Source organism: Thamnophis elegans, chromosome 12, assembly GCF_009769535.1.
Source record: "Thamnophis elegans isolate rThaEle1 chromosome 12, rThaEle1.pri, whole genome shotgun sequence".
NCBI classification, from domain to species: domain Eukaryota; kingdom Metazoa; phylum Chordata; class Lepidosauria; order Squamata; family Colubridae; genus Thamnophis; species Thamnophis elegans.
The window spans coordinates 40,250,538-40,322,219 of NC_045552.1; the positions used below are offsets into that span (position 1 = coordinate 40,250,538).

At 42.0% G+C, this 71,682-nt stretch overlaps 3 protein-coding genes across 4 annotated transcripts in view; 2 read left to right on the plus strand and 1 right to left on the minus strand.

Annotated features, from left to right (window-relative positions):
- Nucleotides 1–1,052: 1,052 nt before the first annotated feature.
- Nucleotides 1,053–51,472, plus strand: ACSL4 (acyl-CoA synthetase long chain family member 4). Of its 2 annotated transcripts, XM_032228571.1 has the most exons (16): nt 1,053–1,179; nt 24,594–24,670; nt 26,938–27,177; nt 28,809–28,986; nt 29,854–29,963; nt 30,574–30,712; nt 32,777–32,927; nt 37,022–37,145; nt 37,694–37,765; nt 38,989–39,128; nt 40,667–40,839; nt 41,831–41,905; nt 43,965–44,156; nt 44,888–45,002; nt 47,129–47,286; nt 51,033–51,472. In XM_032228571.1, the coding sequence occupies exons 3-16, from the start codon at nt 26,950–26,952 to the stop codon at nt 51,188–51,190; spliced, it is 2,013 nt and encodes a 670-aa protein (XP_032084462.1). In that variant the 5' UTR covers nt 1,053–1,179; nt 24,594–24,670; nt 26,938–26,949; the 3' UTR covers nt 51,191–51,472. The 2 variants fall into 2 exon arrangements, with proteins under 2 accessions (XP_032084462.1, XP_032084461.1); XM_032228570.1 differs by lacking the exons at nt 1,053–1,179; nt 24,594–24,670 and having other exon boundaries at nt 24,710–27,177.
- An 8,304-nt stretch (nt 51,473–59,776) lies between these two features.
- On the plus strand, nt 59,777–60,172 carry KCNE5 (potassium voltage-gated channel subfamily E regulatory subunit 5). Its single transcript, XM_032228533.1, has one exon. It carries the CDS (start codon nt 59,777–59,779, stop codon nt 60,170–60,172), a length of 396 nt encoding a protein of 131 aa, XP_032084424.1.
- A 6,912-nt stretch (nt 60,173–67,084) lies between these two features.
- Nucleotides 67,085–71,682, minus strand: part of NXT2 (nuclear transport factor 2 like export factor 2) — a 6,025-nt gene continuing 1,427 nt past the window's right edge. Inside the window, exons 2-4 of the mRNA XM_032228652.1 lie at nt 70,079–70,165; nt 69,331–69,475; nt 67,085–67,908 (exon numbers count right to left, since the gene is read on the minus strand). Of these exons, the coding sequence (XP_032084543.1) occupies nt 67,730–67,908; nt 69,331–69,475; nt 70,079–70,165 (411 nt within the window). The 3' untranslated portion in view covers nt 67,085–67,729. The remainder of the gene's footprint in view (nt 67,909–69,330; nt 69,476–70,078; nt 70,166–71,682) is intronic.

The window sequence follows — 71,682 nt, forward strand, 5'->3', positions numbered from 1 at the left end:
CTCCACAGCGAGCTTGGAGCTCCCTGCTGGGCTTTGGGGCGGCTGGCAAAGGTTAGGATAGAATAGAATGGAATTCTTTATTGGCCAAGTGTGATTGGACACACAAGGAATTTGTCTTTGGTGCAGATGCTCTCAGTGGACAAGACAAGATACATTCGTCAAGTATCGTAAGTTACAACACTTAATGATAGTCACAGGGTACAAATAAGCAATCAGGAAACAATATCAATATAATTTGTAAGGATTCAAGCAACAAAGTTACAGTCCTGCAGTCATAAGTGGGAGGAGATGGGTGATGGGAACGATGAGAAGACTAATAGTAATAATAACGCAGCCTTAGTGAATAGTTTGACAGGCGTGAGGGAATTAATTGTTTAGCAGAGTAATGGAGTTCGAGAAAAAACTGTTCTTGTGTCCATTTGTCTTGGTGTGCAAAGCTCTATAGCGTCATTTTGAAGGCAGGAGTTGAAGCAATTTATGTCCAGGATGCGAGGGGTCTGTAGATATTTTCACAGTCCTCTTTTTGATTCGTGCAGCGTACAGGTCCTCAACGGAAGGCAGGTTGGCAGCAATGGTTTTTTCTGCAGTTCTGATTCTCCTCTGAAGTCTCCGTCTGTCTTGTTGGGTTGCAGAGCCAAACCAGACAGTTATAGAGGTGCAGGGGTGCAGTGGGTGAGTGGGGGGCGATTGCACGACGATGCACCTGGCCCACTTAGGGGTCGCCTAAGGAGGATCCTAAATAAACTAAATAAAATAAAATAAATGCTGCAACGGGGCCTTTCTTGCATGGAGGGAGATTGCAAGCCCATCATCCCCTCCCGCCCCTCTTTGAGATGCAACAGCCGGTCCTCCCCAGCCAAGTTCTCCTCCCCACCCCCAATCGCCGCGGCTGCAAACCTCGATTCTTTGACGTTTGCATAAAGCCGGCTTCTGGCTCTCGCCGGCCCAGGGACCTGCCCGCCCCGCCCCTTTCTCCTCCCCAGAGGTCGGCGGGAACGTCCATCAACGCGAGCCCCCGCGGCGATTGGCCCCGCCCACCCACCTCGCGCACTGCCTCCCTCGCGCGCCCTCGCTCAGCCATTTTAAACGGCGCGAGGCGGCGCCGGTAGCGGGTGAGCGGGAAGTTTCGCATCACTGCCGCTCGAGAACCGCGCGAGGGACACGGCTTTTCCCTTCACGGTGAGTCCGGGTTTAAAGACGGAGGGCGGGCGACGGGAGAGCGGCGCGGCCGCCGTTTCCGTCTCTTCCCACCCTCGCCGCTTCTCCCGAGGTCGTCGGGATGGGGCAGCCGGCGCTCGTCCTCGCGTCTTGCGTCGGGAAAGAGCCCGGTGGGGCTCCGGCTGGAGGCCTTTTCCGGGCAGGGCTGCCTCCTTTTCCTCCCCTCCGCCTCCAGCTTCCCCGGAACCGGCTCCTTTTCCGGAAAGCCGAGCTGATTCACCTGCGATGCCGGGTCCTGGAGCGGGTGCACGTGGGGACTCGGCTTTTCTCCCCAGGGGCCCGAGAGGGTCGGTGTTTATGAATGGGCAGATGAGCCGTCTCGTTCTCGGCAGAAAGAGGAAGATTCCTCCCTCCGTCTCTCTTATTTAGCATATGGCAGGTGTCCCCTCTCTTTTCCCTACCTGTAGAGGCTCCGATCGCTATTAGAAATACAGGCAGGGACCACACAGGTGCAAATGCCTACAGAGGTAAAGCAGAGGGTGTGAATTGCCAGGCAAGGAAAGTGTTTGTATGCACAGTGACGTGTGCGGTTGTGTGTAGTCTATTACACACACACACACACACACACACACACGCACGAGACATGGTGGCCCAGTGGCTAAAACGCTGAGCTTGTCGATCAGAAAGGTCTGCAGTTCAGCGGTTGGAATCCCTAGCGCCTTGTAATAGAGTGAGCTCCCCTTACTTTTCCCAGCTTCTGTCAACCTAGCAGTTCGAAAGCACATAAAAAATGCTAGTAGAAAAATAGGGACCACTTTGGTGGGAAGGTGTATGTATATATATGTGTGTGTGTGTGTGTGTGTGTGTTTGTGTGTGTATATATATATACATACATACATACATACACACACACACACACACACAGACATATACATACATCTATACATACACATAGAATAGAATAGAATTCTTTATTGGCAAGTGTGATTGCACACAAGGAATTTGTCTTTGGTGCAGATGCTCTCAGTACATATATAATTTATTCATGGACAAACTATCTCTGCTGTGTAGGAGTCGAAACTCCTTGATGCATTGTAATTTTTTGTTTAAAAAATTATAACTCTTTTATACGTTTAACTTTTTTTTTACTGTCCTGTATGCTGCCTTTCATGACCTCATGAGATGGACAGCCATATGAATTTGACAAATAATGTGTATTTATAAATAAACCTAGTAATACCTGCTCTTCTCCCAATATTTGTTTATTTTGGGTCTTTTATCATTTTAAAGCCATTACTAATACCATCAATTATCTTGTAAATACTGTTTTTATCTTGATTGTATGTGCCCAGAGTGACTTATTTATTAAATAAGGAGAGAGAGGGGGGGGGGAGCGAGAGAGGGAGGGAGAGTGGACAGATTGGGGGAGTGGGGAGAGGGGAATGGAGAGAGGGAGAGAGAAAAAGAGAGGGGGGGGGAGAGAGAAAGAGAGAGAGGGAAGGAGAGGGAATAGAGAAAAAGATGCCTTGTTAATGTACAAAATAATATTTTATGGATGGCTTTTAACCCCTTTAGTGCTAAAAGATCTGGCCATGCTGAGGCAAATATCCATAGTTAATGAGCTGAAAGGCGTAGACTGATGTCCATCCATCTCCTAAGAGTCCATTTCATCCAGATGCAGAAAGGTAGAGAGTTTGACTGTTACCTGAAGAAAGAAACTTTTGAAAATCGGATACAGATGTTGGATCTGTTGTCTGTAGTCTATTGCTTTGCTGGTGGAGAACCCCTCCCTCACAAAGGATTTCGAGAGAGCTCAAATGTGTGACAGCCTTGGAGATATATTAGTTTTCTCTCATCACAGTATCTGAGAGAAATCTGAACCTTTTCTTGAAGGTTAGAATCTACTTGTGATAAGACATGACTTTGTAGAACTTGTTCCTGTCTGTCTTTGGAGAGCAATTTCAAAAGGGTTGAGGTATCTGCAGAGTTTCTTAACCTTGACCACTTGATGATGAGTAGACTTTAGCTTCAGGAATTTCCCACATCATCCAGCTTCAAAGGTTGAGAAATGCTGATTTATTGCAACAGAAATGTTTAAAAAAATACTGTGATAATTTAAACTGCTAATTCATCTTGGCATTAATATCCAGGATGTGCTAATGTGTTAATATCCCAACAGATCAAAATATATCTTATCATTTTGAGGGGACGCACAGTGTCAGATGTACAATACAATACAAGACATGAGGAGAATGAATAGGTTTGTTCTTCTGTCTTGCAATTGAAGAATTGGTGGGGAAACAAGTTTTCTGTTCCAATAGGGCATATGCTTAAAGTAACAGTATAGGTAGTTCTTGACTTACAATAGTTCATTTAGTGACCATTCAAAGTTACAACAGCAATGATAAAAGTGAGTTGTGACCTTTTTTCACACCTACAACCATTGCAATCACATGATCAAAATTCATATGCTTAACAACTGGTTAATACTTATGACCGTTGCAGTGCCCCAAAGTCATATGATCATGTGACCTTCTGACAATGAAAATCAATGGGGAAGCCAGATTCACTTAGCAACTGAGTTACTAACTTGTAATTGTAGTGATTCACTTAGCGACTTTGGCAAGAAAGATCGTAAAATGGGGGAGATTCACTTAGCAAATATCTCACTTAAATTTTGTTCTCACTTGTGATCGTGATTTGAGGACTACCTGTATAGTGCACTTAAATGTCAGAGAGAAAGCTATTGTGTTAGAGTTATGTTTTATTGTTTGTTTTTGTTTTGTTTACTTTATGTCTCATCACCTGAGGCTTTCTTTTAACTCAGGAGACTAACAGCTGAGCAGGTGCCTACTTAGAAAGCAGGCCTGGCTGGTTCAGTGGCATCTGGTCCCATTGAATGGTCATGAAGTAACCAGGTGTTGGGCTCCAGGGGCCTTCATTTTTGTGTGCACCTGGGAGTAAGCCCCACTAAGCCAAGAAATGTTAGTTCCGAATCAATACATAAAGTCATTTGTTGATGTTCTTACATTTTAATAAACTATTCAGGCTTTGTTATGGCTTTGAGAAGGGAAAACAAATATATGCTACCTTCATAGCAGTATGGTTGATTGAGTATTCAGGGACTAAAATAAACTCCTCCCTTGTTCTCGAAAGGGCTCTTAGATTATTTGATAATAAAGTTTAAAAAAAAAACAATGATAGGAATGTTCAGTTAGAAAACAATGATGGGAAATGAGAGATGAAACAAATGGGCAAACGAAGAATCTAATACCATCTCTAAAGATGTGAAAACTGGAGGAAGACCAGTTCTTTGAGAGGGAAAATAGAACAAGAAAAGCAAGAGAAATAAAGGAAGGAGCAAATCTGACAAAGCCCAGGTAATCCTTAATTCATGATTGGTCACTTAGCAACCGTGCAAAGTTACAACAGACCCCTCATCCCTCCAAAAGATACTTATGACCCCATTTCAAATTTACAGGTGCTGCAGTGCCCCAGCCATTCGTCCTTATGACTGACTACGAAGAAGCTGCAATAGACTCCTGCTTATCTCCCCCATATTCTCCACCTCAGGTCCCTGCGGGCATGGGCCCTGCTTTCACTCCCTCACCAGGTTTACTTAACAACCCCGCTGTGGGGTTCATTAAGCAAGGCAAACATGTGGTTGCTTCACTTAATAACTGTCACAACTTGTGACCACAATGAGCAGGCTCCATTAATACTCAAGGACTACCTGTACTGCAGGAATAGAAGATAATTGATAGTCTGAGAGAAGTAACGAGGACCAGTGTAGGCATCATATAAGGAGCAATGCTGGAGTAGGGATTGCATTTTAGTTGTAGGGGATGCCTATGATGCTCCTCCAGGATTGGTGCTGGTATTTCTAGATCTGGCACCAGCTGCTTTTCCAGGTGATTTACTGATCCTGATCATATGTATATGTGTATGTATGTATGTGTGTATGTATGTGTGTATATATATGGCCTTTATTGTCATTGTATAAAATAAATACAACAAAATTGGTTTGTTTGCAAAATCACATTATTGCAAGCAATGTATTCTTGTCAGTTATGAAGAACACAAGCAGATGAAGTTTAGTTTAGTTTGTTTAGTTTAATGAAATTTGTATGTCACCCACTCCCATTGGGACTCTGGGTGGCTCACAGGCAAGATAAAAGCATTTTTAAAAAATTTAAAATAAGAAATGCAATATTAAAATTAACACAACATCCATTCTGTCCAAGAGGGGCTGGATATTAATCAACAGTCCCAGGCCTGCCGGAACAGCCAGATCTTGGTGGCTTTACGGAAGGCCGGGAGAGTGGTGAGGGTCCAGATCTCTACGATGAAACAGCTGTTTTCTTTGTGGAAGAGAAACGACATCATTATGGAAAATAGAAATTGATTGGGAAATCTTGCCTATTGCTTGTGCTTTAGATATGGCACGAAGCATGCAAATCAGGACTATTTTTTATCTTAGACCTCATTCATCAATTTCCGTGCCTTGCTGCAATAGTTATTTTTCCTTATTTTGCTGGACTTTATTCAGTTGCTTATATTTTCTTCTATACATTGAGGCAGGGTCTTAATTAGATTCCAGATTAGACCCTCCCCCTCTCCCAAAATGAGCTGAACTGGACTTCTGTTTTTTCATTCCTAGGATCTCAAGGGGGATGAACCCATTCTTTGTCATCTTTAGAGAGAGTCACATCTGTCTCAGTTCAGATGAGCCGGCCCCCTTGTGTCCTTAGTTGTTCATGGCGCAATCGCTTCCTTTTCACTCCCCCTTCCTAGACGCAGCTCGGGAGGCTGGGCTCCCGGATGTGGCCTGATGCTGATGTAACAGGCTGGGGAAGAAAAAAAAAAGACCTGGAAAATGTGATTCACTTCTTAGGAGAATCCAAGGTTGTATATTCCATCTTGTCAATTAGGATAAGAAAGAACACTGCAGATTGAACAAGTGGGAGGCACTTCCTTTCTCCAAGGATAAAAGAACATATTTTCACCTTTCATTGGAAACCAATAGATTCAAGTGATATTTTTGGATCTGGCAATATAAAATTTCAGTTTAGCATACATGCTGTATTTTGGAAAAGTGGGTAGCAGCACAATAGTTTAGTTTGTGCCAGCATGTTATTAAATATACTACCTTATCTCTTGCATCGCTAATGAACAGTGTGTGTTTTTTGTGTTTTATTACTCATCTTTGTCGTCTTTAAGAAGCATCATCCAAATGTTATTAAAATAAAGGTGTATTGCAATGTAAAGACAGGCAATTGAACATGTCTTTGCAATAAACATGGTCTCCTTAAGCCAAGATAATATGGAGATGATCATATAATTTTCATAATAACCATATGGATTTTTTTTCTTGCCTCCTGGGATCCCCCCCCCCCGGCTTTTGAGTGATCTATAGGATTGGAGTGTGTGTGTGTGTCCTGTCCAGGTAACAACTAAATCTCATCATTCTTAGCTTTTGGGGGGGATTCATCAAGTTTGGTTACATGTTGCTATCGAGTATGACATGAGCAGCCTGGTGGCCTAATGGGGAAGTGCTTGCCTCTCACTCAGAAGGTTGACAGCTCAATTCTAGGTAGCTGCTGATGTTTCTTTCCTAAGGGGCAAAGAAGCTGCGACTTCCATGTGTGGTCAGGAAGGGCATCCGGCCAGTACATCATCCAGTTGCCCGACTCTACCTTAAACTAAGAGATTACAGGGTTGTAAAAAAAGGAGTTGCTATCTAGTATGACATGTCTCGGAACATAGGAATTAATTGCTTTAAAAAATGCTGTATTGTATTGTATTCATAGGAGTTGGAGCACCCAATATGTAAAGAAAGCCTTAGCTCTCATGTACAAGGTCCTTTCCAACTCTGTTAATCTGATTTTATGTGAGGAGAGGTGTGTTTACACTTCGGTGCATCATAAGGATATAAAGAAAAGGTTGAGAAAATCTCAGTCCTAATATATAGACATTGATACACTAGCTATACACTGAAAATAACTTACTTGCAATACTTCTTGTGTCATTTACAGCTTTTATCTTTGCTAGCAATTTGGGTTTGATAATGTGTAAAATATGGACATAATACAGTAGCTAATTATGGAGGGAAACATTCTTTTTATAAAATATACAGATTATAAGCCTTAATTCTTCAAAAAAAACAACAACCCACTGTTCTCTAAACCTTTTTCCAAAACATACGTATTTTATCTCAGGATGTTGTTTCCTGTTTTGCTAGATTTTTATGTAAAATAAATTTGAGTATCAGATCCTGTAGGCAAGCTGAACTAACAATACCATTATCCTTCTCTTGTTGTTAAATAGCTGAGGTGATTTGCTTCTGGCTTGTTCTCAGTAGCCTTAACTGGTTTTGTAACAAGCTCGACTGTGTGAGTTGACAGATTACTCCTGTTTTTTCCTAGGACATGCTGAACCTGTTAATGGAAATATTCAAATGTTCTATGTTCAGGTCCTTTTGTTTCCTCTGTTGATTAATATTTTTTCTGCTCTGTGTTTGACGGACAGAGGACTTGGCACAACTGTTTTTCAGAAACATTTTTATTGAATAGCATTGAGCAGCAGGTAAATATTTGGTTAAGTTAGGGTTGCGTTCGTGTTTAAGAAAGGATGGGAGCCTTTTCAACTCTGGGTCATTACTTTTTAGAAAGTATTGCATGTATTGAAATATGTGGAGGGACAGGCCAGGAGTTTGTATAGACGTTTTAATTTTTGATTATTTGAGCTATAGTTTTACCCTGCAAAAGGAGCATTAACATTCTAACTTTGGTAAATAATAATAAAAGAATTAAAGCGATAACAAAACCATTAACCAACACAACTAAAACAGGAAAAAACAAAGCCATAAACCGTTTGGTTTATTTATGATAGTTATCAGCTACTCTTACGCATCAAAAGCACTTACAAGAGTGTTGTAAACTGCAATTGAGCTCTTGAGAGAGAAAAAACCTTAATCCAACATGTTCTTAAAGAGATGGATTCGTCTTCTGTCACCAAGCTCTTGATCCATGTTTCCTCTGACTCTACTATCATGGTTGTGTTACAGCACATCATATCAAAAGTTCATTGGGGCTGCAACATGCTACCAGGCTATGTGTGGCTTGTTTGGAACTGGGTTGTGGAAGCAGTCAGAGCATGTGTGTGCCACTCATGTAGAACCACCCCCCACCCCGGTCCTCAAAGCTGGAAATGTTTGAGAACTCTGCATCAGGCCATGAGTTGCAAAAGGCAAGCTTGCCCAAGAATGCTGAGGCTGAGCTGAGGTACAGATAGACCTTGAGTTACAATCACAATTGAGCCCAAAATTTATGTTGCTAAGTGAAAGATTTGTTAAGTGAGTTTTGTACCATTGAATGACTTTTCTTGCCACAGTTGTTAAGTGAATCATTGTGTTAAGTGCAATAAAGATGATTAGGGGACTGGTGGCTAAAGCATATGAAGAACAGTTGCAGGAACTGGGCATGGCTAGTCTAGTGAAGAGAAAGACCAGGGGAGACATGATAGCCGTGTTCCAATATTTGAAGGGCTGCCACAGAGAGGAAGGGGTCAAGCTATTTTCCAAGGCACCCGAAGGCCAAACAAGGAACAATGGATGGAAACTGATTAAGGAGAAATTCAACCTAGAAATTAGGAGAAATTTTCTGACCACGAGGAACAATCAAGCAATGGAACAGCTTGCCTTCAGAAGTTGTGGGTGCTTCATCATTGGAAGCTTTCAAGAAGAGACTGGACAGTCAGAAATGGTGCAGGGTCTCCTTCCTGGGGGCGGGGTTGGGCTAAATGACCTGGTTGTTGTGCATCTGGCTTTCCCATTGATTTTACTTGTCAGAAGTTTGCAAAAAGAGATCACATGACCCCAGGACATTGCAACTGTCACCAATATGAACCAGTTGACAAGTTTCAGAATTTTAATCACGTGGCCATGGTTGTGTGAAAAACACTTTTTTCAGTGCTATTGTAACTTTGAATGGTTACAAAAATGAAGTGTTGTAAGCAGGGTGGATATAATCAATGATTTTTTTTAATGAAAAGAATTGGATTTTTAAAAGTGAAATCAGATTTTTTTTTACTTTCATCAAACATAGTTTAATAAAATGCTTTTGGAATAAAAATCTATCTAAAGATAGTTTTCTATTTAAGATACATTAATAATTTAGTTTATTCAGAATGAAATGGAGCTTAGTTACATAGCATAAGGCTGTACATTCTGCAATATTTACATTTCAGGTAAACTCATTCAATGGAACCAAGCTCTGCAAGCTAACATGCACTGCATTGATGCATACACACAATTTCACAGTAACAATGAGATAAATCACTAATAATAATAATAATAATTGAATTGAATTGAAGGATAAGATCATGGAGCATTTTCTGCTTAATGAGGAAAGGCAACGTTTACCATCACTAAAAACTGTGCCTAAGAAAATTTTGGCCCCTATCATGAAAATGGTTAATGCAGTGTTTTCAACAATTGAACCGGGATCCATCTTGGAAACAAACCAGTTAATGTACAGCGCAGCTGTAATAGTCACTAATGAACTAGGCATTAAAATTAAAGTACCTAGTCACACAACAGAAAAAGCATCAAAGCCAAAGTGGAAAATCCGTTTAGAACAAAAAATCAAAAAATTAAGGGCAGATGCTAGTAACTTAAAGAACATGCATGAGCAACGGCTTAAAAACAACAAAATCATAGATCGGCTAATCAGAAGATATAGATTGGATACAAGAAACATCAATGAAGCTGTAGAGATTGTAAAACAGCAGATAACAGCAACAGCTATAAAAATTGAAAGATATGAGGCACGAATCATCCAATATAAACAAAATCAGCAATTTCGATCAGACCAACGGCGTTTTTATCAAAGTCTTAATGTGAATGGTGACACCAAAAGTGAAAAACCAGAAAAACAGGCCACAGTTGAATTCTGGAAAGAACTGTGGGGAAATGCAAAGGACTACAACAAGGAAGCAAAGTGGATACATGACTTTGAGAAAAGCATTGGCAACAAACAAATGCAAGTATTAGAAATAACAACTGAGATGGTCAAAAATCGAGTTAAAAAGGTAAAGAATTGGACATCACCTGGAAAGGACCAATTACATGGTTTCTGGCTCAAATATCTGACCAGTTTACATGCAATATTGGCCAGGCAACTGAATGAAATTTTACAAAAGGGCCAAATTGATGAATGGTTGACAACTGGAAAAACATACTTGATTCAGAAAGATGCAACTAAAGGAACAACACCTGAAAACTACAGACCAATAACATGCTTGCCAACAACCTTCAAATTACTCACAGGCATTATTGCAGATAACATGATGGATTATTTGGAAACAAACAACATCTTGCCAGTAGAGCAAAAGGGCAACAAAAGAAGGAGCAGGGGCACAAAAGATCAGCTTCTAATTGATAAAATGATATTAGAAAATTGTAAGAATAGAAAAACGAACTTGAATATGGTCTGGATTGATTACAAAAAGGCATTTGACTCACTGCCACATAGTTGGATCATAAAATGTTAGAAACAACTGGCATTAGCAAAAATATTACATCCTTTACTGAAAAGGCAATGAAACAATGGAGAACTGAGTTAGCAGTAGGGAATGAGATCTACGGAATGGTTAATATCAAGCGAGGAATTTTCCAGGGTGATTCACTTTCACCTCTTCTCTTCATCATCGCAATGATCCCACTATCAGTAATCTTAAAAAAAATGAAATTAGGCTACCAAACAGCCAAAGAAGCTGAAAATTTTTTGCATTTACTATATATGGGTGATTTGAAACTCTATGGAAAGTCAGAAATAGAAATCCAATTATTGACAAACACAGTCCGAGTATTCAGCACCGATATTTCAATGCAGTTTGGCATGGAAAAATGCGCCACTGTATCCATAAAAAGGGGCAAAATCACTGCATGTGAGGGAATTGAAATGCCCAATGGCCAACTAATTAAATGCAAAGAAAATGAAGCCTACAAATACTTAGGCGTTCTGCAGTTGGATAACATCAAGCATGGAGAAGTAAAAACTATTGTCAGGCGAGAGTACACCAACAGAGTTAGGAAAATTTTGAAATCTAAATTGAATGGTGGAAATACAATCAAGGCCATAAATACCTGGGCAATACCAGTTATAAGATACACAGCTGGTATAGTTAACTGGACACAAGCTGATTTGGACCTTTTGGACCGAAAAACCAGGAAACTAATGACAATGCACTACAGTTTACATCCACGTGGTGATACTGATAGACTATATCTGCCCCGAAAATCAGGGGGCAGAGGATTATTACAAGTGAAGCAAACAGTTGAAGAAGAAAAACATGCACTGGCTGATTATTTAAAAGAAAGTCAAGAACATCTATTAATCGAAGTAAAGAACAAAAATCTACTGAAGGCCCAACAGACGAAACAAGAATACAGAAAAGATGTGATAAAATCAAGAATGGAGAGTTGGCAGAACAAAGCACTGCATGGCCAATTTCTGGAAAAAATAAAAGATAAAGTGGACAGTGAACAAACTTGGTTATGGTTAACAACAGGTACATTAAAGAAAGAAACAAACAGAGTCACTAATCCTGGCTGCACAAGAACAAGCTATCCGCACAAATGCCATTAAGGCCAAAATCGAAAAATCCTCTGATGATGCCAAATGCAGACTTTGCAAAGAAGCTGATGAAACTGTTGATCACATACTCAGCTGCTGTAAAAAAATCACGCAGACTGATTATAAATTGCGGCACAATTCAGTAGCACAAATGATCCATTGGAATTTGTGCAAAAATTATAATATTAAAACAGCAACAAACTGGTGGGAACATCAGCCTGAAAAAGTCACCGAAAATCAGATGGTCAAGATCTTGTGGGATTTCCGTATACAAACCGACAAAATGCTGGCGCATAATACACCAGACATCACACTGGTTGAGAAAAATAAGGTCACAATCATAGACATCGCAATACCAGGTGATAGCAGGGTCACCGAGAAGGAACATGAAAAAATCGCAAGATACCAGGACTTAAAAATCGAAATTCAACGACTATGGCACAAACCAGCAGTGATAATTCCAGTGGTAATTGGCACACTGGGTGCTATTCCAAAAGCACTGGAATTACATTTAAAACAGTTAAAAATTTACAAAATCACCATCAGTCAAATGCAAAAAGCTGCACTGCTTGGATCTGCACGCATATTACGAAAATACGTTACGACGTCCTAGGCCCCTGGGTGGGGCCCGACTAGTAACCAATGCCAAATCCAGCGAAACAACTGGCCGCTGTGATACAATTGTATAATAATAATAATAATAATAATAATAATAATTCGGGAATATTCCTTTATCCCATTGTTTTGCGAATCTTGTACACTACAAACTGTACGGTTGTTTGAAGAGAAATGCATCTGTACCACCAGGCTCTAAGTGTGAGGAGGAAGGCCAAGCAGTAAAAATGACAGTGTAACATTCTAAGCAGCTTATAAGTATAAGATTAAAGAGCACCTTCATTTCAGATCCATCATAACAGCGCCTATTAGGGGTATCCACTCACCTGCTGCCTGCCACCTCCCTCACCTTGTTGTGTCACTGCCGCATCACCAGCTGTCCAACTAAAGTGAATGGGGTTGTCAATGAGTCAACAGCGGATCAGAAGAGGAATTGCTGCGGAACAGAGATGACAGTTGCTCTTTAAAAATAATGATTTAAATCGAGTTGATTTAAATCAACCCTTTTTACTAGTGATTTCATTCATGATTTAAATCATGATTTCAATGAACTTGATATAAATCAAATCCATCCTGGTTGTAAGTCGAGGACTACCTGTACTCAAAGCTACTAAGGCCAGTTGTGTTTATGCCAGTTTTTTCAGGGAAAATACAGAACCTGACTGGGAAAAGACTCTCTGTGCAGTTCCCACATCCAAACGTCACTTACAAATAAGATTTTAGCAGATTTGTAAATAGAGTTATTAAATCAATTTGAGCTAATTGCGTTACTGACTTACGGAGCACAGATGTAATCTGTGTTTAAGTTATAATGAATTGGAGGCAACATTCCAAATTGTGGCTATGCCAACTGAAGAACTATTGCAGGAATCTGTGTGGTTAAAAAAAAACTCTTAAGAGAACAGTTATAAGGGAGGCCTTCCCCTTTTAAATGCATGTTAGTGTTTTTGCATGTGTTGCTCTGTTGATGTAATTCTACCTTTGCCTCCTTCAGTGGTGACACACTGATGCATTGTTCCATTGTCACACTTGTTTTGGCAGCCTGGCTCCACCAATCGCCCTACAGAGAGAGCATCCTTCCCTCCAGGTTTGCCCCATGATGCAAGAAGCTTATGAAGTTTCTGGAATAAACTACTTGGTTGTCAGATGTTAAGGAGATATCTTAGGTTTATAATTATAGCGATAAATGAATTCATCTTTTTTTAAGATGAATCTTTCCCTCCATGATGATGTGTATTTTCAAATATGGGAAGGTGTTCATTGTGTATTACTGTATTTCCTTGAAAATAAGACAGGGTCTTATTTTCTTTTGACCCCTGAAATAAGAACTTGACCTTATTTTCGGGAAGGTCTTATTATTTTTGAGGTGCAGGAGGCGGTGAGCGTGGTCACCACATGGCTGCTGCTGCATTGCAATATTGTAGCACATGCTCTCAAAAGCTCGATTGGGCTTATTATCCGGGAGGTCTTATTTTTGGGGAAACAAGTTAGTATACAAAAAAAAACCCTTTTTTTCTTATCAATTGCTTTTTATCTAATGACTGTCATTGTTTTATTACATTTTGTAAATAGTTATAGAATTATAATTGATAAACTCTTTTAGAAATATTTAAAAAGCATCAGCGGGCCCTTGGGTTTTGCATCAGTTCCATCATAGTACAGCGTTAAATTATGATAATAAAAAACCCTCATATACCCATCATTTTAAATGGCAGTGGCAATGTTCTGTTATGAGCATTTGTCCTAATTTTTAACATATCTGTACAGTTATTTTGGTAATAAGAGGAAAGACTCCTTCCTACAGCGTTCAAAAGTTGGTGTGACAGTTTCACTTTCAAAGTATTCTTTTTTTAAATCTCCAAATGGATTCTTTATTGTTACTTCCTAAATGGGACAAACATTTTGTATCTTCAAAGTAGCCAAAGAGAACAGAAAGAAACTTGGAGGCGATTGATACAATTATAAAAACACAGGAGGCTAATTCTGAAAGAGAGAAAGGATAGCAACTTGATTTCTTTGATATTTTTTTACTGCTATAATAAAGCAAAATGTTATAATGTGAATTGGAATGAACATAGATCAGTTTCTGGGAACATCAGAAAAATAATATGCTGTTTTATTAAAAATGTGTCATGTGAGAAGGTTGCCAGAATTTCTCAGAAGAACTAGGAATTAAACCCAAGGGCATGAAATTGTTGTGCAATCTTATTGAGAAGATTGGAGTGGCAGAAACACCTTAAGGTCTACTATAAGGTGGTTTTAGTCATTCTCAGCAATATGAAATCAATCAGAACTGGAGGAAAAAATATCTAACAGATTATTAGCATAGCAATTAAAGGTTAGTCAGATGTTGTGTTTATGAACAGGTGGCCCTGGGGTAAAGCAATACTCTAAAAACAAACAGTTTAAAAAGATCCCTTGCCACTGGTTTAAACCATATGAGAATTCTGGTCAAATATTGTTTGGGACATGTTTATGTTATCTTGACTCTGCCTCCCAGCAAAGCATTCTGTCCTGAAAAAGAAATGCATCCTTCCTTTAGTTAAAGGATGCTTTTAACAATTAGAGGTATATATTGCCTACTCAGTCTAAATTTCCTTTCAACTGTTATATCATTCTTATAGTAACATCTGTTACAGATTTTGCAGCCAGAATTGCAGCCAGAATCACTGACTGGTAGTTTTTAATTTGAATTTAAAGTTATTAATTAAAAGCATTTCCTTCTTATTAATATTGATTTCCTCAACAGGTTAACAGTCCAATTTGCCTTTGTATATTTATTTGGAAGAAAAGCTCCCTGGGTGAAAAAACTATATATGATTGCAGTTTTAATTTGTGTGTGTCATACGTACCATATATTATTAAATACAAGTGAGAAACTTTTCTTGTTTCACCCTAATAAGTGTTATTGAACTGCATTTTGAAACAAGTTGACACAAAGAGCTGGAAACGTAGCTCTTAAAACAAATACATTTTTGTGGGTCACAGTGTGCTTGTGAACAGTGGGAGTTGATCTTTGCTTCATCCCTGCAAACTATACCATTTGTGAACCATCCCATCTAATGAGCAACTGGTCTGTCTTGTTCCAAGGTTCAGCAGAAGTGACTTGTTGAAAGGAAGAAGGGGTGAATGGGTCAAGGGTGGCTGTACTAGAGAAGGTACAAGGGGCAGATGGGCGGGCCAATGATAAATGTCTAACTGTGACCTAGAATCACAGAATCACAAGGCTGGAAGGGACCTTGAAGGCCTTCCAAAGTCCAACTCTTTGCCCCAGGCAGAAGACCGTCAAACCTGGCAACTTTAAGACTTGTGGACTTCAACTCCCAGAATTCTGGGAGGTGGTGTCCATAAGTCTTAAAATTGCCACGTTTGGGGATTCCTGGCTTATATCATCCTGGACAAATGGTTGTCCATTCAACAATTTTAAGACTTGTGGGCTTCAACTCCCAGAATTCTGGGAGTTGAAGTCCACAAGTCTTAAAGTTGCCAAGTTTTATAAAGTTGCCTTATATCATCCTGGACAAATGGTTGTTCACTCTTTTTCTGAAAATCTCTACCCACAATTCGAAGGCAAGCTGTTCCATTGATTAACTCTTCTCTCTGTCAGGAAATTTCTCCTTAGTTCCAGGTTGCCTCTCCCTTTGATGAGTTTCCATCTGTTGCTTCACGTGTTGCTGTGCTCGGGTGCTATGAAGAATAATTTGACCTCTTCTTATTTGCTTCTTAGCCCTCAAATATTAGAAGATAGCTAACATGTCACTCCTAAGCCTTTTTGTTGTTAAGCTAAACAGACCTAGTTCCCTTGAACGTTCATCATCCGATTTAGCCTCCAGACCTTTTCTCATATCTTGTTCTTCCCAGTCATTTTCTAGAGTCTCAGCATCTTTTTTTTCATCTTGGTGACCAGGACTGGATACACAAGTGTGGCCTCACCAGTGCAATATAGATCGGTACTGTAACCAGTACCCAATATAGCTTAGTGCTGAGAAGGAGAACATGTGGGATCTGGGGCTGAGAGCTGCTTTGTCGGGCAGGGGGAGAAGGAGCATCGTACTTGCCCTCTCTGGATTTTGTTTTCTCCAAATCCAACAACAACAGAAATGTTCTGGGTGTCTCCTCAACTATGTCTGGCCGAAAAATGGTTTGTGAAATTTCCTCTTGGTTTAAAGCAGAGTCTTTTTCTCTGTTTATGTGTATCTGTTCTCTTTAATTTTTTGATGTCAGTTTTGCCAATGTGCCAATGTATGGCTGGTTTTCACAACATTGGTATGTTCAAGTTTGCATTAGCAATAGCACTTAAACTTATATACGGTTTTACAGTGCTTTCCAGCCCTCTCTAAGCAGTTTGTAAACTGCTTAGAGAGGGCTAGAAAGCACTGTAAAACCGTATATTGCCCCCAACAATTTGGGTCCTCATTTTACCCACCTCGGAAGGATGGAAGGCTGAGTCAACCTTGAGCCTGTTGGGAATTGAACTGCCAAATTACAGACAGCAGTCAGCAGAAGTAGCTTGCAGTAGTGCACTCTAACCACTGCGCCACCGAGGCATTGTGGGTGATTTGTCTTTCTCAGAGAACGATCTGCACCACACAAAATCTTGGCCAGGAATTCCCAAATCCCCAAAACGTGAATGATTTTAATCTTCATGTCACAAAGTTTATCAAACTTTTGTGCAACCGAAAGAGGAACAATGAACAAGGCTGGTTTTCCTAGTACAACTTCTTTGCCTGTGAAAGTTTGATATGGTTTTTAAAAAATGGTGACTCCCAGGAAGCCCTACTTCCCATTTTTTCTCTCCCCCACCTCAAATAATTTTAATAAAAACAATTCCCATGTTTTTTCCTCCTTGGCTAGACGCTGGTGTCCTGTCCTCAAACATCTTTAGGCTCCTAGATTGGGAAAGGAAAGTTGGAAATTGATAAATGGCACTTCTTCATTTAGATCTTGTTCCATCCCCATGATATTTAAGAACTGCACCAATCTCTTAATTGAGTTGCTTAGTGTTGCTCTCTTTCAACTTATCCCTGTTCAAGGTCCTTTGTGGTATGAACATCTGTGCATTCGAAGAAAGGCAGGATAAGTTGTGTTTTTTTTCCCCCCTTATGTTCAGTTTTTTGGCTTCCGAAAACCCCACTCCGCACATCCCATTTTTGTCAAAAACAGGCTTGTTTTTCACAAAAATGGGGCGCACAGAGGGTTTAGGAGGCCTACAGAGTGCTCTTAGGGGCTGGGGAGGGCAAAAACATGATGCATTGGGGGCAGGGGTGTTGGGAGGTGAAAAAAGGGCCTGGTTTTGGCCACTCAACCCCCTCCCCCAAGGGCTATTTTTGCTCTCCCCAGCCCCTAGGAGCACACTGCAGGCCTCCCAAACCATCTGCACACCCCATTTTTGCAAAAAAATGGGGTATGCATGGGGTTTGGGAGGCCTGCAGAGTGCTCCTGGGGACTGGATAGGGCAAAAACTTTTTTCCCTTTTTTATCTCTTCGAAATCTTGGTGTGTCTTATAGTCCGGAAAATACAGTAATGCGTCGTTCAATACCAAAATTCAAGCCTGTCTTAACATGCAGGCGCTTTCAGCATCTCATCCAAAGAGCAGAAATGGGGGTTATTCAAATGGGGGTTCTATGAAACCGCTGACTCCTTTCCCCTCCAAGAAGCAGGTTTTGAAACTCATCTCTGCTTTCAGAACGGTGGTGCCATCTCACCTGATGTGGAAACAGCTTCAGGAAAAAAAAGTGGTCTGATTATTTTAAGGCCGCATAACTGGTTTTGCAGTTTGTATGTTCCCAGCATGTGTTTTTGACTGAAATGTGCAATTATGTGCCGTGCTGGAGTGGAGGAGAGAGTGCAAATGCAAAGAGTGAGTTGAGAAATGGTGGCGCAATCTGCATTAGATGGTTTTGTCAATTCACACATCAGTTTCCCTAAGTTTCCAGCCAGATGCGGTTGTGTACTGTTAACAAGAAACAGCGAAGCCCCAATAATGGGGAACCTCCGACATGAGAAAATGAGGGTGGATATATCTGGTCAGAACAGAGACCTCAAGCTCCGCTCTCAGAAATTTATTTTGTACTATTTTACAACATTTGATTATTTGACTGTGTATTGGTGTAGCCGCATTTCTATCTGAGTAATTTGCTTACTCACTTCCTCAGCTTGAAAGGTTACAATAGGACATTGCTAAGACACGACCGTGCAGATGGAAGAATATCATCAGCATATTGCCGGTGAACAAGTATCTAAAATTACTAGGAACAGCAGTGGGCTGTTCTAAAGAAATCTACATGCACCCTATTTTGAGTAGCCTTAATGATATCACAGCTGGATCATTTAAAAGAATACCATTAATCCAAGGTTAGGATTTTTTTTTCTCAATACACAACTTAATGTACCCTCCCCACCACATGTTAACTGTTTAAAAACACAAAAGTGATAATTGCTTGCAACAAAAACAATCAAATCAAGATGCCAGATTGGACCTTAATATATATATACTATATATAACTATAAAGCCCTAGTAAGACCACACCTAGAGTACAGCATCCAGTTGTACACACTAAAAGATGTTGAGACTCTAGAAAAAATGCAGAGAAGAGCAACCAGGATGATTAGGGGACTGGAGACTAACTCCTATGAAGAACAGTTACAGGAAGTGGGCATGGCTAGTCTAGTGAAGAGTAGGACCAGGGGAGACATGATAGCAGTCTTCCAATATTTGAGGGGCTGCCACAGAGAAGGTTCAAGTTATTTTCCACAGCTCCTGAAGGCCAAAAAGGAGTAATGGATGGAAATTGACCAAGAAGCGATTCAACCTAAAAATAAGGAGGAACTTTCTGACAGTGAGAACAATCAACCCATGGGACAAAAGTTGCTTGCAGAAGTTGTGTGAGCTCCATCACTTGAGCCTTTCATGAAGAGATTGGACTGCCATTTGTCAGAAATGGTGTAAGGTCTCCTGCTTGACTGGGAAGTTGGACTAGGTGGCCTATAAGATCCCTTCCAACTCTGTTAATCTGATGTCTGGGTGATGGAAAGTTCCCTGGATGTCCTTCTGTCAGCCTGCTGGGCCAGAATGGGGTGATTAGAATCGATCTTACCTTGAGCCTGTTCCCTTTGTTCACCATCCTGGATTGTCTTCGAAAAGGCAGAGATGCTATTTTTTGATCCTTTGGTAACAACTAAACATGTATTCTGTTTTTGATCCTGAAAATTGAGTATAATTTGGATACTCTTCTGTTTATTAACAAATTAAATCAACATGACAGATTAGTTTATGCCCACCTGATGTGATTTAGATGCAATTAATGTGCGGTGGATTTTGAAGACGTGTTATTTTAGACTCTGGAACAAAGCATCAAATGCCCTATAAAAATAATGAATCCTATGTAAGTACAATATTATGCTACTTTAAGTTCAGCTGTTCCTGAAAGTGATGAGTTTGTTTATGTTATACTAATGATTGTGCACTGTTGCTGTGACTCCAGGCATTTTAAAGATGTTGTTGCTGTTAGTTGTTTAGTTGTTAGTTTAAAGATGTTGTTAAAGGATAACTTGCAAGCTGATTCTGGATTTTTGAAAGAAGGACCTCAGTGCTCAATTAGAGACCTAAAACCCGCTTCAGGCCAAGCGGCGGAAGCTGAATCTGGTCTGCCCGGACAGGCAGGTAAGGAGCGTTTAGCTTCAGGGTTGCTCAGTTTCAAAACGTGAAGCCCCATTTGACTTGGATTTTTGGTTTTTTTATTGCTGTTAGTTGCAAAGTCATGTCTGACCCATCACGACCCCATGGACAACGTTCCTCCAGGACTTCCTGTCCTCTACCATCCTCTGGAGCCAATTTAAGTTAACACCTACTGCTTTGGTGACTCCATCCAACTACCTCATTCTCCATGGTATCGACGGGAGAGTCCAGGATGGACTATTCTAGCTTGCTGGTTTGTTGACTGAATTGAAATTCTGAAGACACGCCTCTCTTCCAACGGTCCTCCAGTCTTTCAATTCAGTCTCAGCTCTCAGGACTGGTTTTCTTGAGCTCTCAGCTCAAGTTGGAAAATTGTTGGATAATTCCTTTGAAAAACGTCAAAAATTAATTTAAATTGAAAGAGGATTGAAGCGCTGTAGTGAGAAGCACTGCGTTCCCTTCTTCTTTTGCCCTCAGTTGTATTAGGCTCTTCCCCAGTGAGTCTTTCCTTCTCATTAGATGACCAAAGTACTTGAGTTTCCTCTTCAGGATCTGGCCTTCATTTTGCTCCTAGTAGTATTTTTAGCTTTATGGCCATAAAATGTATATTGAACAACGCTATTTGAACCTGAAAGTAGGAAAAGCCAGAGTAGAAACAAAACTTGACACAAGAAAAATTGCTTATAGGGAAACTGGCTGAATATATAAATGTTTCAAACTTTCCACCGAATAGACAGTCAAGTGTTTTTGCTTTTATTAGCAATCCACTATGAAATTTTTCAGGTTTTTTTTCCTTTTCATTCTTTTGAAGCCAGGAAAGGTGCAGGCTAGGAAGTTGGCTAGGAGTTTTATTGCCAAAACATAGGCAAACTTGTTCTAAAATAATTTTTAAAAAATTGATAATATAATAGGAAAATGTTATTTACCTTTTCTGCAGACAGTTAAACGTTTTCCATAATACTTAAAGTCGTGCAGAAATAACCTTGCTTTGACGTCTTGTAAAACAATTCACATCCGTAGGTCAACTCTAAATCATTTCCCCCAAAATGTTTGTAATTCCCCACAGAACTTTTCTGAAATTGTATAAAGAAACATGTCTCTTTTTTTGCTTTCGTACTTCTGAAACGTGTAAACTTGCCACCCATTTGAGGAATTCCCCCCCCCCCGCTTGAATAGCTGATCTTTGTCTTCATACCCATTTGCAGTTTGGCATGAATATCCAAACATCTTTGCAGCAAAGTGTCCTGGTCACTAAAATATTCTGGTTTTTTCTGCAGTTATTGTTTTTAAAATACTGTTGGACTATATGCGCTATGCCTTCCAGGTCATATTTTTAGCCAATTCTTGTATATCTTATAGATATATTTAGCTATTGGAAATATAAAATATTGGCACCAAGTTATTACAGGGAGTCCTCAAGTTATGACTACCATGGTTGTAACTCACTATGCTTGTTGATTTTACCACCTTTTCTACTGTAGTCGTTCATGGTTCTTAAACGAACAGGGGGTTTGCTATGGGCATTTCCCCCCCCCCCAAAAAACCCCCAAAAATAAATGCCAGTTCTCCATCGGGGGAAGGGAAGAGAATCCAGGAATGGGTGTTGAGCCTGTCATCTTTTTTGGGTGACGTCTCCTTTGACTGGTGACTGCCCAGTTTCAGCTCAGTATTCAGCCAGTCAAGACGTATTTTTGGAGATTTCTGCTATTCTGACATACAACAATTCCTGGATTCTCTCCCATCTAGGCAGTAAGGAGAAGAGTGGGAGAATCCCTCGATCCCTGCTAGTTTGTTGACTGAATTGAAATTCTGAAGACACGCCTCCTGAAGACATGCTAGGAAGCAATCCGGACAGCTTTCCAGTCCGCTTGGACTGCTGCGCCCCGCCGGCTTTCCTCAAAGCCATTCCCATGCCACAGTGGAAGGGTGCTTCGGCTTCTAATAGTATAAAAATTCAGTCATATGATCGCAGGACATTGCAAACAGCCATAAATGGGGTCTTGGTTGCCGAGCGCCCAAGGTGAAATCATGTGACCGCAGGGGAAGGTGGCTATTAAAATGGATACTGGGTTATAAGTACCCCCAGGGAGGTCCATCAGAACCAATAAAGGAGAATATTTGTAGTCCAGGGTTGAAATGAGGACTCCTTGGTGCTCTCTGAGCTCGCTTGTTTTCTTGCAGACATTTTATTAATCTGATACTGATGATGTTACCTAGTTTGGGTAATGAAACATCTGCAAGGAAACAAGCAAGCTCAGAGAGCACAAGGAGTCCTCATCAGAACTTCAAACAGTTGTTAAGCAACTAGTCATAAGTCGAGGACTACCAGTACCATAGGCTTTTAACAACAAACATGTTCATGCTGTTTTAATACACGATAGGAATGGAATTAGTTGGGTAACTACGCGGTTAAATAAGACACAGAAATATTATTATTGGCTTTTTGAAAAGTGAATAAACTCTAGTCTAGACAGCTTACATTCTGATTATTACATGCTCAAGGCAGTAAAAAGTGCTGACTCAGATGGAAAAAATGCAGTGGGATCCTGAAATGAACTTAACTTGTCAGGAGTTAGTGATTGTAACTATTCCATTACAGTATTTACAAGTGGGCAGCTGCTGAATGTCCGTATAGTATTTTTTGCTCTTAATTTCTTTTTTCATTTTCCCATCATATTGTCTGTGTTTGTCTAATACTGCATTTATATGAATGGTTTATTCAAATATTTGCCAGCTATATTGAATCAGACTGTAACCACATAGACCAGGGGTATCAAACCTCAAGGCCTGCGGGCCGAAAGCAGCCTGCAATGTGGTTGGATCCGGCCCATGGGGCCGTCCTGGAAAATGTAAGAGCCTAGTCTACACCGCTTCAGCCTGGTCTATCCAATGCAAAGAGAAAACATGTCAGCAGTTTGGAGAATGGCGTCAAGCTGACCATGCCCACCCAGTTGGCCACACCCACTCAGTCAACCATGCCCATGAGTAGCATCAAGCTGGCCATGCCCACCCAGTCAGCCATGCCCGTGAGTAGCATCAAGCTGGCCATGCCCATCCAGTCAGCCATGCCCGTGAATAGCATCAAGCTGACCATGCCCACCCAGTCAGCCATGCCCGGCCGGCCCCCTGAGGTCAACCACAACCCTGATGCGGCCCTCAATTAAATTGATTTTGACACCCCTGACATAGACTGATCTAGTTAAATTTGCTAAGGCCAAAATTGTGTGTGTGTGTGTGTGTGTGTGTGTGTGTATTCCACATATATAGTTCATGAACCAGTTTTAGACACACAAAACAAAGTTTAACACTTGACAATAGCACAATAATGTTACCAATATCTAACTTTATTGCATATGGGTTTTTCCCCTATAATCAGGTCCATGTATTCATTTTTCTCTTAGATTGGGCCTCTAATGAACCTCTTGCACCATTTTAGCATTCCTTTCTTCCTGAAGCTGAATCTCTTATAGCTTTGCTAACCGTTATACATTGTGTGCCTCTCTGTGTTTGACAAACAGAAGAAGACAAATACAATGTTACTGTTCTTTTATGGTGCGGTGAGGTTAAATGTCATCATGACATTGTTTTAACATAGCCAGGGTTGCTTTCCCCAAGATTTGGCTTTATTTGATTTACTTTATTAACCCTAGTCATTTACTGTAACACTGTAGGGTTATGTACTTTTCCTCTGCCCTTCTGAGTTTAGTGTTAAATTTGAAACTGAACACGGATTAGAAGCTTCGATTTCTAATCTAAGGACGGTGATTAGTGTTGTTAGTTCAGATGAGAAGTATGTGAGCATTCTCAGTTGTTCAATAACATTAATAACAAATTGGCATGTTTTCTGCTCAAATAAAGCTTGGATAAAGATGTAAGTAGAAGTCTTTAGTTTTGTCACTTAATACAGTCCTATTTCAGACTTAATACAGTCCTATACCTTTACCTTTACCTACAAGTCTTTAGTTTTGCCACTTAATATGGTCCGATTTCAGTAACAACTAATTTATATATCTTTCTGTACTTCTGGTTTCTAGTATGTTGCTGTCTTATAATTGATTGAAGTTATTTGTATAACTGATCTGATAGGTGTGTAAAATAATCCATGACAGCCTTTACAAACCCTGTCTGCTGTCTACCTCACATTAATCAGTAATCTAAAATAGTGGGCAAATGGCTCCAAGTGAATTGATTATTACTGGGTAGAATATCATAGAATCATAGGGCTAGAAGGGACATTGGAGGTCTTCTAGTCCTGGAGGAGTGGAAGAACATTCCAGAAAAAGACAGTTGTAATCCTCTTCTAACCTGCTGCAAAAGAACTCCTATCCATGAATCGCCACTGAGACTCAAGGGAAATAATTTTTAATTTTGAAACTGCCTTGACCCAACATTTTCCAAATCAACATGAATGCTCAGAACAGAATGGCAAAGCAAGAAAGTTACTAACTTGCTAACAGTCAAGGCAAAGTTACTAATTTTTACATAAACCTTTTTCTTATCCTAGAAACAAATACTGCCCATTTCCTCATCCTTGCTGTGAATTGAATTTGTTCAGAAGACTTGAGTTCTCTTGGAAGCAATGTAAGTAGAATATCAGTTTTCTTTCTAATTGGAGCCTGTCTTTATTCATCTATTAATTACTCATATAACTCAGCAGTCTTGCTTTTGCAGAACATATCAATGTGATATATTGTGTTTTCTAATTTGGGGAAATGATGAAGAAAACTGGATGTTTTAAAATAGGATTTGAGTCTGTCTGGGAGCTGCTTCTTATCAATCCAAATGAATGGGCAGGGAAGCTGATTTGGAGCTGATTCTGTGAATCATTGTATTCTTGCACATTTTGCTTTTTCAGAAACTCTTAAGCGCTTTATTCTTAGATAATACTTTGTGTTATGTGTTATGTCAAGCATTGATTGTAATATTAACATTTTTCTGTGCATATTCTTCATGTGAAATCTGCTTCTGGAATGTTGAACAAACTGGAAAACATTATCAAAATAGCATGTAAGGAGCTACTCTAAGAGAACAGCAGGCAGATTCTGGGGGCAGAGTCAAGAGAGGAATCATCCTGGAGTCCTTATGTTCCCACAAATGGTCTAAATCTAACCCCTTACATTAATTCTTATCTAGTGCCAATTTAAGGCTGACCTTTAGTTGACTAGATTCTTGTATATAGGCGTGAGCAATAAATCAACATAACTGGAACTTAGCATGTGGTCCGTTTCTCACCTGACAAATACTTGGAATGATTAAGCACAATTAAGAATAAAGACTTTTCATTCCAGTAGCTGGGATTTAAATCTCATGTCGTTGTTTTCAGTGAAGGCCAATCACTGAAGTCCCCTTGGAAACTTACAGGGTGTTAATGGTTAATGCAATAATTTGGACACTGTAACCAAATATATAAATCTGCTGTTGTGCCAAAAATAAGTTAGTTATTTTTAACTAGTAAATAACCTCAATACTCAGAAGAAGTCTAAAACAAACCATATTTCATTATTGGGATGGGGAGAATCCAGGCTGCAACCTGTAAGTATTTTAAGATGGAACTGGTTGCCTAGACTTTAAGACAGTGCTTAAAATATTTCTTGAGCTTCATTACAGTTTCCCCCTGGAAGTGCCTTCCTGTCATATGTGCCCTCCAGATGTTTTGCCTTGTCCTTAGGAATTATGAAAATTGCAGTCGAAAAACTCTGGAGAGCATTAGATTGAAGTAATAGTTGACAAATAGCTTATTTCCCTCCCCTCCCCCTGTCCATTTGATTACCCAGTTTAGGGGAAAGTTCTAGATAACATGTCCTCCTTTTCAGAGGCTTCCTCTTCTGAATATTGACAACATGAAATACATTGATCATTGGCAGAGGGCTGAAAATAGATCATCTTGACATTATAAATATTGACATTGATTCCAATGTTCCTAATCCAACCCTTGTCTTTTTCTTCGTGCTGAAGGTCTTGTCTTCCTGCCTTTTTATTAACTTTAATCTTTTCGTTTGAGCTGCCTTGAACATTTACTTAGAAGGATGCAATTTAAAAAAAAGTCGGCTGAAATTAACTTACTAAATAATTTGTGTAATAATTAACAGATTTCTTAAGTTTGCAACACACCATTTCCCTTACAATAACAAAAATCCTGCCAATAACCAACAAAGAGGAATGTTTGTCGGAATCATAAACAGCCTTAACTAAATCTTTGTTAGCCCTTTGTGGGGGTGGGGAAAATCCATGGACTTTTGACCATAATGATGTAATGGTCATATTGTCAAATTGGATTAAAAGCATAACATTTTAAGAGCAAAATGTTTACCTAATTCTCCTAAATATTTAGAGTGGGGCAAAGATCCATTGAAGAAATATGCTTCTTTCCGATGCAGTGATTTAAATTCAATGACACTGTTTACAAATGTCAGAACTGCTCCATTAATGTCCAGGGTCCAGCTGCATGTTGAAATGAAGCCAATCAAAGACTGAAGCTAACAAATTATTGCTGTTTTTCTAATGCTCTCTGATTAGCGTGATCTTCAAATAATTTGCTGCTGCTTATTGCTGATTGTTGCTGATCGTTTCTAACCCTTTAGCGATTCTTCTAATCTTCAACCACCTAAAGCCTTCGTTTCTGCTTTTGTCTGCTGCTGCTGCTGCTGCTTCCTCCTTGAGGGGGAAAAAAACTTAAGAAACTTGGATTCCCCAAAAGGACAGTTGGCAGATCTAAAAGAAAAAGAAAGCCGTCCATTATGAATCTTAAAGAAAGACTGTGGACCCTTGTGTGGTTCCCCCTGTATTTTTTGATAAATGTGTACAGTGCCCTTGTATTCATACCCTGGTATTTTCTTACAAATGTTAAGAAGAAAAAAGCTATGGCGAAGCGCTTAAAAGCTAAGCCCGTCTCCGACAGCCCCGGAAGTCCGTATCGGTCCATTTCGCATATGGAATCATTAGCCAATATAGACTTTCCTGGAGTGGACACACTGGACAAATTGTTTGAACTTGCTGTGACAAAATTTGGGAAGAAAGACTGTCTGGGAACAAGAGAGGTCCTGAGCGAAGAGAATGAAATGCAGCCAAATGGAAAAGTATTTAAAAAGGTAAGTGACTTTTGAGCAAGTGTAAATCATCCTTCCCAAAAGATTTTCGGGAGGCTTGAAAAGATAAATGCCTTGGTTTCCAACAGGACAAGAAGAAAACTAGAATTAGTTCTGAAAGAGAGGTACAATCACAATTGAGCCCAGAATTTCTTTTGCTAAGTGAGATGTGTCAGAGTTTGTTGCATAAATTCAAATCTAGAAAGCACACACAGATAACTGATTCGGCTGGATTCATTAACTTCTTTATATACATAAGAATAGATGAATAGATGTACAATACCAATAGGTGGTTCTTCCAAGTAAACACAAGGCAGGAGAGTTACAGGCAAACAGAAGCAGTTAGCTTTATTTCAGCAGACAAGCACAGACAGACTGCTAGTTTACTTCTCAGAGCAGCAGACTGCTTAAGTTTCTGTTTTAATTCTCTGCACAGACTCAGATCTGTTTAAGCTCCCATTGGCTGGCTTAGTTGCTATGCCTATTAATTGGCTGACCTTGTTCCCATGTCACTCCCAGTCATGAATATTTTAACAAGATGGTTGCTATGTTTTGCCCCATTTTAAGGCCTTACCTGCCACAGTTGTTAAGAGAATCACTGCAGTTTTAAAGTTAGCAACATGGTGGTTAAGTGAATCTGGTTTCCCCATTGAATCTGCTTGTCAGAAGGTCGCAAAAGAGGATCACATGTCCCGGGGACACTGCAACCATCATAAATATGAGTCAGTTGCCAAGAATCTGAAGTTTGATCCATCTGACCATGGGGCTGCTGCAACAGTCGTAAGATGAAACACAGTCACAAGTAACTTTTTTCAGTGCCATTGTAACTTCAGATGGTCTCTAAGTGAATGGCTGTAAGTTGTAGCTGACCCATTTCTTTTGAGCGTTTCTCTGTTCTAGATAGTGGCCATCGTGAAAATATGGATTTTAGATTTCCCTTTCATTGTTACTTTGCACTGCTAATACAGGCAGAGTGCTTTCAATCAGACCTTCTAGAGTAGTTGTCCTCTAGATTGGAAATGGGCCGTTACATGATAAGAGGTTTACCATATTTTTCGGAGTATAAGACGCACAGAAGTATAAAATTGCACCAAGATTTTGAAGAGGCAGACCTCCCTTTGCGAAAAAAAGGGCATGCATAGCCTTTAGGAGGCTTGTAGAGTGCTCCTGGGGGATGGGAGGGGCAAAAACTAGCAAAAAACGGCTTGCTTTCACTCATTTCTGCCCTCCCCAGCCCCCAGGAGCAGTCTGGAAGCCTCCTAAAGGTTATGCATGGCCATTTTTGCAAAGGTGGTGGGGTTTCAAGAGGCAAAAAATGCTGTATTCAGCGTATAAGATGCACCCAGATTTTCACCCTCTTTTTTGAGGGAAAATGATGTGTCTTATACTCTGAAAAATATGGTAAGTGCTTCGCGGGGTGGGGAGGGGATTCCTTTTATTGAACCAAGTGAGTGGAGCAGAACAGGGAAATCTAGGGTGGCTTGGACAGTTTCTTAAACAATAACGAAAAACTGATCCAGAATATAAATTGATTTATATCAGCAATGGTTAAACTGTTTAGTTTTTAAAGTCGTCTTTCTTGTTTTGATCTCCTTCCTTTAATGCTAACTGAACAACTGTTTAATCTTGACCAGTTAATCCTAGGGAACTATAGGTGGCTGAGCTATGAAGAGACTAACCAGAAGGTGAAGCACTTTGGGAGCGGGTTAGTGGCGCTTGGATTGCCGCCCAAGAGCACTGTGGCTGTATTTTGCGAGACGCGAACTGAATGGTTTATTGCCGCCCAGTCTTGCTTCCTTTACAACTTTCCCCGTGAGTATCCGTGCTGCATTTCACCCCCCCATAAACAAGGGCCATAGTCCTGATTCTCTGCAGTGAGTCACCACTCCTAAAAGTTGCTTGCCCTCAGTGGCATGTCATCATCCAGCACAAAGATATCTTAGAAACTGGTGCCTGTGTTGAATTAGTGACGACGTTTATACATATTGTTCAACTATATACAACATGAAATAACAAAATGATTTGTTTTAAGACCAAAGAATTTATTAGGGCACAAATCTTTACAGTTGTAACAGTGTATTCTACTTCTTACGTTGTTCATCTTCTAAAAGTGTTGGTACACAGGGAATCCTTGACATAATTTTCTGTTGCTAAGTTGTTAAGTGAGCTTACCACAGTTACACTGTTGTAACAGTGTATTTACATACTTTTAAAAATTTGCAAAATCCCCATTCCTGGGGGAAGGTTACTGCAAAATCCCCATTCCCTCCTGATCAGCTGGGACTCAGGAGGCAAAGAATAGATGGGGGTGGGGCCAGCCAGAGATGATATTTGCTGGTTGTCCAAATTACGCAAAATTTCTGCTGCCGGTTCTCCAGAACCTGCTGAATTTCACCCTGATATGATCTCAGGACATTGCAACCATCATAAATACATGCCAGAGGCCAAGCCATCCAAATTTTGATCACATGACTATAGGGATGCTGCAGCGGTCCTAAGTGTGAAAAATGGTCATAAGCCCTCTTTTTTTTCCAGTCCTCTTGTAACTTTGAACAGTCACAAATGAACTGTTGTATGTTGAGGACTTCTGTACACGAAACATAAAATGAACATGGAATATTTATTGCTTCAGCTGAATTAGTTTTTGAGCTACTTACTAACTTCTTGCTTTTTAAATAGTTGTTACACTATACGCAACCCTTGGAGAAGAGGCGGTAACCTATGGATTAAATGAATCCGAAGCATCATTTCTAATCACTAGCTTAGATCTTTTGGAAGGCAAACTGAAGGTAAATCTTTCTATAAGCATGATAGTAAAATTAAATATTAGATCAAAGTAAAATTAGATCAGAGCTGACTTTTACTAAAAGATACAGGGAATAATGGGGTCTAACATAATTTAATCTGTAAAGTAAGCCTACATTTTATTTTTAAAAAAATAATATTTGCATTATGTATAGTACATCATAGATTCTATTGACTAAAGAAGATTAACATTTTAAAGTTCATTAGGCTGAATTTCTGAGTACACTATAAAGGTGTAGTCAGTGGTAATTTGCAATGAGACTGTAAAATATGTGTGGTCATACCCTTAACAATTATTTGAAAATTGTCAGAAATTAATCATCGCAGACAAACAACTTGCCCAGCAGCTATAATTTCTGTATTTAATTTTGAAAACCAGCCATTTTATTTTGCATGAAACTTCTTTGCCTTGGAAATGTTGTAGCTGTATAAATAAGATTTCCTCACATTTCGACGGTTTTTGAACAGTCAGAAGTAGGAAGAATATATTATTACAACAACAAACTTTCCCAATCATGAGAAGTAAATATGCCATGTATTGAACATTTTTGCTTGGGTTCCTACAATCAACTCTCAACTATTTTTGTTCCTCAGAATGTACTGTCAAAAATTCCCTGCCTCAAATACATCATTTATGTGGATAATAAGACTATCAATAAAGCAGAATATCCTAAAGGGCTGGAGATCCATAGCATGCAAGCAGTAGAAGAACTTGGAGCCAAACCAGAAAACTGTAAGTAGTGTCAGAGTTCGTTGCATAAATTCAAATCCAGAAAACACACACAGATAACTGATAGCAGTCCAAGTTCAACCCCTTTTGAACTCCGTTGATCCTTATCTGGCGTTGATTTGAACTTTATGTCAGGGTTCCAACTCCTCGACTTAATGACCATAATTGAGCCCAAAACGTCTGTTGTTAAATGAGACATTAGTTAAGGGAGTGTTGCTTCTTTTACCACCTTTTTCGCCACAGTTGTTAAGTGAATCACTGCAATTATTAAGTTAGTAACATGGTGTCAGGCTTCTAAGTAACAACCCTGAAAGTTTGTCTCCAAGTCTTGAGTTTCCTCAAAGTTCCATTTTATTAGAGATGTCATTTTGATACATTTGGGGAAACCCGAATCTGAAAGTTTCCAGATTTTTCCCACCCAAAAGAAAGTCTCTACCCAGCACCCACATCCCATGGTCCAATCAGGTACTGTCCAAAAATGGAGATGCTTCCCAGTCATACTATCACAGCTTCAGGGCAAAACGTCCTTGACTTTCTGAGAAAGGAATATTATTAAGACTATATATCTCCCATACTCCATATAATTCCCCCTCCCATTTTCCCACAGCAGAAAATGTAGTAGGCCTGAAGGCCCAATGTAAAAGATGGCTTCCAGGCCTGACACGCGATTGTTAAGTGAATCTGGCTTCCTCATTGACTTGTCAGAAGGTCACAAAAGGGGATCACATGGCCTTGGGACACAGCCACGATCATAAGTATGAACCAGGTACCAAGCACCCGAGTCTTGATCACTCAATCATGGGGATGCTTCATTAAGGTCGTAGCTGTGAAAAACGGTCATGTCACTTTTTTTAGTTTCCACTGTAACTGAACGGTCACTACCAGGCTGTAAATTGAGGACCTCCTGTAATCTGCTTCTCTAGAAATTTGCCCTGAATTTTAAAGGGAGCTGACCCCAGTCAAAGGGCTTCTCTGTCTTCTTCAAAGACAAGTGGGGGATGTCATAACCCACGGAAAGAGCAGCTGCGGCTTTTGAGATTCCGTCTCTAATCTCCCTGGAGAAACAAAGTGGAGTGTGGCTACTGATGAGCAAGAGAGAGAGAGAGAGAGAGCTTATCAGCAGCTGTAATCTTGCTGTGCCACGAGAGTGTGCATCATCCTTTGTTTTGAGACTGTCTGGAATGAGAGAGTTCTTACAAGGTGCATCATCGTCATCACTACCACCATCATAAGCTGCTGATTCTCATTTGCCAGCACTAGAAGTGAATAGGGTAGGGTAGAATAGAATAGAATAGAACAGAACAAAACAAAACAGAACTCTTTATTGGCAAAGTGTGATTGGACACAAGGAATTTGTCTTTGGTGCAGATGCTCTCAGTGTACAAAAAGAGACAAGATACATTCGTCAAGAATCATAAGGTACAGCACTTCACGATAGTCACAGGGTACAAATAAGCAATCGGGAAACAATCATTATAAATCGTAAGGATACAAGCAACAAAGTTATAGTCCTGCAGTCATAAGTGGGAGGAGATGGGGGATAGGAACAATGAGAAGATGAATAGTAATAGTAATGCAGCCTTAGTGAATGGTTTGACAGTGGTGAGGGAATGATTTGTTTAGCAGAGTGATGGCATTTGGGGAAAAAACTGTAAATATACAGTTTTTAAAAAAATAACCCCTGGCCTTCCCCATTCAAAGGTTTTTATAAATGAGGAAACTTCCAACTTAATGGAAGAATCTTAAGAATTTTTGCTGTCCGACACAAACCACAATGATGCTACAAAGATGTAAGTGGCATAACTGTGTCCTGATCACACAGCCACTGAATACCTAAGCCCCATAGCTTCTTTTCTCAACAGTGATCACATTTCCTCTCCCCCCCCCTCCATTTTCAACATTTTACTGTAATGTGAGCCACAAGGCTTAGCTCTGCTTGGTTTGCAAGTCTGTTTGCACTTAGCTGTTTCCCCCCCACAGTATAAAACTTTTTATTAGTTTTAGTCTCAGTTTTATTTTCTTCTCAAAATTCTAATTTAACTGTTTTGCCTCCTTATCTTTATCTAGTGAGCATCCCTCCCTGCCGCCCTCTTCCTACAGACATGGCCTTAGTGATGTATACCAGTGGCTCCACAGGAAGGCCAAAAGGGGTCATGATGGTCCATAAAAATCTCATAGCTGGAATGACTGGACAGTGTGAGCGAATTCCTGGCCTGGGGTAAGCGATTCCGGCCATTAAATATATGCATTTGTTTATAATTCAATTTTTTTCCACTAACACGGGGAGATGGGCTGAGAATACTCATCTCAAATGGTCTAAGTGCCAGAGCCCACTATTACAACATTGCAAAAAAGGCATTAAGAGTTGTTAACCTAATTTTACATAGCTTCTTCTCCGGTAACATTGTATTGCTAACTAGGGCATACAAAACCTTTGCTAGACCAATTCTTGAATATAGCTCATCTGTCTGGAATCCACACTGTATATTGAACTTTAATACGATCGAGCTGGTCCAGAGGTATTTCATGAGAAAAATCCTCAACTCCTCTGCTCACAATAGAATCCCTTATGCCACCAGGCTTGAAATTTTGGGCTTGGACAACCTAGAACTACGCCGACTAAGGTCTGATTTAAGCGTAGTACACAAAATTATCTGCTACAACATCCTACTTGTCAACGACTACTTCAGCTTCAACCACAATAATACACGGGCAAACAGTAGATACAAACTCAAAGTAAACCATTCCAAACTTGATTGCAGAAAATACATCTTCAGCAACAGAGTGGTCAATGCCTGGAATGATCTACCTGACTCCATTGTTACAGCCTCAAACCCTCACAGCTTCAACCTCAAACTGTCTACCATGGACCTCACCCATTTCTTAAGAGGTCCATAAAGGGGGGGGCATAAGCACACCAGTGTGCCTACTGCCCCTGTCCTACTGCCCCATCTATTTGTATTCATTTCTTTTGTCCATATCTATATTTATATTTATACCTGCTATCTTGTACATGTTTGACAAACTAATAAATACAAATAGAGAGGATGCAGCAGGTGACATGTCTATGGAGATTCTCAATCATCCAAGTCATGGTTGTCCCAAAGATGCTTTTTCCAAAAGGCAACTAGGCTTTCTTACTTTTTTTCTTGGAAATGTATTGATTCTCATCCAAGAAGCTTTTAGAAGTTACAACTAGAAGTTAAAACTGAAGAAGCTCCTGGATGGGAAGCAAAAGATTTGCAAAGAAAAAAACCAAGAAAGTCCTTTTGGAAAAAGCACCTTTGGGGTAGCCAGTGAGAGTCCAACAGGTAGAAACCCAGGACCATCCATTCCCTGGTGGATCTTCCCAAATATGTGCTACCTTTTCCAGCTACGAGTGTTCATGTCCTGTAAACAGAATGAAGTTGCAGAGATTAAGCTGGCCCAATTCTTTTATCATCCTCCTTGATGCTTGGCAGTGACGGCAATATATGTGAAGAGATTAAATCAGGGATGGAATATTGCCATGTTCCCACGAACCTGTTGGACCTATAATAATGCCAGTAACCCTCCCCTTCCCATTCGTTTGGTGTGATAATGTCACAAACATTGGTCTTCCGTGCAAAGCCTTAAGATATAATTGCCAAATCTTTTGTTATTTTTGACCAACTTGCATAATTTTGAGGAAATGGGCTTGGATTGTGGTTAGGACACAATAACATCTGGTACTAGGAGGGTTATGTATTACTGGATTAAGGTCTTGTGATCGTAATTGCATTGAGGGAACTTGTTGGTGCTCTTGTTTGTTTCCTTGTGGATGTTTCGTTACCCAAACTATGTAACGTTATCTGTGCTGATGAAGTTACTTAGTTTGGGTAATGAAGTGTCTTCGAAGGAACAACCAAAGTCAGAGAGCACCAAGGACCCCTCGTTTCAAGCCTGAGCTACAAATATTCTCCTTTATTGGAGCCTTGGCATTGATCCATATTGCTATCTAGCTCTTTCTTCCCTGTTTACACACCACTATCATATCCTGCCCAGCCCATGCAAGAAACTTTGTGGTGCTCATTAATGCTATGAAGAATGCTACTCAGCATGTTCAGAACTTAATCAATGACCTATACCTTAAATACTGATCTATAAACTTAAACTGATTAATAATCAAGATTAGAAATAAGTATATGTATCTCGAAGAGATAACAAGGTTCACTTGCTTTGGAGACACAGCTTATTCTCTTCTTGGTAATTTGCTTCCCGGGGAGAGTTTCTTCCACTCTTTGAGCAATAAAAGCAATAAGGTTAATCTTTATATAGCGGTAAAGATAAGTCTTCCCCTGTTTTTGCTGCTGCAAGAGAAGCAGAAATATGCAGTTACACTGCTCAAGGAGTGGAACAAACTCTTCAAAGCTGTACTCTACTTTTATTGTTTGATTCAGTGCAAATCCACGATGGCCTTTCAAGCTTTACTAGGCCTGTTAATTACACAAAAGTCAAGCAGAGAAAGCATTGGTGCTCTTGACTGCTAGAACTTGGAGGCTGGAGTGAGTTAGTGTGTTTGTGCACAACTTATTCCTGGATTGCCTGCTAACTTCAACTTTGAGCATTGTACACAATTGTTTAAAGTATAATCTATAGAGGCTTCAACACAAAATAATATGAGCATTCGGGATGGTAATGAATCATAATACGGGTAGCTGTCAACGTACAACCACGATTGAGCTTAAAGTTTCTGTTGCTAAGTGAGACATTTGTTAAGTTAGTTTTGCCCCGTTTTACGACATTTCTTGCCACACTTGTTAAGTGAATCCCTGCAGTTGTTAAGTGAATCTGGCTTCCCTATTGACTTTGCTTGTCATAAGATCACAAAAGGGGATTGCATGACCCTGGATATGAAACCGTCATAAATATGAGTCAATTGCCAAGCGTCTGAATTTTGATCACGTGACCATGGGGATGCTGCAATGGTTGTGTGAAAAATAGTCGTAAGTCACTTTTTTCAGTGCTGTTGTAACTTTGAATGGTCACTAAACAAATGGTTGTAAGTCAAGGTGTCAGGGTTCCAAATAACATCCAAAAATAAATCAGAGTCCAAGGCAAAGTATTGCTCAAAGTTCCAATTTATTAAGAGAGTCATGTTGGCACATCTGGGAAAACCCAAATCTGAAAGCTTCCCGGTTTTCCCCACCCAGTTGAAAGTTCAAGATCTTGCCCCCACACCCACAAGTCTATCACATGGTCCAATCTCCCACTGCCATGCTGGCAGTTCCATCCATCCAGTTCCAGTCAGGTGCAGAGGTGCAGAGAGAAAGAATGACCTTGGCTTTCTAGAAGGAATTTTGTTTTGGCTATACAGTAGGTAACTACGTACAATCCCCACTCCCATTTTCCCACAATAGAAAATGCATACTAGAATAATATAAAATGTGGCAGGCCAAAGATCCAAAAGAAAGCTGCAGGCCTGACTGACACAAGGACTGCCTGTATAATAAAGTGTAGCAGTAGAATAGTCTGGGATTTTAACACACCAAAATATCAACCTATTTCAAGTATCTGGGAGACAAAAAAACTGCAGGATAAGCTCTAAGCAAACCTCTCCCAACAGACCATTCTACAGACTGGAGCCCTCACTCCAGGACTGACCTATTCTGGCTTGAATGACATAAATTGCATGTAGAACATAACGTTTCTGTTACCCTAGTAACTAAAAGGGACAGGTATAAGGTCTGTCAAAGCAGATGGAGACAACAGCCTTCTTCAATCTGGGAGTTGTCCAGCTGTGTGGACAGCTTCATCCCTGGAAGCTTTCAAGAAGAGACTGGACTGCCATCCGTCAAAAATGGTGTAGGGTCTCTTGCTTGAGCAGTGGGTTGGACTAGATGATCTACAAGGTCCCTGCCAACTCTGTTAATCTGTATCCGTAACCCCCAGAACTCTCTACCCAGCATGAGCAAGTTGAGATCCTTACTTCTGGAGGTCACACAATTTATCTGAAGTTGCATTTTAACTCAGTTGATCCAAAGTGATGTTTTGTCAACCTGAATGTACAGTAGACCAGCTTCCAACCTTGGCCACTTTACGACTTATGGCTTTCAACTCCCAGAATTCCTCAGCCAGAATTCCTCAGCCTCAACCAGGCTGACTGAGGAATTCTGGGACTTGAAGTCTACAAATCATAAAGTTGCCAAGGCTGGAGACCCCTCCACTAGACTGCAAGGATTCAGTTGTCCCCGGTTAAGAGACAAAAACCCAAACCATGCTCTGTGTTTATTTAGACCAAGATAATCCGTGACTGCCATATTGAAACAATTTACCATACATTTTCTCCCTTAGACCCAACGACACGTACATTGGCTACTTGCCTTTGGCTCATGTATTAGAACTGACAGCAGAAATTTCCTGCATTACTTATGGCTGCAGGATTGGATATTCCTCACCACTCACCCTGTCAGACCAGGTAAATCAATGGATGGGAGATGCTTTGTAAATTGTTTAGGAGGAAACATGTTCAATTAATGCCAAACATTGGATAGAAATTCATTTTTTTTGTTTGTTTATTTTTATTCCACCCATCTCCCCTACAAGGTGACTCTGGGCAGCTTAAAAATTGTAAAAGAAGTAAAAGGTTATTACAATATTAAAGCATTAAAAACAGCACAGATTAATATACTATTGTATAACCTTAAAGTGAGAAGTAAGCTTGCCACTACAATAATCTGAGCCAAAGTTATGGGAACAGATAAGGACATCTCAAAACTGTATTCCTGAAACATTTCTAATTGTCTCGATTGCAAGTTTTCCGTGTTCTCATCAGCTTTAGAATCTGATCAGCTCTTTGACCCTCAAGCACTGAAATACAATCAGTGCTCTGCCTTTCATTCCTTCAGCTTATTATTTCAATTTGCAAAATTCAATCGCCCTAAGCACCTTTGTATAGTTTTATTCTTCTGTGAAAATAATTGAAATTGAAATTGGGTTCTCGCTCCCTCCCCTTCTTTCTTTCAGTCCAGCAAAATTAAAAAGGGAAGCAAAGGAGACTGCAGTGTTCTGAAGCCCACCTTGATGGCGGCTGTGCCAGTAAGTATCAGTAAAGATGAGATACTTGTGAAATTCTGCATATTCCATGCGGTAACTTTATTAAAAATGGCTTAAATGTTAAACTTTAAACTTTAAAAAGTATAGTCACTTATTTTTCCCAATAGGTTTATATAGATCACCCATCTTAAACCCACAGGTCAAAAAAAAAACCCTACATGTTGGATCTTTTAATAACTAATTTCAAAATTTTATTAGTTTCTTAAAATATAGTATATATAATTATATAAAAGTAAAAAAGTTGAACTTTTATGCTCTTACCTTATTCTACTGCACACAAAAGAGTCAGAAGTAACACTCTTTCCTTCCTTGCCATTAGGTTTTTTTGTATATTATATTTTGAGAAACTAATAACATTTTGAAATTCGGGATCTTATAAAACCAATTGCAGGTGTGCATATATCTACAGCTTTGTTTGCTTGAAACAGCCATCAATGCTCATGTTTCATAATACACATTTTGAAAATCTGTTTTCTTTCCACTTTCCCTTGTCAAACCCTGTTAAGTGCATCCAATAGTTAAATAAAATGCAACTGGCTACAAAAAAATTAATTTTATTGATGTGTGTGGGTGAGAAAGAAATCTAGCATATAATTTGGCAAGAAAACAGATGTTTAGAACATTTGAGAACATCTTAGTTTTGTCCTCAAGTTCCCAGACTTTTGACTCATTCGATAGATTCCTGTTATCCTTTTGCTCACATGATGAGAACTTTATTTTAAAATGTACAATCATTTTTTAAAATAGCTTTTATTTGTATAATTAAATAGAAAAGAAAGCAAAATAAAGAGATCTCATACATGTACATAAAGTTTCATGCAATAGTTTCAATAAAGATGACCATACTACATTATAACCATCCATACGTAAGCTATAAGTAACTTCGGCATAAGTTGTGAGTAGCGTCAGATCTTCATTTCACTGAGTAAATGTGGCCACAGATTTTTTTTCCTGACATTGCAATGGGTCAAAAGGAGAGGGGGCTCAATATTTCCATTGCTTTCCGCTGAATGCCTAAGCAAATAACCCCCAGCTAAAATTGACCGCCAATAGATTAGCCCGATTACATATTAAGGGTTATACAACTAAGGAAATAGCTAGCTATTTAAAATGAAGGAATTGCTCCTTCCTGTTATCCTTACTCACAGGTCTGGGCTGGTATGAACCGGTTCAGGAATAAAATGTTTCCTTTAAATCGTTTGTAGGAAATCATGGATCGAATTTATAAGAACGTTATGAGTAAAGTTCAGGAGATGAACTATTTCCAGAAAACTTTATTCAAGATAGGATATGACTATAAATTGGAACAAATAAAAAGAGGTTATGACGCACCTCTCTGTAACTTGTAAGTATAGCTGATGTATTTTAATAATTGTTGCAGATATGGGGATTACATTTGAGTAAAAAAAAAAAAACAGCCAGGGGTTCAACAGAATTGAGCGGACTCTTTGTCTAAATCCTAACCTTCCCTTCAGGTGTACATTCATTCCTCATGGAAATCAGTGGTTCTCCAATGTAGGTTTTGAACTGCTTTTTAAATGGCTGTAGTGAGATCATTTATCTTGGGGTGCTTTCTAAACTAACTTTTGCCAGACTGCTTGTTGTTAATATATTGAGCACCAGCTCCCAAAATTCCTGGCCATTCAGACAATCACCATGCTAGTTGGAGATCATGAATGTTGCAATCCAGGTTATCTGGAGCCTCCTGGGTTTATCTTTGAATCTTGCCATACAACTAACCCTTGGGTTAATATAGAATATTTTATCCTATAAAAAATTCAGCTCCTCATCAACAGAGTCTCAGAAATATCTGAAAAATATGGCTGGAAGCTTAACGTCTCAAAAACCAGGATCTTGGTCAAACAATCCATTAATTTACCACTGATAAATTCAGAAGGAATGCCACTAGAAAAAGTTGAAAGGATCATGTACCTCGGTTTTAATTTGCATGAAAGCTGGGACATGATCATGAAGTAAAGGATAGGGAAAGCTTGAACAGCATTCTTCAAAATGGAAAAGGCCTTCTGCACTCATGACATGAGCCTGACTGAAAATCAGGATTGTCAGATGTTACATCTTTTCTATCCTGCTCTAAGGAGTAGAGAGTTGGTCCCTGACAGAAAGCAACTTGAAGAAATTAAAAGCATTTGAAATGTGGATTTATAGGCAGCTGTTACATATAAGCTGGGTTGATAAAATCAGAAATGAGGAGGTGATAAGCCCGCTGGAAAAGCCAAGGGAAATCATCAAGGCCATTAAAAAGCAAAAGTTAGAATATTTTGGACATGGGATGCAACACCCAGAAAAATACGGCGTCCTTCACTTAATCCTCCAGGGAAAGATTGAAGGCAAATGAGGTCCAGGCAGAAGAACAACATCATGGCTTCAAAACCTAAGGGACTGGTTTGGACAAAACTCAGCAGCACTTTTTCATGTGGCTGTTGACAAAAATAGGATTGCCAACATGATCTCCAGCGTCTGACAATGGATATGGCACAAGAAGAAGATAAAAATTTCCTGAACTTCCAGGGAACCTCTGATGGATATGTTCAGATCTCCCTGATTTGTACCTAATCGGATTTGAACTAGACTTCTCTGATCTGAAAGAGATCCATATCTATCATTTGGGGGGGGGGGGCAATGATTTTAACAAGTCTACTGCAACTTCAACTGAATCTAGAACCCACACATTGAAAACCAGGTTCTTGTTCACTTCTGAACAGAGCAGAAAGACGATCAGATCTATAGCCCTGGGCTGAATCCACAGCAGGTGGATTAATAGGTGTGTCTGGGAGGGGGCCAAAGAGAGTCATGCACCTGCTGTTTATAAATCCTCTGAGGGTGCCCTTCCATTATGTCATTGTGGGATTCTTTTCTTTTAAGACTGCTGTTTAAAAAGGTAAAGGCCCTGTTGGGAGGGAATGTCCGTATGATGCTTTCCGGAGGGGCTCCTCTCTCATCTCAAACACAGAGGTTCATGAACATCTGCTTCTGCTGCCCTGTTGGCCAAGGCTACGGCCTGACGGAAACCTGTGGAGCAGGCACCATTACTGAAGGTAATCCTTATTTGGGGTTAGTTCCAAATAATGAAAGGTGTTTTGGGTGGAGCCCTTGAGAAACAGCCTGCAGTGCTGTCTTTAATCCAGTCTGCAATTACAGTAAAAGAACTTTAAAAGCATTTCTATAGAAGAGTAGGCAAAGCTGGGGCGGTGGAGTTAAGCATGTCATCAGTTTAGAGTGGTTACATTGCCAAAAACAGGCCAAGTTAAACCCCCGTTGAATTCCATTGACCTTTGATCTGGCGCCGACTTGAATTTTATGTCAGGGTTCCAAGTAAGATCCCCAACGAAAGAAGACTCCCAGGCTTAAGTTTCCTCAAAGTTCCATTTTATTAAGGATGTCATATTGGCACATCTGGGAAAACCCGAATCTGAAAGTTTCCAGGTTTTCCCCACCCAAAAGAAAGTCCAAGTCCCTGCCCAGCACCCACATGTCCATCCCATGGTCCAATCAGGCACCAGCCAAAACTGGAGATGCCTCCTAGTCACACCATCGCAGCTGCAGGGCAAGGTGTCCTTGACACTCTGAGAAAGGAATGTTATTTAGACTATATATCACCCTTACTCCTTTTAATCCCCCCTCCCATTTTTCCTCAGCAGAAAATTTGGCAGGCCTGAAGGCCCAATACAAAGATGGCTTCCAGGCTGGACACCTTAGTTGACTAGATTCCTGTGTATAGGATTGAGGGATAAATTTTCTGAACTGCAGCTTAATGTATGATCCTGTTCTTTTTTGCCTGACATTAATGTAGCCACAAAAGATCACGACCCTACATTAAGTTGCTCAAGCCTATACACAATGATCTAAATTTTAATACTAAATGAGTGCCAAATAAGGGTCAGCAGAGTTCAAGAGGAATTGGACCATTTGTGGCCACATAACAACTCTAAGCTGATGGCATGCTTAATTCCACCCTCAATTCTCCCTGCTCTTCTCTTACAGTTTGATTCTTATCTCATTCCTTGTTTCCTAATGTTTTCTACCTAGTAACTGACTACAGTACTGGAAGAGTTGGGGCTCCTCTTATCTGCTGTGAGATTAAACTCAGAGACTGGCAAGAAGGTGAGAAAAATCCCATTATTCCAATATACTTTAACCTGTTTCCATGCTGAAATAGGAGTGTGTATCATGCCCGTGACAAACTAGATAAATATGTGCTTGTTGGAAAGTTATTTCATCTCTAGGTTTTTCTCAATAAGACTTTTGACCCATCTCCAGCCATTTCTCTTTTTTGGGGGTAAGAAAAACAGACCCATCTGGGAAACCTGATTATTTTTGGTCCAGGGTGTCCCAGTTCCGAAACTGTTTTCCCCTTGTGGCGCGCTTATGGGATGAATGGTATCCCATAGAAAATCATTAACCTTTTAAATCGGTTGGCTTAAGAGGCCAATGGTTATAGATACATTTAACTAGTATTGGTTAACCCAGGGCATTTCAATATTGGCAACTTTAAGATGTGTGGACTTCAACTCCCAGAATTCCCCAGCCAGCATTGGAAGTCTGGGAGTTGAAGTCCACACAGTTGTCAGTGTTGAAAAACTCTGTTAATTTGATCTGTTAGGTGTATCCATTTCCTAATAAATTGCATTAATTGGCTGAGAGAAGCAGCAATCCTGTATTTGCTTGACTCTGGGAAGAAGCCCGCTACATTTAGTAGTATTACCTCTGAATTACCTGTAAGGGACGCGGTGGCTCAATGGCTAAGAGGCAGAGCTTGCCGATTGAAAGGTTGGCAGTTCAGTGGTTTGAATCCCTAGCGCTGCGTGACAGTGTGAGCTCCCATTACTTGTCCCAGCTTCTGCCAACCTAGCAGTTCGAAAGCATGTAAAAATGCAAATAGAAAAATAGGAACTACCTTTGGTGGGAAGGTAACAGCGTTCCGTGCTCCTTTGGCATTTAGTCATGCCGGCCACATGACCACGGAGACGTCTTCAGACAGCGCTGGCTCTTCAGCTTTGAAACGGAGATGAGCACCGCCCCCTAGAGTTGGGGACGACTAACACATATGTGCGAGGGGAACCTTTACCTTTTAGTTATATCAGATCTACAACTCTCAATATACCTGGGCCAGAGCTGGTCTGTAGGTCTCCTTCTAGCCACGACTAGATTTGCTGTACATGAAACAGAGTCCTGACATAAGTTTGATGGCTATCAATAAAATAGGGATAAATAATGTAAACCACAATCTCTACTATTTTTAATAGCATTTACTCTGAAGTTACTATCTTAAATGCTGAAGCGAATGAAACGGAGATGAGCACCACCCCCTAGTGTCAGGAACGACTAGCACATATGTACGAGGGGAACCTTTACCTTTACCTTACCTCTGAGTTGTTTGTGTCTCATGCGTACCTGTTATGGTCCAGCATGATCTGGTTGAGCTGCTGATGGACTTGCGAGGAAGCATATGAGTCTACCAGGAAAGATGTGGAGGACCCTGGGCAGGGTTCAGACTCAGAGCAGGGACCAGAGAGGCTGGTTGGCCACCAGGAGGTGCCTGAGGCATGGAGCACTGGGGAGGATCAAAGGCAGTTTGTCCCTAACGCAAGATTAAGAAGGGCAGAGAAATGGAAGCAGCAGCTCCGTAGGCAGACTCATAGACGATGATTAAGCCCAGGTGGTTGTGGCTTGGCCCCTCCCAAGAGAGTATATAAGTGGAGAAGTTGGGAGGGGGCATTTGCAGGAAACAACCATATTGGAAAACTCTTGTCTGTCTTCTATCCATGTCTGTTGGGTTTGGGTTGCTGCTAACTATTCTTGCATGTGAGTCTTGTCTGGGCCTTCAGACAAAGGAGTCGATAACTCCGTCCAACCTTGGCAACTTTAAAGCTTGTGGACTTCAACTGCCACACTGGCTACAGCATTCTGGGAGTTGAAGTCCACAAGTCTTAACATTGCCAAGGTTGGACACCCCCATTTTAGATTCAAAGGTTTTTCTTAGTCCTCAGAGTTTGTGGTCCTAGTCGGACCAAATGCATCAGTTCATTTTGCAGCTCACATTAACTTAGTGACCCAACATAATTAATCAACATGATCCTGCCATTCTTTCTTGATGACCATTTTGACTTGATTTAAAGGAATTGTAGCCACCAATCGATTTTTTCTTTCTGCTTTTTTTCAGGAGGTTACACAACAAGAGACTTGCCCCATCCCAGGGGAGAGATTATAATTGGAGGGCCCAATGTCTCCATGGGATACTTCAGAAATGACGAGAAAACAGCTGAAGATTTCATTGTCGATGACAAAGGCCAGCAATGGTTTTGCACTGGAGATATTGGAGAATTTCATTCTGACGGCTGCCTCCAAATCATAGGTTGGCAGAATATTTTGGTTTGCTCACCAAGAAACCTGTCCCTGCTTTATAAGAATAAGCTATTTCAAGCACATAACACTTAACAGCCATGTAAAACAGTTGCCTTATTTTATAACAGTCTTCACTTTTTGTAACTGCATTTAAAAAATTTGGTTCTAACAGTTGCAAAGGTAGAAGACGTTATCTCAGCAACTGGTCTTGCATGAAAACTGGCATCGTTGTGTCTAAACTAGAAGTCTGGAGAATGCCAACTGAGGGTTCCTTCTGAGGAAAGGAGGGGGGCGGTCTCTCAAACCCCAAATTGTGTGTGTCAGGCCTGCAGCCATGTTCCTTTTGGATTTTTGGTCTGCCACACTAATATTCTATTCTACAACGCTGTTGCATTAGTGGGGAATTGGGAGGGGGGATAATAAGGAGTAGAATGTGAAATTGCCAAAATAAAATTCCTTTCTAGAAAGCCAAGGTCGTCCTTTGTCTTTGCACCTCTGCATCTGACCGGAACTGGATGAGTGGAACTGCCAGCATGGCAGTGGGAGATTGGACCATGTGATGGACTTGTGGATGTGGGGGCAAGATCTTGAACTTTCAACTGGAAGCTTTCAGATTTGGGTTTTCCCAGATGTGCTAACATGGCTCTTTTCATAAATTGGAACTTTGAGTAATACTTTGCCTTGGATTCTGATTTATTTTTGGATGCTATTTGAAACCCTGACTGTGATTGTTTCCCCCAGATCGTAAAAAAGACTTGGTGAAGTTGCAAGCTGGAGAATATGTGTCTCTTGGCAAAGTTGAGGCAGCCTTGAAAAACTGCCCCCTGATTGACAATATTTGTGCATATGCGAAAAGGTGAGTTTACATCTATGTGATCTTTCATACAATTTCATGGGAGTTTTTTTTTAAATGCCAACTTACATCAAACAGGTTGGAAAGCAAGAACCTCATGCTCCACTTTCTAAAATCATTGATCCGGCAGGATTCAAATTGCTGGAACTATCTAGGCCCATTCCAGCAGGTGTGACATACATAACTCAGTGCTTCCCAACCTCAGCGGCTGAGGAATTCTGGGAGTTGAAGTTCATGTATCTTAAAGTTGCATATGGTGGGAAGCATTAGGTGCTATAAGGCAGCAGTCACCAACTGGTGGTCTGTGGACCACTGGTGGTCTGTGAGAAAATTTTGGTGGTCTGCAGAAAAATCTTTGCATTTTTTAGATTGCACTAAATCAGGGATCCTCAAACTATGGCCCATGGGATGGAAATGGCCCACTGAGGCAATTACTCCCGCTCGCTGATGGGATGGTGTCCTTCAGGCACTTAACTTGGCTGCTGTTTAGTAACTCCAGCCCTTCCCTCCCTCCATGGGAGTCCAGGCGCTTCAGTGAGCAGTGCGCTAAAGTTTGGCCGGGCTCTTTGAAAGATAGAGTTTGCATGGGGCCGATCTAACACCCGGTTATAAGACAAACATTCATTCTTGGCAGTATTTGAGATTCCTAGCTACAATGGACAGCCAACCTAAGGTTGATCCTGGACGCTTCTCTCCGCTAACAGGCGGCCAAGTTAAGTGCCTGAAGGACCCCATCCCAATTCATATTAATAGTCCAGGGGATTTAAAATAATGAATGTAGTGGTCCATGAGATCCGAAATGTTGGTGACCGCTGCTATAAGGGACCCAAGAGAAGATTGCCCTATATATCTTGAGTGAGGGAGCTGACCAGCCTACAGATGGCGCTGAACTGCATTCTGTACCTCAGTAAACCAGTCATAGTAAAGGATGCTTGGCATTTCATTCAGAAACCCTTTGAGGGTCACAGGTATTTGCCCACATTGCTAAAATCATTCTAGATCTAAATATTCATACACTAGGTACAACAGTATTCTTTAGGTTTCATGTCACCTTTTAGCTATTATCTATCTATATACACATCAAGTAACAAGTAACCATAGAGATATGGTGCTGCCTATCAACTTGCCTGGTTTTATGGAAGTCCCAGGGAACTTGTTCCAGCTTCTGAAATCCCCCTGCGGGGAGACCGGCAAGCTTCCTTGGGCAGTTGGTTGGCCACTGTGAAAGCAAACTGCGGGACAGATGGGCTGGAGGTCTGACCCAGCAAGGCATTCTTAGGTTCTTATGATCTAAGTATACGTAGTTGGAGCAACCTTTCTCATATCTGTTTTTATTGTGAAGGAAATAAATTGAAATAATGTTCAAGTCTCTGGGAACCTCTGCATAAAAGTTACCGTATTTTTCACAGTATAAGACGCACCTCCCCCCCTTTAAAGAGTGTGAAAATGTGAGTGCTTCTTATATACTACCTTGCAGCAAACAGGGAAAATGGGGCTTGTGGAGGCTGCAATAGGTTATAGCAATCCCTGCAGCCTGAAACAGCTGATGATCGGGAGGGTGCTTCAACTGAAAGTTGCTGGGAGGCAAAAGTGGTTTTTTTTTTCTTGTGCTAATCAGGCTGTTTGCTGTTTGCTGCAAGGAGGTAAGTCAATAATTACAAATGCCTATAGAATGTTCAAATTATTAGACTTATTTTTTAAAGATTGCTTTATTATTGTTCAAGACAGGTTAACAAAATCAAGATGCTTTTTAAAATAAATGTTTGATCTGAAGAGACCCAGTGCTATTGTATCTTCTTTTAGATACCAGAGAATAAGTATACTTCCAGAAAGCACATCAATTTTAACAGCATCTGTACAAGTATAGTCTGAAATGTAACAACACAAACAGTATATATCATCTGTACTGTTTGCTGTTTGTTGCAAGGAGGCAAATTGCTGGGAGGCAGAAGCAGATTCCCTCTTATAGTCTACAGCTAGCACATGAAGTACACCCACACACCCCTAAACGCAATTTCTCCCAGAACCCCAATTGTAAAAGGCTGGGCTAGAGTAATTTTCAGGGTAAAAATTTTTGCTTGTCAAGGGTGACTAAAAAGTAAATAGTGTTTTCTTGTGTTTCAATCTAGCAACCAGTCTTACGTTATCAGTTTTGTGGTTCCCAATCAGAAGAAACTAATGGCACTTGCTGAACAGAGGGGCATGACTGACAGCTGGGTCAACATCTGTAACAATCCCATCATGGAATCGGAAGTCCTGAAAGAGATTAAGAACACGGCTAACAAAAGTAAGCAAATGAAGCTCTTTCTCTGAACCGTGGTAGTTACAACTCACGGTCTTATTTGCAGCAGATACTCTGCTCGAATATCATTCAGTATCTCACTAAAGAGGAAAGTGTTCACAGCTTCTGCAACCCACTTCTCTGTGACTGCATCCCCCCCCCCATTTCTCCTATAGTGCCTGGAAGGCAAGAGGAATTTTCAAAAAGGTGGCTGCAGGCATATGATCCAAGTCCCATCCCGGGTTTGTTTTGCTCATGTGATCCTAGGCCAATGATGGTTAACCTTTACGGCACCATGTGCGGAAATTGGAGTGCAAGCGCACGCCAGAACACTGGAACCCGGAAGAGAGCAGCTGGCCGATACACATGCATGCCGGACCACATGTCTGGTGCGCATGCGCGAGACATAACCCGGAAGAGAAGATGACAACGTGCCCACAGAGAGGGCTCTTACATAGCACATACAGCATTCCATTCCTTTAGAAAGCAGGAGAAGGGCTTTTTTTATGTACGGCCTGGGCAAAGATTAACGGCACATGGCCCGTCCTGCTTCGTATGGAATCGTATGTCGTAGCATATGGTTACTCGACCTTAGAATTCTCTGGCTGGCTGGGAGTTGAAGTCCACACATCTTAAGAGTAACCAAGGCTGGGAAACCCTGCTGTATCATCTGGGCCTGAGAAGCTAGCATCATTTAGCGAGCTATCTGATCTTCATAGGTAACCTCTTTATAAACTCTGGTACTGTGGAAGAGGGGAAAGCAGTAGCTCAGTGACTAACACGCTGAGCTTGTTGATCAGAAAGGTTGGCAGTTCAGCGGTTCGAATCCCTAGTGCTGCGTAACGGAGTGAGCTCCCGTTACTTGTCCCAGCTTCTGCCAACCTAGCAATTCGAATCTCTAGCGCCGCATAACGAAGTGAGCTCCCATTAGTTGTCCCAGCTTCTGCCAACCTAGCAGTTCGAACGCATGTAAAAAATGTAAGTAGAAAAATAGGAACCACCTTTGGTGGGAAGGTAACAGCGTTCCGTGTGCCTTCAGCATTTAGTCATGCCAGCCACATGACCATGGAGATGTCTTCGGACAGCACTGGCTCTTGGGCTTTGAAACGGAGATGAGCACCGCCCAGTAGAGTTGGGAATGACTAGCATATATGTGCAAGGGGAACCTTTACCTTTACTTTACTGTGGAAGAAAAGGAAATAAAGAGTATCATAAAACATCAAATGTTCAATAATGCAAATATAGATTCTGACAATTTTAAACCCCCATCCTCTCCTCAAGTATTAAGGAAACATTTGCCACGTGCTGAGGATTTAAAGGTAGGCAACAAGTACTTTGAGTAGATTCAGGGAAGTATTTTCAGATAGATGATGATCTTAAAGGCCTTGTGAAGCTCCATTTGTTATTGTACTGCCATCTGCAGGCCATGGGGAAGAATGCACTTGAGAAGAGACAGCACAGGGTATCTTATTAAGAAACACGTTTCATTTAGGGACTGTTCAAAGTTACACTGGCATTGAAAAAAGTGACTTACGACCGTTTCCCCACACTTATGACTGTTGCAACATCCCTGAAGTCATGTGATCAAAATTCAGACACCTGGCAACTGGTTCAGATTTACGGCGGTTGCCGTGTCCCCTTTTGCAACTGTTTGACAAGCAAAGACAATGGGGAATCAGATTCACTAAACAACTGTGCCACTAACTTAACAACTGCAGTGATTCACTTAACAACGGGGGGAGGTCGTAAAATAGGCCAAAATTCACTTAACAAATGTCAGCTAACAATAAAACGTTAATTTTGTTGCATTGTGGTCCTCAACTACCTGTATTTAGATTTGAAGCATGAGGGGTCTCTGTCAGGCATGAAAATAGCCTTTTCTCCATGGTATCGACGGGCGAGTCCCAGATGGATGGGTTATTCTAGCTTGCTAGCCTCTTGACTGAATTGAGATTCTCAGAAAATAAATTTTTATTTTTTCCCTTTCAAATTCATTCAGAGATATACATTCTTATAATTGCTATTTAACATTTATCTATTCATCATTAATCTCTATACTCATTTTTACACACACACACACACACACACACACACACACACCAGTTTGGATCACTTTCTTGCCACCCTGTGCCTCCATCTTATTTTGCAGCAACCTTACTCCTTCCATCTTCTCAACCTCCCTTCTCTGCCTTCTTCTTTCCTCCTCTCCTTCCTCCTTTCTTCTTCCCCTCTCTTCCCCCTCTCCTCTTCCTTTCTCCTCTTTTTTACCCTCTCTCCTACTCTTAATTCCCCACCCTTACTTTCTCTGCTTTACTCTTTCTTCTTTTCCCTCCTCATCCCCCCCCCTCCTTTCCGTTGTTGCCCTCTCTTATTTACTTTCTCTGATGGGTTGTTGGGGTAACCCTGGTCCCTGGTAACGCTCTTCAGTCTTTCAATTCAGTCTCAGCTCGCAGGACTGGTTTTCTTGAGCTCTCAGCTCAGTGTTGCAAGAAAATTCGTTTTATTCCCTGAACTGATTGATTTTGCCACTAACAAAGAGAGGAGTGGAATTGCTTCTTTGTGCCATGAGTAGTGCCACAGCCGTGGGGCTTTTTAGGCACTTTCCGGCATTTGACAGACTTTGCACCTTCTACTGCCTCAGATAATTCCTCCTGAACTTGTTTAGAGGTTGGGGCAGCTTTGAACAGAGGAAATGTGCCTACAGGTAGTCCTCAAGTTACAACTACAGTAGGGACCAAAAAAGTTGTCGTTGAGTGGCACAGTTGTTAAGTGGGGCATTGCACGACCACACCCAATTTTAGAAGCTTTTTTTCTGTGAACATGAAGCGAGATGTCACACAACTGTGACCTTCCCTGCTGCCTTCCCCCTTGGCTTGGCGGAAGCCAGCTGGAAGGTTGCAGATGACGATCCCATGACCTTGGGACACTGCAGCCGTCGCAAGTGGATGGTGGTTGCCAAAGGCCGGAATGACAACCCTAACCCCAGAGATGCTCTGATGGTTGTTACGTGTGAGGACCCAGCCCTAAGTCACCACGGTAACATTGAGGAGTCCCTAAACGAATGGTTGTAAGTTGGAGAATCCCTGTAACGGAAAAGTGAGACTCTGAAGGATTTAGATCACCGGGGCTTATTATCCCTTTCATTTCGCAATGAAAAGCAATCAAAGTAATCCATTCTTGATGTTCTGGATTTCAGTGGTTGATAAGTCAGGTTTTCCAAGCATGGTCTGGAGAGTCTCTAGACAGTAGCAGTCCTGCAGAACTGCTCTTGTCCAGTTGATCTTAAGATCATAGAATAACAGAGCTGAATTGGACCTTGGAGGTCTTCTAGTCCATCCCCGTTGCTCAAGTAGGAAACCCTACAGCATTTCAGACGAATGGTTGTCAAATCTCTTCTTTAAAACTTCCAGTGTTGGAGCATTCACAACTTCTGGAGGCAAGTTGTTCCACTGGTTAATTGTTCTCACTGTCAGGAAATGTTTCCTTAGTTCTTAGGTTGCTTCTCTCCTTGATTAGTCTCCATTCATTGCTTCTTGTTCTACCCTCAGGTGCTTTGGAGAATAGGTTTGACCCCCTCTTCTTTTGGGCAAAAAAAGAGATTTTGAACAGAAAAAATCCCCAAGCCTACTGCATTCGTATATAAATGAATAACATTTGTAGGTTGTGTTCATCTGCCTGGCTCCTCTCTCTTCAAATCCTGATCTCTGTTTTCTTCCTTCTTCACCCTCACCCCACCCCTGTTGGTCTTCCAGTGAAGTTGGAAAGATTTGAAGTGCCCATCAAAGTGCGTCTGAGTCCAGAGCCCTGGACTCCCGAAACAGGCTTGGTCACCGATGCTTTCAAACTGAAAAGGAAGGAACTGAAGAACCATTACCTCAATGACATCGAGCGGATGTACGGAGGGAAGTAAGGCCTCCCAATCACCCTGCGTCAGAAACCCTGCGTTGTCTCCTTCTGGAATTGAATGAGGAATGAATTTCCCAAAAGCTGTGTTTTCATAAAACAGTTGAAAATTTTCTCTCGGTTATCCCAGAAGAAACGGCTGCGCTGGCTTTCTGGCCTGCAGTTTTCCAAGATGCTGTCAAAAACACCGACCCACTGCCATGGTTTCATGAGACCACTTCCAGTTCCAAATGTCTGCGTCCGTATGGACACCCCCCCCCCCACTAGATAAACCAATATTTCTACCTTTCTCTTCCGGCTTCTCTCTCTGATTCGAAAGCAGTGAGATCACCTTGACTGAGTCCAGGGCGATGTTTTCGAAATGCGTTAAAGAAGCCGGTTGCAAAGGCGACACGGAAGAGGTGTTGGACAAGGGTGGGGCAGAACCGAGCCCTTTCCAAAATGCTGCTCCGGAAATGGCTCTCTCAGGTCCTTTGCTTGAATGGCTCATTTGAAGGTGACTGTCGTTGGAGGCACGGAGAGAGGAAGGGGGATTTCTCTTGTGAAAACGGTAATTTCACCCAGCCGTAAAAACTGACAGTCCAACGCAACAACGCCCAATCGGGTCCTTGAACCACATGCCAAGTTTTCCTTCCTTTCTGCAGGACCATCCTGCCCATCTTTGCCGTGACATTATTCCTGCAATTTCTGGTTTTTTTGTTAATTACTCATTCCAGAAAAAAAGGCACTCTAGGCCAGTGTTTCCCAACTTTGGTGACTTTAAGTCCTGTGGACTTCAACTCCCAGAATCCCCCAGCCAGCTGGGGATTCTGGGAGTTGAAGTCCACAGGACTTAAAGTCACCAAGGTTGGGAAACACTGCTCTAGGCTGTTTGGCCATAGTTTCCACTGCTCAAGAGATTACTTGGCGGTACTTTAAAAGTCACATTTGCTGCTGCCTTGGGAGTGGGGGGGGGGGGAAACACCCTTTCACTGCCATTGGTGGCCACAGATAGATTCTCTCATATTTATTTTTCTTTCTTTCAAATGGTTGTGTTCCATACAAAAAGAGGGAAGAAATGGCTGGTAGTATTAAACGTTTCGAGTGCCTAAAAAAAAGAAACTATCCTCGCAGACGATCAGAGGTAAATTAAGACATTCCAATCAAAACATTTCAAGCCGTCTTTTGGAAGAAGACAAGGGGATGACTTTGGCCGTGTCTAGCATCACTTTGGCTTGTACTAAGAGCGCTGGCATTACTGCCACCAGTAAGCCGGCATCTTTTCTGATCATTTATTTATTCGCACTCATTATCTAAAAATAAATAAATCAGTGGAACAAAACAAGTCCTGTAGCTAAAGTACTCTCTGCTTTTGCAGAGTGTTCTGCTTTTTGGGATGTTTGCGCCGCGTCTCTAAGCACATCCCCACCACAGATAAAATATTTGGTTATTGTTGTTTGTTTGTTTGTTTTTTGTTTTAAAAGGGGCATTTTAATTTATCTTTGACTATATCACATAAAACAAAATCTTATATTAAAATGAATTTCTCTTCTATGCGAGTGATGGACGTAGCCGTGGCAACTTTGTGTTTTAAAGTGTTTGCAAAGGGAATTTTTTTTGTCTGCTATTTTTATTTAAAAACTGGAACTCCTCGATGTACGGCGAGCGGGAGGGAGCAGCAGTCTGCTCTGTTGCTGTGTGCATTATTCCACAGAATGTCTCTTGTGCACTGGGCTTCTCTATTCATGCTAGTAGTTCACACTTGAAACAAAAAATAAGAAGAGCGTGGCAACGATGGGACGCTGTTCTACTGTGCACTTTTGATCTTTTTCTGTGTGTGGCTTCCATTTTTGTACAAATGTGGCTCTCGGGTGCATTGTGTTACCTTTTGGTGGCTCTAAAGTATTTATAAAATAGATTCTCTTTTATTCATTATACTTTAATGTGTATATTACGGTTGAAAAAAGAAAAATAATTGGATATTATTTGGAGAATGAAGGAATTTTGTATGAGATGTTATTCAATACACAGCGATTTTAAACGCGAGTTGGAGACTTTTTTTCCCCTTTTGCAAGGTAGCCATGCGGGTGAGCCAGCTTCTACAGCAACAACAGATCATAATCCTGGTGAATCTTACTGCCTGATCAGAATTGGTTGTGCATGAGGAGCCATTTTTAAGCCATGAGGAGTATTTTTGAGATTCTGTATTTTTCGGGGTAGAAGAGGCACCAAGATTTTGAAGAGGCAAATTTTTAAAAAAGTTTTTGTACTCTGAAGACCTCCAAAAAACGGACCGTTTTTCATGAAAACAGGCCCGTTTTTTGTCAAAACGGAAGAGGCTTGTAGAGTGCTCCTGGGGGCTGAAGGAGGGCAAAAATGAGCAAAAACCGGCCAATTCTTCACAAAAACAGCCCTCTTTTTGTCAGAAAAAAGCCTTTAGCCTTTAGAAGGCTTATTGAGTGCTCTTGGGGGCTGGGGGGGGGGGCAAAAAGGAGCAAAAAAACAGCCTGTTTTTTGCTCATTTTAGCCCTCCCCAGCCCCCAGGAGCACTCTGGAAGCCTCCTAAAGGCTATGCAGGGCCATTTTACAAAGGGGGCGGGGCTTCAGGAGGCCAAAAATGCTGTATTCAGTGTATAAGACGCACACAGATTTCCTCCCTCTTTTCTGAGGGAAAAAGGTGCGTCTTATACTCCGAAAAATACAGTAGTTTCTGGGCAAGCCTATTCCTCTCCTTTTGACTGAAAATAGAAACATTCAAAACAAGTCCAACCGCAAGAAAATACGGTCCCAGAGAAATGCCTCTTAAGAGCTCAACCAATCACAGATCCTTATTTACAGAAGCAACAAATGTTCTCCCTACCATTTATTTCCCCCCCCCCCACCGCCAAACAAGTTCATTCAGCATGGGATAAAACTCTGAGGTAAAATGATATTTTGATTTAAAGCATAACAAAAGGTTAAACAGAAAATGCAGAGGAAATGCCGAAGGTGAGATTTCAGCAACTCACACTTCCTTTATGTATCTGCATTCAAGGTACTGTCGCCCTGTGAGATCTTTCTCTTCTTGTTTCTTAACTAGCATCATTTTCAGACGGGGCGCAGGTGCTCTCGGAACAAACTTTCCAAGATGGCGGATGACCTCAGTAGAGAAGGTCAACAAAACATGTTTTCTTCTCTTTATTCACATACATGGTCATTAAGATGGTAATTTTCCAGGATTTTTCCAAGTCTAAATATGTGTAGTTCATTAGTGAGAGTACATTGCTGTCCCATAAGTAAGCTAGGTCAGTGATGGCGAACCTTTTAGGCACCAAGTGCCAAAACCGGAATGCACCTGTAAGTGCGCATGTGCGTGTGCCCGAAACCTGAAGACCAGCTGGCTGGTGAGCACATGCCTGTTTTCAGTTTATTTTGGGGGGCTGTTTTCAGGCCATTTTCCGGCACTCCAGCACCCACGAAGACCAGCTGGCTGGCGCATGTGCCTAGAGAGAGGGCTCTACATGCCACTTCTGGCACACGTACCATAGGTTCGCCATCACAAGAGCTAGGTTATACAACCATACTCTTACTGTGGACAAGTTTTCTAGAACTGGGAAACACATCTCTGCACACCAAGGCGCCTGCCTTTCACTCTCATATCGGAACAAATTAATACCACACTCTCCTATCAAGAGATGCTAAGCAACAACTAGAACAAGGAAGTCATCCCATTTCAGAAAAGCTAGAATGGATTTCAACTTTCAGGTTAAGTTAGAACTTCCTCATTTTCAGTTAGAACAAGTCAAGAAAGTACCATACCTTGAGAAAATATCCTGTGTGTCTCCTCTCATGAACTAGTTTCTCAGGCAAGCAGGACTAAGGATCTAACTATAATATGTACAAGTGTGCAATTCTAAGATGAGCAACAAACTTATTTGCATAAATTCACTAAGCCCGACAAGAAGTGACTTCACTGGCCATACTTCTTTTTAATGCCACCTTTATCCCAAACACCAGTTTTATAAGAGCCATGATTGCACAGTGATTCGAATACAATATGGCAGGCTAACTCTGCCCACTGCCAGCAGTTTGATCCTGACCAGCACAAGGTTGACACAACTTTCCATCCTTCCGAGGTTGGTAAAATGAGGAGTCAGATTTTTGGGGTCAAAATGCTGACTCTGTAAACCACTTAGAGAGGGCTCCTTTAAAGCACTAGGAAGCGGTATATAAGTGCTATTTTCATCTTGTGCAAAGTTTTAAAACATAACAGTTGGGCCAGAATCAGACCTGGTATTCTTTGCAGTTTGACTAAAACAAGATAGAATAGATTTTTTTATAGATTTTATTAATATTTGTAGGCCGCCCTTTTCCCTGAGGGGACTCAGGGCGGCTCACATAAATTCAGGGAAGGGAATACAAACAGTAACATAGACACATATAATAAAAGTAATAAGCAACATACATTCATCATTCGGGAGGGGCGGCTATCCTTGTCCCCAGGCCTGACGGGCTAGCCAGTTCTTCAAGGCTGTGCGGAAGGCCTGGGCGGTGGTGAGGGTACGAATCTCCACGGGGAGTTCGTTCCAAAGGGTCGGGGCTACTACTGAGAAGGCCCTCCTCCTTGTGGTTGCCAGCCGGCACTGGCTGGCCGATGGAATACGGAGGAGGCCCAATCTATGTGATCTAATTGGTCGCAGGGAGGTAATTGGCAGGAGGCGGTCTCTCAAGTATCCAGATCCACTACCATGCAGGGCTTTATGGGTGACTAATAGCACCTTGAAGCGCATCCGGAGATCGACAGGTAGCCAGCGCAGCTCGCGGAGGATAGGTGTTATGTGGGTGAACCGCGGTGCACCCACAATCACTCGCGCGGCCGCGTTCTGTACCAACTGAAGTCGCCGGATGCTCTTCAAGGGCAGCCCCATGTAGAGCACATTGCAGTATTCCAGCCTAGAGGTCACAAGGGCCCGAGTGACTGTTGTGAGTGCCTCCCGATTCAGGTAGGGTCGCAACTGGCGCACCAGGCGAACCTGGGTGAATGCCCCCCTGGTCACAGCCGTCAAGTGGTGGTCAAACGATAGCTGTGGATCCAGGAGGACTCCCAAGTTGCGAACCCTCTCTGAGGGGTATAGAATTTGACCCCCCAGCCTGAGTGATGGAATATTGATCGAATCTTTGGGAGGGAAGCACAACAGCCACTCGGTCTTTTCTGGGTTGAGCACAAGCTTGTTAACCCTCATCCAGTCCATAACGGCCTCAAGGCCTCGGTTCATCACGTCTGCCGCTTCATTGAGTTGGCACGGGGCGGACAGATACAACTGGGTATCGTCCGCATATTGGTGGTATCTGATCCCGTGCCTGCGGATGATCTCTCCCAGCGGTTTCATGTAGATGTTAAATAGTAGGGGGGATAAGACCGAGCCCTGAGGCACCCCATATGTTAGGGGCCTAGGGGACGATCTCTGCCCCCCCACTAACACCGACTGCGACCTGTCCGAGAGGTAGGAGGAGAACCACCGCAACACGGTGCCTCCCACTCCCACCTCCCGCAGTCGTCGCAGAAGGATACCATGGTCGATGGTATCGAAAGCCGCTGAGAGGTCAAGGAGGACCAGGATGGAGGAATGCCCTCCATCTCTGGCTCTCCAGAGATCATCGGTCAATGCGACCAAAGCGGTTTCTGTGCTGTAACCGGGTCTGAAGCCTGACTGGAAGGGGTCGAGATAGTTTGCTTCCTCCAAGGACCGTTGGAGCTGAAAGGCCACCACCTTCTCAACAACCTTCCCAAGGAAGGGAAGGTTGGAGACTGGGCGATAGTTATTAAGAACAGCTGGATCCAAAGATGGCTTCTTTAGGAGGGGTCTCACCACCGCCGCTTTCAGTGCGGCGGGGAAGTTCCCCTCCCGAAGAGAGGCGGTTACAACCGCCTGGATCCAGCCTCGTGTCACCTCACTGCTGTTAGTAGCCAGCCATGAGGGACACGGGTCCAGTACGCAGGTGGAGGCACTTACAGCCCTCATGGCCTTGTCCACATCCCCGGGGGTAACATCCTGAAACTCAACCCAGAGATGTTCCACCTGATCCTCTTGTGTCTCGGCTGGAACTGCGGGGATGGAGTCCAAGTCCGACCGAAACCGAGCAATTTTGTCCGCTAAGAATTGGGCATAATCCTCAGCTCTGCCCTGCAAGGGTTCCCCCTAAGATGATCTAGGATCATCTTAAAGCAGCCTGGAAGTTGCTTTCTGGAGACATCCAACAGATCATATACCTTGTGATTCACAAAGAAGAGAAACTACCCCAAGGACTTTTAAAGCTCTTGTGTAATTGTTCTGTGGGAAATGGCAAAACTCTTGAATCTTCAGCAGTGCAATTTTGGAATAAAAATAAAGATGGAAATGAGAGTATTTACTGTTTATGAGGGATGTGGTGGCTCAGTGGCTAAGATGCTGAGCTTGTCGATCAAAAAGTTCAGCGGTTTGAATCCCTAGCACTGCATAACGGAGTGAGCTCCTGTTACTTTTCCCAGCTTCTGCCAACCTAGCAGTTTGAAAGCACGTAAAAATGCATGTAGAAAAATAGGAACCACCTTGGGAAGGTAACAGCGTTCGTGTATCTTTGGCGTTTAGTCATGCCAGCCACATGACCACGGAGACGTCTTTGGACAGCTCTGGCTCTTCGGCTTTGAAACGGAGATGAGCACTGCCCCCTAGAGTCGGGAATGACTAGCACATATGTGCGAGGGGAACCTTTACCTTACATTACTGTTTGTGAGGCCTCACTCCTCCCAAATAACTTTGCCTGAAGCATCCATAAAATAAGATTTCCTGCTTGCTGTCAACTTTTGTCAACATGTCCTTGGCTCACATCTCTTACTCTTGCTGAAACAGGGTGGCTGATTGCCAGTCTCATCTCTAAAATGTATAATTAATAACGCAATCTCATCTATATCTAAATCATCCAGAGTTGAAATATCCCTAAAAGACTGCTGAGCCTTTCTGTGATTGTGGCATCAAACCATCATCCACCTCCATTATCCAGTGTGGAGCCACTTCAGGCTCAGTTCCTGTTTTGGAAGCCGGACAAAATAAAAACCCACAATTGTGTATTCGGATTAGCTCAAGAAAGATGTCATTCCTTATAAGAAACAGATTCTAGCATGTTTTCAGCCTGAGCCTTTTTTGGTCATTCTGGGTTACTTGTTTTAAGTGGAACAACTCTGAATTGGTTGACGGAAAACAGATCAAGCTGACCTGTTCTTCTTTGATCATGTGCTCTAAAAATCCCACCTCTCTTCTACCACAAACATACCCAGACCAAAAAAAAAAAAAAAAGATTTCTCAAAGAAAAATATGGGGATATTACCCAATTACATCAGTAAAATCGAAGCCACCACTTTCTGTTGAAAAGTAAAGGCATCCAAAAGTTTGGTGGCTCTTCCTGCATTGCTTCTCAACTCCAGGCAGCCCCCTCCAATTTTTATTGCCTTTTAGTTATGTCGGGGGACAAGGTGGCTCAGTGGCTAAGACACTGAGCTTGTCGATCAGAAAGGTCAGCAGTTCGGTGGTTTGAATTCCTAAAAAAAACACCATGGTGCTGAAGAATCAACTAAATCTTGTTTTACAACACAATCCTTTATCATAGTTCCCATTCTAATCCAGCAGCTGTTCCCAAACCAGATAAAGGTTCCCCTTGCACATATATACTAGTCGTTCCTGACTCTAGGGGGCGGTGCTCATCTCCAGTGGTGTATTAACCATTAAGCAGACTAAGCACGTGCTTAGGGCACCAGGCCCAAACGGGGAACCACAACGTTGAGAAAGAAAGAAAAAACGCCAATGAAGATTTGTACAGTTTGTACAAAGGAGGGGGACACCCAAGATTTGTCAGTGCTTAGAGCACCAATGAGCCTTAATGTGCCACTGCTCATCTCCGTTTCAAAGCCGAAGAGCCAGCTCTGTCTGAAGACGTCTCTGTGGTCATGTGGCTGGCATGACTCAAGCACTGAACGCTGTTCCCTTCCCACCAAAGGTGGTTCCTATTTTTCTACTTGCATTTTTTACATGCTTTCAAACTGCTAGGTTGGCAGAAGCTGGGACAAGTAACGGGAGCTCGCTCCGTTATGCGATGCTAGGGATTCGAACCAATGGTGAAATTCAAATTTTTTTTACTACTGGTTCTGTTGGCGTGGCTTGGTGGACCTGATAGGAAAAGGATACTATAATCTCCATTCCCACTCCACTCTGGGGCCAGCCAGAGGTGGTATTTTCTGGTTCTCAGATTTTCCGCTACCAAGTTCTCCAGAACCTGTCAGAACCTACTGAATTTTACCCCTCATTCGAACCCAAACCAAATGCAGCGCTGCTTCAGGCTCCTCCTGAGACACCCTCCCCCACAGGACAAAGCCCAGATGGCATCCCGCCCCCCCCCCCCAGCTTTTCTTCCAATTCCTCCTTGAGGAGGGGGTCAGAATCCCTCCCAAAGCAGCTCAGGTTTCAGGATTTCCCATTAAGGAACAAAGGCGCCTCCAGGAGGCGGAGAAACACCTCCCACCCTCCAAACCCGGGGGAAGGAGGGGGCGCGCCCTCGGCTCCTTGCAAGCCGGCAAGCGCAGCATCTGCAGCCTTTGTCTCCGATGGAGGAGGAAGCCCCAGGCGCTGCAGGAGTCATGCAAGAGGAGCCGGAGGCCAACTGCAGCGAGACCCGGCGGCTGCAGCGCCTCTTGAGCCGCCTGTGGCAGGAACTGCGTGGCGGGGGCGCCGGGGGTCCCAACCCCGTCAGCAGCGCCCCTTCCAGCCCCGCCGCGCGGGCCCCGGGCGAGGACGACGCCTACCTGTACATCCTACTGATCATGATCTTCTACGGCTGCCTGGCGGGCGGGCTGATCCTGGCTTACACGCGCTCGCGCAAACTGGAGTCCAAGCACGATCCCTACCACCTCTACATCGAGCGCGACTGGGAGGCAGCCGGGAAGGGGGTCCCTACCAGCCCGAGCGAGCGCAGCAGCAGCGGAGAGAGCGAGCCCCAGTGAGAGGGCTTGGGGGAGGCAGCCAGGCCAGCCCCCCTGCCCACCACCCACCACCCCGGCTGGAGGGGACCAGCCTTCCTGGGTAAGACTCCGACCCCTTGCAAAGGGTGTGGGGCTTCAGGATTCAACAGGACTCCTCGGTGTGGAGAAGGCGGCCCCCTGGCTTTCGAAGCCCCCCACCCAGGAATTGCAGCATTAGAGAGATTGTGTGTAAAGAAGACCAATAGGTTGAGTTGAATATGGCTCTTGCAAACACACACACAAACACCTCCACCCCACAAACCATGGGTGGCTTAGAAAGAAGAGACCCTCCCCCCAATTCTGACTGCTTCCCACCCAACCTGCTTGCTTTGTCTGGCTCTGCTCTGCAAAATAGGTGAGTTCTCTAACTAGCACCTTGCTCATCCATCCGTTTGGGTTTTTAAGGCACCTTGTCTGCCAAATGTATATATTCTGCAATGGATTTTGGCTAAGGAGGAGAAACAGCACTAAAGTGGGGGACTGACGCAATGGAAGCTCGCTCTTCTTCATCCCTGCCAAGGCTGGATTTTGTCAAAGGAGGCAGAAAGAGGCCATGGCTGCATCCAGAAACTGGGTGAGAATTCAAAGGCTCACCTTGCAAGAGAGCGCAGAGCCTTACGGTTCCAAAGGGTGCCATTGTTTTTTCTGCTTTCACAATCGTAAATCAGTGCGCCTCCGTCACAGGATGTAGGGCAGCATCTATTTAAGGCAAGTGTGGGCCAGCTCCAGAGCTGAGGATTTCAGAATGCTGTAATGCTGGCTTTCATCAAACTCAAGCGTGCGAATGCTTCCAAATCATCAGAAAAGGACAATCTCAAGATCTCAGGATAAGACTAAAGCAGGACTCTTACACCTGGTCTTAAGAATTGCCTCAAGCCTCATCCACAAGTCCCCTAATGGATCCAGTTGGCTTCTAATTGTTTTTAAGAGGAAAAATTTAGGTATGGGAGGACAAACCCAGGTGGAAGGATCTGTTTGAAAAGTAGGGCTGATCCAAAGCCGAATATTTAAGATTTTGTGTCGTTGGCAGTGCCTTACCTGTTTTCTTACTTTAAAAAAAAAAACTTTAGATGATTATCAAATCCCATAAGCAGTATTTGGTTGGAGAGGCCATTTCTGTAATGAACCAATTGTAATCAAATAGAAATCTCTTGTTGTTTAATTTAGCAAAGGTGTTGCCTAGATGTTGCCTCAAATAAAATAAATGCTATCACTTTGTCAAGTAAGAAGTCGAGCTAATGAAAACAATCGCCATCTTTTAATTATTTTTGAGAGGTAGATTTCCAGTATAAATAAAATAATGTTTAAATGAACAATTCTTGTTTCTACGGTGCGATGAATCTTATGCCGATAGGACCATGAGGTTGAATCTATGGCACATGTGCCCAAAATGGCAGCCAGAGCCATGTCTCCTGGCACGGGCAGCCTTGTCTGTTTGTCTTCTGGGTTTCTGACATGCATGTGCATGCGATGATCAGCTATCCTTCACCTGTACAGCACTGCCAAAAACCAGCATGCACAAGCTGATTGTTGGGTTTTCATATGCGCCAGGACCTGGAAGTTCGGCTTTTCTGGAGCGTGATCCCTTTGCGCACACAGCAGTGCTGAAAACTGGGGTGCGCATGCACGCCAGCCAGCTTATCGGGCGTGCGGGCGCATTAGAACCTAGAAGTTCGGCTTCTCTGGAGAGTGGCCCTGACAAGCAGGTGCGCACGAGAGCAATGTTTCTACATGGCCGTTTGCCATCACGACATCCCATGTTCTTGGGAAGGGTTTGATGTGTATGAAGGTAACAACAGCTAAAGAACTGGTAGTTGTGATTTGCAGTCTTAAATATATTTGTGCACTTTTGTGGTGACCAGGTGCTTGCTCAAGTGCAGAGTGACCTCTCATCACTAGCACTGATGATGTGACCCAGTTTGAGTAATGAAATGTCCACAAGAAAACAACTTCAGAGAGCACTAAGGACCTTTCCCATCCCTGTTAGAATAGCAAGTAGGGTGTTCTGAGAGGCAGGTCCCATTTTCATCCATCCACAAAGGGCCTTAATATCCCTGTACAAATTTCAAACCCCGCCAACAAAACTTCCTTTGCAAATGCCTCTAGGTGGGAATATTTATTGCAATGCAGCAACATTTGATACGCTACTCTCCCTTCTAAATGTTTCCCTTCAGCATTGATTAATCCCAATATTACAGAATAAATTTCGACCGGAATGGAAAGAGGCCCCTTCACAGTTGAGCAGATGGCTCAGAACATGTTTGCTTTCCCAAGATTTTTTTTAAAACATTACAACTTTTGCCTTCTTTAGACCTATTTTGTTTTCATTTTAGTAAGGATGCTTTCTTCTTGCACCTTCAAAGGCATTCAGAGGGACACAGTACAATTTCTACATACCGTATATACTCGAGTATAGGCCGACCCGAATATAAGCCGAGGCACCTAATTTTACCACAAAAAACTGGAAAAGTTATTGACTCGAGTATAAGCCTAGGGTGGGAAATGCAGCAGCTACCGGTAAATTTCAAAAATAAAAATAGATACCAATAATGTTTTTGAATATTTATTTCAAAGAAAAACAGTAAACTAGCGGTGTATTCAATGAAATACTTCACTCACCTCATGATGCTGATGTCCCGCTGTGATGATGATGTCCCGTGCAGCCGCGGGAGCGATGTCCCGCCTCCTATGACACACGGCACAGTGATTCCTATCATTGGATCACTGTACCAGAGGAGGTGGGACATCGCTATGTGGCTGCTTGCCATAACAAGGAGGAGGTGGGACATCGTTGCAGAGCGGCAGGAGGGGGAGGAAGGGGAATCGTAAGACAGCCCTGCATTACATTAGAACGTGAGGAGGGGGGATGGTGCGGTGCGCGCTGCGCGGCAAACTGACACAGAGGGAGGGGAAACTCACAGGGGCACTGGGCCATTCACGAGTGTCACCCAGCGGCATGGCCCCGCCCCTTTTTCTCCTCCATTTCGGGCAAATTTTTCACTGACTCGAGTATAAGCCGAGGCGGCTTTTTTCAGCCCAAAAAGTGGGCTGAAAAACTAGGCTTATACTCGAGTATATACAGTAAGTGCCGTCAGTGGTGGGATTCAAATAATTTAACAACCGGTTCTCTTCCCTAATGATTTCCTCCAACAACTAGTTCACCCAACTGCTCAGAAAGTTAACAACTGGTTCTCCCAAAGTGGTGCGAACTGGGTAAATCCCACCGAGTAGGGTATATGAACATATGGCAGGGTGGTGGTGGTGGTTAAAGATTGTAATAGCTACACACTGGAAATAAAACCTTAAAATGTGCCTGCAAAGATCTCTTCATGGACTGAGTGGAATCCACTGGTAATAAATACCTGAGTGGTTTATAGTTGCTGGAAATTCTACCAACGCCCGGGGAATGCTGAAGTCTCCCAAAGCTCATATTGGCTGATTTCAGAAAGCTTTCAATGCAGCCCATTATCAATAAAGCTTTGCTGCTTTGGAGTAAGGATGGGATATGAAATGATATTTAGGTATTTATTGCCCTCAGATCTTTTTTCCTGTTAAGAGTAGCAAGAACTTGAAACCTCTGCTTGGAATGCAGCTGAGGTCAGTGATGGAGTTTCTATTTAACTATCACTCTGTATTATGTGCCCTTCCTCTCCATGGACTAATCAGAGCAGGTGTCTCTTTTGCTGTCTTTCTTCATGCCTGCTTTCCCTTTGCCTGGTATGTGGATCTCTGAAGGTTGTGCATGCCAGGAAGCACTACCGTATTTTTCGGAGTATAAGACGCACCAAGATTTTGAAGAGGGACGTTTTTGCACTCTGCAGGCCTCCCAAAAACAACCTGTTTTTTGTGAAAACTGGCCCATTTTTTTGTCCAAAAAAGAGCATGAACAGCCTTTAGGAGTCTTGTAGAGTGCACCTAGGGGGTGGGAGGACCCAAAATGAGCAAAAAAACAACCCATTTTTGTCAAAAAAAGGGCATGCATAGCCTTTAGGGGGCTTATAGGGGGCTTCTGGGGGCTGGAGGGGCACAAATCAACCTGGTTTTTTTGCTCATTTCTGCTTTCCCGAGCCCACAAAAGCACTCTGAAAGCCTCCTAAAGGCTATGCATTGCTATTTTGCTGAAGGGGATGGGGTTTGGGGAGGCAAAAAAATGCTGTATTCATTGTATAAGACACACCCAGATTTTCAGCCTCTTTTTTGAGGGGAAAAATCTGCATCTTATACTCTGAAAAATACGGTAATTATCAGATGCACTGTCCTGGGTCATGGGGCTTAGAAAATGATGGCGAACCTTTTTGGCACTGAGTGCCGAAAAGGGATTGTGCACATGTGCACTCGTCAGGGATGTGCCCCGAAAGAGAAGCTGCCAAGTGGGCCGGCGCATGTTGGGAAATGAACGTTGTTTTCAGCACATGCATGTGCATCAGCCAGTTTTCTCGTTACTGGCATGCATGCATGTGCGACAATCAGCTGGCATGCGCACAATGGAAATCGAAAGAACAGCTCTTCTGGTTTCTGGCACTGCCACAAAAAACAGCTGATCGTTGCGCACACATGCGGCAGAAATATGGAAGAGGAACAGGCGACGCCGTGCCTGCCAGCTGATGTGGCTCCAGGTGCTACTTCGGGCACACGTGCCATAGGTTTGCCATCACAGTCCAGCAATATCCCAAGATACTGCACAAATAGCCTACTCTAAAGAGAGGCCCTGTGGATCTACTTCCTGTATAGCCAAGGGTGGGATCCCACCAGTTTAACAACTGGTTCGCTACGCGCACGTGTGCAGTTTTGAGAAGACTTACCTTCCACATTACTGCTGGGGAGGAAAACTGGAGGCGCGGCAATCTACTTCATTGCGCCACTCGGCTGAGAAGATAAAGGTCAATAAAACTCAGGGACAAGCAGGCGGGCCCACTTGATTGTCGGAGGAAACTGGTTTGCTCCCAGTTGATCGTCGGAGCTACCAGTTCGCCAGAACTGGTAGAATCCCACCCCTGTGCATAGCCCCCTACCAATTTCAGACTGGGACTTTCCTTAAAGTGTTTCCTTTCCTAAAGTGTTAATACCACTTTATAATGCCCTGGTAAGGCCACACTAGGAATACTCTATCCAGTTTGGGTCGCCACGATGTAGAAAAGATGTGGAGCCTCTAGAAAAGAGTGCAGAGAAGAGCAACAAAGATGATTAGGGGACCGGAGGCTAGAACATATGAGGAATGGTTGCAGTATGTCTAGTTTAATGAAAAGGACTAGGGGAGACATGATAGCAGTGTTCCAATATCTCAGGGGCTGCCACAAAGAAGAGGGAGTCAAACTATTCTCCAAAGCACCTGAGGGTAGAAGAAGAAGCAATGAGTGGAAACTAATCAAGGAGAGAAGCAACTTAGAACTGAGGAGAAATTTCCTGACAGTGAGAACAATTAATCAGTGGAACAGCTTGCCTCCAGAAGTTGTGAATGCCCCAATGCTGGGAGTCTTTAAGATGATGATGTTGGATAGCCATTTGTCTGGAATGGTATAGGGTTTCCTGCCTAGGCAGGGGGTTGGACTAGAAGACCTCCAAGGTCCCTTCCAGTTCCATTGTATTGTATTTTGACGGCTTTCCTCCCAACCCAAATTGATTCTGTTCCCATTTTGTTTTGGGTGAATTACTCACTGGTTGGACAGAGTACCAAGCCCCTTTAAATAATAACTTCCCAAGATTCTGTTGAATTGGAAGGCATATAAAAGATAGGCCCTGCAACTATGAAGGTGTAGACACCGCCTTAGGTGAAACATGTTTCTATGGCACTAATCAGATTAATTCAGAACTTCATTTTGGGAAAAGGCACTTTGTAAGTGCATGTTTATAAGTGCCAGTCCAGCATCCTCTTCAGAAAAGCACCAGTGCGTCTGAATAAGATCCAACCACCAAAACAATCTGGATCTTATTTCCCAGTATGACCTTTGCACTACAGATAGTCCTTGACTTATAACCACAACAGAGACCAGAATTTTCCATTGCTAAGCAAGATGGTTGTTATGCGAGTCGTGCTCATGCCACCTTTTTTTTTTTGGCTACAGTTGCTAAGCAAACGCCAGTTAAGCGAATATGCAGTTGCTAAATGAATCTGGCTTCCGCCATTTGTTGGAAGATCACAGATGACAATCACATGACCCTGGGATGCTATAACTGTTGCAAATACATCCCCAGTTGCCAAGTTCCCAAATTTCAAACACGTGACCATAGGGATGGATGCTGCAGAGGTCATAAATGCAAGGACTGGTCATAAATTGTATTTTTCAGTGCTGTCGTAACTTCGGATAGTTGCCCAATGAATGGTTGTAAGTCGAGGGCCACTTGTACATAGGGATGAATGAAGAGTCTTAGCTGATAAAATCGCAAGAGGCCTAACAGATTCTAGTGGAAAGCTTTCAGTGTTAATTTTCTTCCTGTAATGCTTCTTACCATTCAAATTTGTGGCACAGAAGAAGGGGGAGAATTAACGTTTGACATTTCAAAACATTACACAGGAAGCTCTTAACCAAGATTGTCCCATTGTCAAAGAGAGCAAAGAAGATTCTGGGATGCCAAGAGAAACATTTTCAAGGAGAAAAAAAAGTCCAGTTGAAAAGCAACATTTGGGACAACCATGACCAAGATTCAAATCCACAACTGGATTTGGTCATAACAATGTTGTGGCATGGGAGAGCAGCAAAACAAGTATTGGGCACATTTCCTACAGATTGGGAAAAACTGGGGAACAAATGCAAGATTGAACAGAGTAACGTGGGGTATTTTCTATCCCATTAAATTTATTTATCCCTAACTGCTCAGAAATGTTCTGACTTTTCACTGTGAAAAACGCCAAACGAAGAACGTTTTAGAGAACAAACAAACAAACAAACAAAAAAATCCCTGAGATGGATTTCCCCTTTTAATAAAACCTTTTCTCTCTCCCCGAATATCGAAACCTGAAGCAATTACTGCTATGGAATAGTTGAAAAATGCAAACATGTATAAAAACAGCATAAACAGAGAGGGAAATCCCACAGGAATAAATCAACTACATGCTCAGGTTTCACCCAACCTGTAGCAAAATTCTTGTACTTGTTTCAGCAAGGCCCACAAATTCCAGAAGATCTCATGAATCACAGATACAATCTAGGTCTCTTCCCACCATAATTTTAATTCTCACTGAAGTAAACAAAAATTTTGCCTAATAGCATTTCTCCCAAAATATTCAGAGGAGAAGAAAAGTCCGTCATGTGTTAAATCTAAAATTGGTTAAAGTTGGAAAGTGCAGAGAATGCTTATAAAAATGTGTCCATTACCACCTAGAGGTAATCAAGTAGAATTAAGCTTGGCTGTGATGCAGCCTAATGAAATCTTGAAAACAGGAAAGTTCTTTCATTAATAAACAACATATGCTATAACTGTGAAACATACAAAGAGATGCGCAGGGACGGGTGAATTTCCATACTCAACAGGCTCACCCACAAAACCAAGGCTATTAAAAATAACAATAATAATCCAGAAGAAGATATCTTGCTCCTCTCTCTAATGAGGGGCTTCTTGGAAACGGAAAGAGTCACTCATGACTTTCCAGACTGTGTTATTATTTGTGGTCTGTTCTGTTAGCAAGAAGTTCTGGTTGAAGAAATGTTGCTTGTTGCCATCAAATTTGACAGTCCCGCTGGTCACAACAAGAACAGTAGTTTGATTCTGGGTCGCTTGCTCTTGAAAAAAGAAAGAGAAAGATGCTAGAACACAATTGCTCCTCAGGAGTCTATTTCTAAACACAAGCATGGACATTTCTTTTTTAAAGGCATTCAATCTCATTCCAAATCTTTCCCGGCACTTAGAAGTCATCTATTTAGCAGTTCAAATGCATGCAAATGTGAGTAGATAAATAGGCACCACTTTGGTGGGAAGGTGATGCCATGCTGGCCACATGACCATGGAAATGTTGGCCTTGAAACACAGATGACTACTGTCTCCTATCCTGTGTTTCCCTGAAAATAAGACAGGATCTTATTTTCTTTTGATCCCGAAAATAAGCACTTGGTCTTATTTTTTTTGTGGTGCAGGAGGCGGTGAGTGTGGTCACCTCATGGCTGCTTCTGTATTGCATGTGGCTGGGCCTGCCACTCTTTTTGCGGTGGCCATTAACATGGCAGAATAGGCTAGGGTTGCGGGAGCGGCCATTAGGTAAGGGTGTGTGGACTGCATGGAGCTTGTTCCCCCTCACTCCAGCCTCGCCGCCTCACCTCGTGTTGTTTGCGCGACAAGCAACCAGAGGAAATGGCAGGGACCGGCTGCACATGTATTTAAATGTTTTGGGTGAGGGCTTATTTTTTTGGGGGGGAGGGCTTATTTTAGCGCATGTGCTCAAAAGCCTGATTGGGCTTATTATCCGGGGAGGTCTTGTTTTCAGGGAAACAGGGTAGTTGGCAATGACCAGTGGAGTAAAATCTGCAGGGATTCCCTTATCTTTACCCTACCTACTTGAAAGAAAATTCAGCAGCTTTTTTTTATCACATTATTCATCTGAGCAAAGAGATGTCTACATTGCAGCATACATAGGGACGCACCTACCCAATTGCCTGCCTTTTTAAAAAATGCACCCCCACCCATAGGTGCTGCTGGTATCCCCTGCCTCTTTCGTTCAAACCTATCAAAGTACATTGAAACTAGCAATTCTGTTCTGCAACTGCAAGCATTTTGTGACACATTCTTGAGAACCAATAGTTCAAACCACATGCTGTTAACCTTCAGGCAAACTGAAGAAAAGAGGATTTCCACTGCGGACAAAGACTTATTTAATTTATATGCCGCTCGTCTCACCCTGCCAAGAGACTCTGGGCGCTATGAGAAAGTTCGTTCCTCAGTTGGAGTGACATGCAGAATTGGAGGCTGCGTTCAAAAGGACTAAGCAGGAGGGTAGTCTACTACGCTACTTTCTAAAATCTAAAAGAATAAGTAAGAATCACACTAATGATGTGGAAACATTCAGACAGCTCCTACCTATACAAATTCAAATATTTTAATTGCATTTCAGAGTAGAGCTATTTGTCCTTCACGTTATGGAAAAGATTACCCATGGTACTGCATATTAGTAACTTTGTGGATAGTAGCACTCTCTTCTTAAGTTATCTTACCATGAACAGGCTGGCAATCAAACGTGTTCAGTTGAAAGTCACTAGATGGTAACATCTCAAAGAATTTAGCAAGGGCTTCTTGGCCAGATACGGCATTCCCATTCCAAACTAAAGTTGCATCATCAGTGTACAGTCTGGTTAATACCTGCAGAACATTAGAAAACATGTGAAATGCCAGCTGGATTTGCCTTTTCCAGTTGCAAACCCTCATTGAAAAATCTGCTTTGTCTTACAGTCAACCTATTGCCTTTTTAAAAAAAAAACATTCAAAGAATTCTTAAAGAGGTTCTCTGGGAAAACTCCGCTCAGTTAAACATCAGCCCCCAATAAACTGATAGATAAGAACTATGCAACTAAAGATAGGAAGTGTGCAAAATGTTTCTAAATTAGAACAGGTTGTTTCAATTTCAGAACATCTCCAGTAAAAAGAGAACCGGACACTTCAACCGATTTTTAGAGATGGCTTGGATGAGTCTCTGCATTTTTCTTGGCAAGGTTTTGCCATCCTTAGGGTTGAGAGAAAGTGACTGGTCCAAGTCACCCTGCTGACTTAGTGCCCAAGGTGGGACTACAATTCATGGTCTCCCAATTTCTAGTCTAATGCCTTAATTACTACATCAAACTGGCTCTAGTTGACTCTTAGTTTAATATAAACAGTGAGGCATTTCTAAAAGTAATAAAGGAAAGATAAAAACATATGAATCCATGCATTCCTAACTCACAAAATAGCTATTAGAAATCTACATACCCTTCTTCTTTTATCCATGGTTTCATAATAAATATTTGCAAATTCTTCTGCTGCTCTACATGCTTGATCCACGTAGACTTTGAAGTCCTAAAATAAACCCACATAGTGAAATGAAATTATCCTCAAGGGACATCATCAGTATGCTAGTCAGATTTAGCCATTCTACTCTGCCAAGTGCTACCTGACCCACATTCAACTGTCAGAGGGCATGTGGGCCTTTGTGTCACAATTTGACTCACATGGGTATAGAAACCCCATCACTTACTAGCTTGTAGCCAACATAGGCTGCTCTGTTGCCAAAAAAGGCCATTGCAACTGTTCTGGAAATTATCTAGATCCTAAAATGGGTTCCAAATGATCCAGCATACTGAACCTGGTACAGATTGTGACCTCGTTTTCTGCTACTAAGAAAGAGAGAAAACTCCCATTTTACAACCCTGTAAAAAACATATATATATATAGGTACAGTTGTGATGCAAACACCTTTGAAAGAGCAAATTACGGACACATCATCATGCAGAAAACCTATGCATGTGGGCGCTGAAAATTTACACCAACTTGATGGCATATAATCAATAAAACCCCTTTATGGATGACTGCCTTCTTGTGGCGAAGGGGCTTATGTAGCTCAGTGAAGCTATGAGCTATGCTGTACAGGGCCACCCTAGACAGACAGGTCATAGCAGAGTTCTCTGACAAAACGTGATCCACTGGAGAAGAAAATGGCAACACACTCCAGTATCTTTGCCACAAAAACCCCATGGACAGTACCAAAGGCAAAAGGCCTGGAGGAACGTTGTCCATGGGGTCACGATGGGTCGGACACGACTTAGCAACTAACAACAACAACAAATCAGTACAAAAAACCAAACAAAATTAAATGATTGCAACATAATGGGTTTTCTGGGTGATTCTTAGTGGGTTTTCCCCCATTATAGTTTTTATATAAGATCGACCTTAAACAATTGCTGGACAATCAAGGCAACAGTGTTTTCAATGCAACCAGACTGCATTCCTAGATCCCATCTCCTGGGATCTGAATTTCCATCATGTACTCCAAAGCGGGTGTTGGTGGAGAGAGAATGATAACTCCTACCAATAAGGTTAGTTTGAGATCACCATAGATTATTATGGACATTGCTGGGTCAAAGTCAAGGGATTCCCCGGCAGTGTCCCTTCTAACCACTTGTGAGGCAGTCTTTTTAAACTTTTGAACCTGCCGAAGATTAGGCAGATGCTGCCACCTACTGAAACCCTTAACAAAAACTGTTTGAAAGTTTAACATGGATGAGACCTAACCAACTACATTGGAACCTCTGGTCACGACCGTAATCCATTCCAGGACTTCTGTTGCAACCCAATTTGGTCGTGATTGGGAGCAAGACTAACTGCGCATGTGTGTAAAAAAAAAAGTCATGGCAGGGGAAATTGACGGGGCTGTGTTTGACTGCACCCAATTTGGTGGTGGTCAGAAGCGTTTGTGACCTGAGGTTCTACTGTACATTCCTCACATTATTAACTGTTTTTGATATCCTGTTTTTGAAATACCACAATCTATTTTCCTCTCTCCTTTAGCCATCCTTTGCTTCTTTACTACATTCCCA

Excerpts from the sequence above, each read along its gene's own strand:
- KCNE5 (XM_032228533.1), top strand. The coding sequence starts at position 59,777 with ATGGAGGAGGAAGCCCCAGGCGCTGCAGGAGTCATGCAAGAGGAGCCG.
- ACSL4 (XM_032228570.1), top strand. The coding sequence starts at position 26,827 with ATGAATCTTAAAGAAAGACTGTGGACCCTTGTGTGGTTCCCCCTGTAT. Across the intron at positions 30,713-32,776 it reads TGGAGCCAAACCAGAAAACT|TGAGCATCCCTCCCTGCCGC; the intron begins GTAAGTAGTGTC and ends ATCTTTATCTAG. Across the intron at positions 37,146-37,693 it reads CACTCACCCTGTCAGACCAG|TCCAGCAAAATTAAAAAGGG; the intron begins GTAAATCAATGG and ends TCTTTCTTTCAG.